Source organism: Podarcis liolepis, assembly GCF_965112155.1.
Source record: "Podarcis liolepis genome assembly, chromosome: Z".
Classification (NCBI taxonomy): domain Eukaryota; kingdom Metazoa; phylum Chordata; class Lepidosauria; order Squamata; family Lacertidae; genus Podarcis; species Podarcis liolepis.
In genome coordinates, this window is record NC_139570.1 from 32,061,011 (window position 1) to 32,121,958 (window position 60,948).

Consider the following 60,948-nt stretch of genomic DNA (forward strand, 5'->3'; position numbering starts at 1 on the left):
AGAGCTCTGTGTGGTGTCATTTCCCCTGTTTCCAATGGTAGGAAGAAACAAGAGATATAAACTCTTCTCCTTTCTGTCGTTCTCTCTCTCTCTTACTCTCTCTCGGTCTCTCTCTCTTCTTCAAGCAGCAATGAATGCACACATGGCTATGCTTGATCTAGCTCAGGCAGAATCCTGATAGTGGTTATGCTATAAATATAAGTATTTTACCTGCATAGTTTTACTGCTACCTTTGCTGTGAACCAATGCAAGACTGTTAAGTAAGTAAACAATATTTTTAAAGCTTACTTTACAAGTCATTGCCTGATTCTTTGTTATGTGGGGAAACCAAGGCGAAGCCAGCTTAATTCCTAAGCTGCAATTGCTCAAAACAGAAGGCTTTGCAAGCTAATTTTCCAAAGCTTCTATTTTTGCTGCCACGGATAGGATTTTAAAACACTGTATAAACCCTCAAACATGGGAGACTGGAGGAATAAATTGTAAATAATATATCCTCTCCTACCTTACTAAAGCCCATCCCACGGCTCCTACACCTGAAGGTTAGTCTAAAAAGGCTCCTGCTCTTGCTCACTGAAGGGAATTACTCTTCCTGCCTTCCTGGAACAGTTAGTATAGAACTTTGGCATTGCAGAACATGACTCATGGGGAGACTGTTCCACAGCAATTCCCCTCAGTATTAGCTGCAGGATGGCATCCTCTGCAATATTGCTTGGCATGGGGAAGAGATTGCTGCCACCTCCACCACAATTCTTCTCTTTTCCCATGGAGTAGAAGGGCTGTCCTGAGTCCAAAGCAAACAGTGCTGAGCCTGCCTGTGCAGCAGGGAAGGAGCTGGGTTTTATCATGTGGCTTCTGCTCTAGTGATATTGCCTCAAGCTTTCTGGACTCACAATTCCTTTAACAAATGCAGCCCTGGCCAGGTGGCGCCCATGCCCCTTCTCCTTCCTCCCACTTCTTTCATAGCAGTGACAGCCTCAAGAAGGGAACCACTGGGAAGATTAACAGTATCTGACAAGTGGAAGACTTTGCAGCACAGCTGAGTGGGCCTGCCTTCTGTGTTTGCAAATGGACTCTGATTCCTGACCTGCCTAGTGGTGATAGCTGCCACTTGAGCCTGCCTGCTTCCCCCAGACACATGGATCCTGGCCTGCCCAGAGACTTGTAGAGGCAGGCATCATGTCAAGAACCCTCTGATTCTTCCACAACCTGACACACACTTTGTGGACTTTCTAAGGAAATGGGCTGGAAACTGACAGCCCCCACCCCCCACAATTCTTTGCAATTGACAGCAGGCTGGAATACAGGAAGGTGGAGTCCTAGGGCACTTTCTATACAGACATGACGGCTGTGGCAATGACGCTCTATCAGTTATGCAAAGCGAAATGGCAGGCGGCCCTTTGGACCTTGGTGTAACCTGCTGGGCAAATTATGCTCCAAACTCCCAGAATTGCAGCATGGAGGGCGCCAGTCAGTTGGAACCTGGGTCGCAGAATTGCCAAAGAGAGATGAGAAAAGAGGCAGCATTTTTCCTTTTAACAAAAAGTTTGTTTGTTGAAATTTTCAGCAATGGACAAGAAGGGGGGGGAGAACAAATATCTAAAAAATGCATCCTTAGAGGTGTTGAGTCTGGTGCCAGCTGGCAGAAGTAGCCTGAAGAGTGTGTGTGTTACTGCACCTTTGCAAACCTGATTAATGACATATCTGTATGTGGGCTGGTGCAAAAACCAGTGAGGCTGCCCCAGATCCAGCAACTCAGATAATTGAGCTTCTACTTGCTGGTTCTTTTGCTGGGCTGGGAGCTGTGCAAGCATATAGCCCCCACTTCAGGCACATCCACAGTGCAGCACATATCTCTGCTTCAAGTCGGTGGCCTTCTTCTCAAGGCAGCCACAGCAGTTCCCCCCGCTCCCTCCTCCAACACTAGAACTCATGGGCATCCAGTGAAGCTCAGTGTTGGAGGATTCAGGACAGAGAAAAGACATCACTTCTTCATGCACTGCAGAGTGAAAGTATAGAACTCACTCCTCTAGAAGGCAGTGATGCCACCAACTTGGCTTTAAAATAAGTTACACAAATACATGGAGGAGGAGAAGGCTATCAATGGCTACTAGCCTTGATGGCTATGCTCTGCTTCCACTGTCAGAAGCAGTATACCTTTGAATACCAGTTTGCTTTCACACTCATGTCCTTAACAGGCTTCCTTGGAGGGCATCTGGTTTACCACCGTGAGAACAGGATGGTAGATTAGATGGGCCCCTTCGTCTTGTTCCAGCAGGCTCTGCTTATGTTCTCATAGTCAGATGCTCTTAACAGCACATGACATGCAACTGCCTTTGAACAGAAAGCAACAGGCACGTGCATTGTCCTACAAATAAAATTAAATAAATCTGCATTACGGCAATACCTTAATGTGAGCAACCAACCTGTCACAAGACTGTGTGCCAGCTTTCAAGTCCTCAAGACTCCCTTGGGCCATATTAGGTTCAGACAGAGACAGCTTCATCAACAGGCATAGAGCTCAATGCAACTGTTGTGCTTCCGCAAGCTGAATCAGCACCTGCCAAATCACCCCCACAAACTCACTTTTGATTTCTTTGCCATGTCTTTTTCTGACATTTTGGTTGCCTGCATAATGGTGTCACTCTAATGTGAATCTCTGGACAGTGGCCCATAAATCTCTGGAGCACTCCTTCCTCAATCCATCTGACCTCATGAAAGGCTCCCACAGATTTGGGAAGGGGAAGTGCATAAACCCATGTGCAGTAAGTTGTTCTTCTGCCATCTTCACAGGAGATACCCACCAGTGTCCCTCCCTCCTGCAGCTGTCAAGAGGCTGATGCTGCCACCTTCAGCTCACCAGTCATCTGCTTCAGCTCTGGAATTCATCCATTACTCACTCAGACATGCAACCAGCAGATTTCTGACACCCTGTTTTGCCTGCAGCACATCCCTTTCCAGCCCCAGGGTTCTGTGTCATGCTTCCCCAGGCTGAAGCAGCACCAGCCAAATCATTTTGCAGAAAAGGAGGCTGGTGTGGTCCTCCTGCCAGCAGCTGCCACCTCCTCCTCCTTGGCAGGGAAGGTCCCCTCCCTATCCAGCGTTTCTACTTGAAACCAGAAGATGAATGGGTCATAGGAACATAGGAAGCTGCCTTATACTGAGTCAGACCATTGCTCTATCTAGCTCAGTATTGTCTACATTGACTGACAGAAGCTGTTGAGGATTTCTGGCAGGGGGATCTTGTCAAGCCCTACCTAGAGATGCCAGGGATTGAACCTGGGACCTTTTGCTTGCAAGACAGATTCTCTACCTCTAAGCTATGGCCCTTCCCCTTTGTCTTCCCCACTGCACTTCTCCCTCAGAAGAGAATGGTAATGATGATTAATAGTAATAATTAATAGTAATAATAGTGGAGGTGCCTGCTTCCAGGCCCTGGGGAAAGGAGAGAAACTGGGGCGTCTCTAATGAAGCCCTTGAGGGACAAGGAGTGTCGTGGGAAGCTCTGGGCTGGAGGGACTGTGAGGCCGACAAAAGGAACAGGGCTTTCAGGAGGAGGGAAGTGACTGGAATAGCAAGTGAGGGACGGGCGTCTTTGAAGGGGACTCTAGTGCTGCCTCCGCGACTGTGTGTCTTTGCTCTGACCTACTTAACGGTGTCATAATCTGATGCAGAAACTTCCTCTAGATGCTAAATATAAGTGGCATTTCCATTGGCTTCCCAATGTTGTTACTCACTTCTAATCCATACCCCCACCCACAAACACAAACACCCTCCTACTATGGAACTGCCAACCTGTGGGAAGCAGGGAGAGCCCCCACCCACTACTCCCCATGGAAAAAACAAGGGATTGGATGCAGGCAGAATGGGGAAGAGGGCAGAGAACTGCTTTTACTGAAAACAACACATGCTAAAGAAAGCTCTTTCGGAGGTGCTTCTCCTTGGTGGTGTCCTGCCTTCCCTCCTTTGCTTGCCAAGGGGCTGGGGAGGGGGAATGGGCAACTTCATTCATGAAGGAGTTGTTTGCTGTCACTGAAGGATGGGAGCCCTGAAGGTCAGGGAGGGGATGTGCTGGCAGCCCAGCTGATTGGAGCAAGCCAACTGGACCATTAGGTCCCCACTAGTCCAAAGAAGGCAGCCAGGGGGGGGGGGACTAATTATCCAAGGGAAGGGCTGTTAGTGGCCAAGTCCTGACCCTGGGGCTGTTTCAAAGAACTTGCCATTTCCAGCACAGAAGGAGAAGTACAGATGAGTGAGATTAGTAAATACATCAAAGCTATGGGGAGCCACCTTGTCTATATAATCTTACATTGTAACAGTTGTTGTTCACTGCAGAAACCACTATGTTGTAAGTTCTATTATCTTGATACTTCATGTATGGTATGTACTTCTATAGCACAATTGTTTATATAATTTTGTCAAAATATGTTGAATTACAACATTATATTCATTTATATTACTTAGAATATGTACAACACATGAAGACCAGGAGGGCGAGTTCTATGACTTTGATATACTACATATGAACATGTACCACTGATGAAGCACATGAGAGCAAAACAAGGCATTATTCTGGAAATACTTGTCAACACTGTGGAACTGTAGTAGGCTCCAATTTGGACTTTATGAACATATGTGGAACAGACACTAGCAGACATTTGGTCTTTATGAATGAACTGATTTATTTATGAATGAACTGAGACTTCCGTCTATATTATTGCACTTTATTTGTTGTTTATGCGCAAGATAAACATTTGATGTTGTGATAAGAATATATAGAAGAGTATTGTTTACGTGAATGCACAACCGGTTACGTCTTGTGTGTTTGTCGAATGTATTTCACGTAATGCAAGGTTTGATGTTGTTTTGCAAGACTCCTTGAATCTGGCATCCCCGCTTTTCACTCCCCTCCAGGCTTTTCACACTCAGCCTCTTCGTGCAACATCCCTCAGCTTATAGGGTGAGAAATGCCAGGCTCAAATATATTGGCTGGCAAGGAAAAAATATGATGGGTATGAAAAGGAGAACTCCCTGGATGGCAAGATCCAGGTTTGGAGCAAGTACTCTTTGGGCAGAGCTCCCACAGATATTTAAAGTCACAAAATATGCAGCGTTGAAATATAGGTTTTAGACTTTTAAAATATGCCCTTGTGAGTTCCAAAAACTTCCATCTGCCCCTAGCATAGAAAAAGGCCATGTTGGGTTAGTTAAAAATGGTTTACTTACAAACTCTTCAAAGATCAGTTTCATGTGTTTTTCCATACATCAGCCAGAAAACACAGGCAGTACAACTTGCCTTAGGTACAGTGGTGAACGTTCCTAGATTATTGTTATATGAACACCAGAATGGCTTGGAGCTTGGAGCAGCCAGCTCATACCTCTTTTCACACTGAGCTTCTCAGGTTGAATGAAGGAGAACAATAGGCTTGATTATATTCCTCCTAAGATGAGGGGGAGTGACTTAGCTAAGCTGGCAGGACAGTCTATGGCACTGACCCCTTCATAAATTAATTAGACTTAAGCATGTTGGTTATATGAGGCTGGTTATCCCACAAAATCCTCACCTGGTCATGAAACCATGGTTGGAGGCAGCAGTTGCTGGAAGCCACTGGAGGGAAGAGTGCTCTCATGCTTTAATCCTCCTTGAGGGTTTCCTAGAAGAAGCATCTGGTAGGCCACTGTGAGAACAGGATGGAACTATTGACCTACTCCAGCAGGCTCTTCTTATGCTCTTAAATGTTCTGGGCCTCCCTCTCGGAACAAATGGCTTGCTCTCCACCTTGCACATCTCTCCACGTGGCTGTGAGTCTGGAAGGATGCCACTCTCTGCTCCAAAGGGGAAAGGATGTTGTGGGATGCAAGCAGCACATTTATCGGAGCCTCCTGACTTGGCCTGGCCAATACACAGAGCGGCTCATCACTGCCTTGCAATTAGCAAAGTACTGGTGCCACACCGAGGTGATCAATTTGTTCCACTGTTGAGCCAGGCCTCTGGAGTGCTGGTATTTAAGGAGAGAGAAAGGCCTGGCAGGCAATTCCAGTTCTGCCCTGCCCCTGGAATAGGAACAAGCTCGTAAAGTTGGCTGTCATTCAGAAGTTTGTCTCCAACAACCGGGCTTGTGGGATGGAGGGCAGGGGAACAGAGAGAGGAGGAACTTCCACATTTCCCAGAATTCCCTCTCATCTTCCCTGCAGCTTCCTAGTCAAAACAACAGCTACAGCGCTGTTTGCCCCCCCCCCCACGTCCCCTTTCAAGAGGCATCCTCCCCTTGCCCATCCCCTCGTCCCTTCTAAATATAACACTGTCTCTGCTTCTGGGCTGACACTCCAGGAGGATGTCATGCCATCAGTCATCCTTCAACTCCTCAAAGTGGTGTGGGTGGGTGGGTGTCTTAACCACCACCTGGGGCATGAGCTCTTTGCAATCTGAAGTCTGAATTCCTGAAAGGAAACTCTCTAACGCCTAAAAGAAGTAGAAGTGACAAATTCACCCATCTTGTGTGTGGGGGGGGGACTTCCTCTTCGAGGGCTAAGGTGTGCTGTACTTAATCCCCACCAACAAGGTTCTTCGGTTATTTCCCCTTTTTGTTGAATTGTCATCACTAGAGTTGCACCAAATATTTGCCCATTTTGGTTTTCAGATTTAAAAACCCCCTCATTTCTTTTGCCTATTTTATCACACTACGCATTGTAAACACCACCTCAAGAACTTGGCTTCAATGTTGGGGTGTAAATATTCAAAATGAATAACAAAGAGAACATGCTGTACCATCTTTAAATTAACATTCAGGAATGAAAAGCGACAAAAAGCTCTTTAGTTAAGTTGCCAGCAAGGGAGTTGTTTTGTTCCGGATGTCAGGGTATTTGAAGCACACTATTGTTTGGGGCTGCTGTTCATGTGGGCTGAGGAGTCCACACGGCAAGTGCCCACTTCACTCCATTTGCAGCGCTGTGAAGTACTTTCTGGATCCCTTGAGCACAAAAATCAGATCCCACTTCCAATCTGTTCCTCCCGATAAAAGGAAGCATTTTCCTCCGCCAGAAACAGCAAAGAGGTTCTTGAAATTCAACTCATTGCGGAAGGGTGAAAGGGTGGCGTCCTTTCAGACATTGACCTGTGCTCTTCCTGCTTCACCTTCCTGCCAAGGAAGTTACCATGGCAACAAACCAAGTCAGATCAAACAATGTTTAAATGACATCATCAAGTGGCTTCAGCCTAACCAAAGAACAGGCTTTGTCCCCACAGAGCTGCCATGAATAGAGCAGATGAAAGGGACAGGTCAGGAAGATGGAGCAAGGCAAAAATCAAGCAAACAAAGAAATACGCTTAACCTCACAATATCAGAAAGGCTGTCAGTAACATTTCCCCTAAAGCTTACATGAAAATGGATTACATGTACACCTCACTTAACAGATGATCTACACAACACACACACCACAGTGTGTTGTGGCCCAACGCTTGCCCTATTTCTAGTAACTTCATGCATGAACTGAGCTCTGGGTGGGGCCAGTTGGGGCTCATGGCTTCTGGGACCTCCTTGCTAGCTGGAAGAAGTTCCTGGAGTGGGGTGCGAGTGGGTGATTTAACTGCCTCGCAACGACTGCATTTGCAAAATGCTAGGCACTCTGTTGGGCTTCGACCCCCAAATCTGGGTCTCACTCACCTGAATTTCACTGCTGAGACTGGATAAGCTGGCTTTGTCTTCCAAAATTTGCATTTTCAGAAAATTTAAAACTGCATGTGTGTGAATTTAAGTGTTCCATTTCATAGGCACGACTGCCTGGTTAGTTTTCATGCGTTGCACCTGCCACTCTCATTAATGAATAACCTCAGGCGCCCACTCTTGCCTTTTGTGAACTGATTCATTTATACTCTTGGCAAGGATGACATCTGAAGGTGATGAGTTCCAAAGTATAAGGTAAAGGACAGGAAGCTGTGTGTGATCTGCAACATAAAAATATGTCTGATGCCTTATAGGAAAAGTCCTTGATTTTCATATCATTTTTAATGATGTTAAAAGTTTTGTGTTAACCTACTTGGTTGGTTATATAAAGCAACACATGACAATAGAGTAAATGCCAGGCATTTTGGTGTTGTGCACAACTCAACCAGCTGCCAGGATAAATGGGACAGCATTGAGCCCATCACCCAAGGGGCAGTTCGCAAGAGCAGGAGAGCAGCAGCAACAGTAGCAACATCAGGACTGGGGGGAGGCAGCTTGGGTTTGTAGTTTGGTAAAGAAGACCCATGATTTCCCTCCCATCTGTTCAGCAATTCAGCCCATAGCTCCTACCTTGCTATAAAAGCTATTGAAATCCCACTGAGTAAAAAGGTGATACAACACTATCTTCTGCATGGATCCACCCGTTTGAACCACTTGCTGATGTGCCAATTTAGTTGTGTCAAAAGTCATGTTCAGGTGGCTAATTGCAGGTTAAATAAACAGAGATACTGCCCATTCTCCATAAAAAGAGCTTCCTGGGTCAGGTCAAAGGGTGCCCATCTAGTCCAGCACCCTGTATTCACAGTGGCCAACCAGATGTCCCAATGGGAAACCAGCAACCAGGACCTGAGCACAAGAGCAACACTCTTTCCTCCTTTGGTTTCCAGCAACTGGTATTCAGAAGCATGACTACTGCCAATTGTGGAAATAGAGCATAGCCATCATGACTAGGGGCCACAGATAGCTTTATCCTCCATGCAGCTCTGCTATCATAGACAGAATAGTGTGTGTGTGTGTGTGTGTGTGTGTGTGTGTGTGTGTGTGTGGTTTATAAGAGAATTGTCCTTCTGTATGTAGTACATACTCCCAATTTTATTAAACTGGATACAAAAGAAGGAGCAAGTAATTTCTCCAAAGTGCTGTTCCCCCAAACCCCACCTATTTGTTTAACTGCTTAGGAAATATAGGAAGCTGACTTGTATTCAGCCAGACCATTGATTCATCAAGTATTGTCTATTTTACACTGAACAGCACCATCTCTCCAGGGACAAGAATCTCCCTCAATTCTACCTGGAACATAGCTGTCAATGTTTTCCTTTTTTTAAGGGAAGTTCCCTTATTCTGAATAGGATTCCTCACAAGAAAAGGTAAAAGTTGACAGCTATGACCTGGAGATGCCAGGGATTGAACCCAAGACCAATTACTTGCAAAGTCATACGATCTACTGCTGAGCTATGGAACTTTCCTAATTATAAGATCTCTTAAAAAGTTTCAATGACATCTATAAGCAAGAAGTTGAAGGTGGGGAAATATCTCCCTTAAACCATATATTTCTTTTTATTTCTGATCGCTGTCTAATGAGGTACCTCTGTGTTTTTCCCTTAAGATTGGAGACTGTTCTAGGAAAAGCTGCACTTAATGTTCTCAAAAATGGGGATCAGATATGACTTCTGTGCCCCAGAATCTTAGCTGTGACCTGACACCTCCAGCAGCTAGCAGAGACTAATTCAATTTGTCTGCAGTAATCTCCATGGAAAGGAATGGTGCCATGGCTCAGGTGGCAGAGCACCTGCTTTACATGCAGAAAGTCAACCCCTAGAATCTCCTGGCAGGGGTGAGAGAAACCCTGCCTGCAACCCTGGAGAGCCACTGCTGGAAATTGTAGGCCAGTGTTTACCAAATTTGGGTCTCCAGGTGTGTTTTTTTGGACTACAGTTCCCATCATCCCTGACCACTGGTCCTGCTAGCTAGGGATAATGGGAGTTACAGTCCAAAAACAGCTGGAAACTCAAGTTTGGGAAACACTGGTGTAGACAGTACTGAGCTAGATGGACCTGTGGTCTGACTGAGGCAGCTTCCTCTGTTCCACCTTGAGACTGAGATTCACAGGGGACTTGTCCCTGGCGCTGGTTGGCCTTGATGGAGCTCATTCCTCAAGCCAAACAACCAAGGAATGTTGTGGGCAGATAAGAAGCAGGAATGCAAGTAGAGACCTGAACATCAACACATTCATGCAGAAGGAGACACCACTGAGCTGTTCTCAATAAGGAGCAGGGGGTGTTCCCATCCTCCCCACCCCCACCCAGAGTTGCCATTGGGGATGGAGCCTGGCCCTTTACCCTTGCCAAGCAAATGGGCCACCACCCTTCCCCCAAGCAGCCAGAGAGGTAAGCTATGCTCGTTTAAAAATGCTGTTTCCACTTCTTAGTGCCACAATGGCTGGAGAAAAAAACACAAGGGTTTCAGCTGGCTTTCATTTCTTGGGGGGGGGGCATTCATTTGCAAACATAAATTGTTTGCTACTGCCCACTGGGAATGGCAACATTTATTTCCTGCTAAGGATTAGGTCCTTCCAGCTCAGGCTGCCTTGTCCAACCCCAATTCCCTACCAGGCGAAATCACTCTTCAATTCAGTACTGTACAATCCAAGAAAGAAAATAACAGGCCAGTTTCTGTTAAAATATGAATTTTATTTGTTTGCTTCAGTTGGGTTTTGAGTGTGTGTGGAGTGAGTGCCAGAGTGATGTTTTTGGGCAAAGGAGGGGCTGCACGATCATCTGAAGTCACGTGTTCTTTGGGGAGCAGAGGATGAGGAGGAGAAGGCTCCAGTTGGAAAGATCTTCACCCACCTTTTCTGATTCACCTCAAGCATTCCATTGGGTTGTCATCATTAGTAGCAGTAGTATTTCATCCCCTCCTGCATATTTTTTTTAACATTTTAATTGCTTTAACTTATTGAAAAAGCTAGTAGCTGGTGGGGAGGGGGGATGCAAGACTGCAAATCCTGCCAGTTAAAACCAACTGTACAAGTCAACAGCAAATGCTGAAAAATACAATTCATAAATACAAACAGGCATTTAAATGTGGGCACCATAAGTGCTCAGAACACCAATCTCAGACAGGAGAGAAAGAAATCACAGTTTTCATGAGTACATCCCTTAAGACGGCAGCTAACAGCCAGTTCAGTAAAGAAAATACAACAAAATTAAGGAAATGTATTTTTTTTCCCCTAGTCACAAATTATTTACAGATGTGGTCTGAGGAGTAGTCAGAGGATTGTCATGCATTCAACTGCTGCTGGCTCGCTTCTCTCTCTTAGCTGAGGAAAGACAGTCCCATAAGATGAGAGAGGAAACAAGAGGAGGCCAGAAGGGAGCAGGTGCAACATAAGGCAGAGTTGGATCGGGACCTCCAGAATGTCCTGGCTGCCATGTTGATATGGATTGCCTTGGTGTTTCCTTGCTGGGCACCTTCAAAACTGCAGCTCATCAGCTGGCAAAAGGCTGCACTGTGCATTGCCTCTGATGAGCCTGCAATGGCGGCTCCTCTTTCCCCAATAATTCCTCCTCTGAAGGCTGTGCTAAAGGACTGCCAACGCCAGTATTCTACACTGGATACAAGGGTGGGGTGGGAGTTGCTTAAGGCCCATGGGTTGCATTCAGCATGCCAAGATCTCAGTGCCAGATTTAGGCCAGTGCAGGCAGTTTCCCCTGCACAGGGTGCCGAGCTGAGGAGGTTGATAATTATAATGCCTATATTTATACAGGGACCTACTGAGAAGATCCATAAAAAAGCAACTGCACCAAAAGGAATTATTGTGAAAATAAGAAATGGGTGTGTATGTGGATTTTGTCCTTGCTCAAGGTGCCATATTACTAATGTCCACCCCACAATACCTTTTCGCTACCTTGGACTCTGCCCCCTTTCCTTGAAATATTTTAGTCACACAGTGTGAGGAAGATGAGTAAGTTGCCACTGGCTAGCTCAGGTAAGAGCCTTAGTTGAGCACAACCACCAAGGCCTGATCTGTTTCTGACGCTTAACATATTCATTTTAAAAATTGGTTTTCAGAAGATCAGACTCTGCACTTTGAATTTGTAACCTTCCATGCTCACTTAGGGATTTATTTTATTTTTAAGATGGCATCGTCCAAGGTTACACCATCCGTCTTCCATATAAAAGAAAAAAGGCAGGTCTACCTGTGAGAATCTAGTACACTGTGAGAATCCAACTAACTCCTACTCAGAGTAGACCCACTACTCCGTAGATGGGAATAGCTAAATAAAGTCCATTGATCTGAATACACCTTCACTAAGAAGGAGTTATGCTGGATATAACCCATAGTCAGTGCACTGCAATTTTCTACTACTGTTACTACTACTACTACTACTACTACTACTACTACTACTGTTATTACTACTACTACTATTGTGAGAAAGCCTAAGAAGAGGTGGAAAGAGTGACAAAGGCAAGGTCCAAAAGCAGATTCTTATTGAGGGAGAATGCTGATTTCAAGGTGGCAGGCTACTGAAGATCAAACGCTCCCTAGGAAGAATAACAGAGCTTGCTCCATCCAGGCATACATTCCACCATCAGTTTTATGGGCTCCATAAATTGTTGGCCAGGTCAGAATACTGGGAGCAGAACATGATAAAAGGGAGGAAGCTGGATGTTGCAAGCGGAGCCTTCCAAGGATGCTTAGAATATAAAAACATAAGGTAAGCCTATTGGATCAGGCCAAAGGGGGCCCATCTAGTCCAGCATCCTGTTCTCACAATGAGCAGCCAATAGGAAATCTGAAAGCAGGACATGAGCACAGGGCCAGCCAGCCCATGAGGTATGGGTGAAGCAGCCACTTTGGGGAGCAGAAGCTGAATAAATGGTGCCCCACCCACCAGTGGAGAAGCAGCACTGGTAGCTACACTGGTTTCTGGAAAGATCTCACCAAAATATTGTGAGATCTTGCAACAACTCTGGGATAGCTGAGACTCTTAATCTCAGGGCTGTGGGTTTGAGCCCCATGTTGGGCAAAAGATTCCTGTATTGCAGGGGGTCGGGCTAGATGGGTCCTTCCAACTCTACAATATGATTCTAAGAACTCACCAGAAACATATGCTGCTGCTAGTGCCACATCTCTGATGGTGGTTGGGTGGGAAGCTCTTCTGCTTCCCAGGTAAGGGCAGTGGGGTGGCATGGCCAAACATTATCATTTCACCCCAAGGGGTGAAATACAATGCCCCTGCCTGATTGCAACACAACTCTCCCCTCCTGGAGTTTCCAGAAAATGGTAGTAAGAAGAATTACTGCCTCAGACTGGAAAGGCAGAGCACAGCTAGTAACCACTAATAGCCTCATCCTCCATGAATTCTTCTTATCTTCTTTTACAGCCATCCAAGTTGGTGGCCATCCCTGCCTCCCGTGGGAGGGCATTCCATAGCACAGAACCAGCGCTGTCTTAAGCATATGTGGCACCGGGGTGCAAAGATCCGCCTGGTTCCCCTCCCCCCAGTTGCCCAGTCCCAGGTGTGCAGGAGGGCGGAGCCAGCTGGCCGCCTCTGCGTCTCGCAGGCTAGGTCACCCCCGAACTAGCAGTGCGGAGCCACCCACAGCATAAGAGCCCACTGCAGCACTCCAACTGATGGGCAGGCTCTCCCCTGGACTCAGCTCTCGGGCCCTAGACTCTCGGCCTGGCACCCCTGAGAGCCCACACCTGGGTACCTCGCACCCCTAGCATCTATGGGTAAGACGGCCCTGCATACAACCAAAGAGGAAGGATATGAACCTCAGCCCATGATGAGAAGAAACATGACATGGATTTTGGGGCATGAGAAGCTGATCCTCTGAAAATCCTAGCATGAAACGCTTCTGATCAGAGAAAGAAAGGAACACAGAAACAAGGCTACATTTGAACAAGGTTGTCTAGCCCAGCCCACTGCCTCCCTCCATGAGACATGATTTTTATGAACTGCCCCATGAACTCACCACACTTGCACCTGGATCAGAAGGTGCCACAAGTATGGGATGAACACAGGCCAGGGTAAGAATAATTCAGAAATCAAACAGACTGGTTTCCAGAATTTTCTTGTAATGTAGCACTTTATGGCAAGAGTTTGCTAAGTTTGTATACCACCCTTCATCCAACGATCACAGGGTAGTTCACAACATCAATATACAAGATAAGAACACAAAACACAGAAATGGAATTGAAACCAAAACAAATCAATAACTCCCCTCTGACAAACACATTCAAAAGGCCATAAGTTGTTAATCAGCTGAAGACCTGGTTATAGAGAAACATTTTTTATCCTGTGTCTAATGATAGGCAATGAGGATGCCTGGCAAGCCTCCCTGGGGAGAGCATTCCCCAAATGGGGAGCCACTGCAGAAAAGGCCCTCTGTCATCTTGCTGCCCTCTGGATACCTTGTGGAGGGGGCACACAAAGAAGGACCTCAGATGATGGTCACAGGGTTTGTGTTGGTTCATATAGGGCAGGGGTCAGCAAAATTTTTCAGCAGGGGGCTGGTCCACTGTCCCTCAGACCTTGTGGAGGGCCGGACTATATTTTGAAGGGAAAAAAATGAATGAATTCCTATGCCCTGCAAATAACCTAGAGATGCATTTTAAATAAAAGGACACATTCTACTCATGTAAAAACACGCTGATTCCCAGACCTTCCGCAGGCTGGATTAAGAAGGCGCTTGGGCTGGATCTGGCCCCTGGGCCATAGTTTGCCTACCCATGATATAGGGAGAGGCAGTCCTGGAGGCATTGTGGTCCTGAGCCATTTAAGGCTTTATAGGTCAAAACCAGCACTTTGAATTGAGCCTGGAAACTAATTGGCAGCCAGTGCAGTGGGGCCAGGATTAGCGTTATACAGGTATGCTCAAACTGCCTTGCCCCAGTGAGCAAGCTGACTGCTGAATTCTGCACCAGCTAGAAGTTTCTGAACCTCCAGCCCAGGTAAGATTTTGAAGGCTTGGGGAATGAGAGACTACCCTTTATATGGCCAAACAACCACTTCCTACCCTTCTTAGATGTGAAGCGTAGAATACTTAGGCAGCAATTTTCACCTGCTAGGATTTCTGCTGTGCCTTGAGGGTTTTTGAAAGTCGCGTTGTGTTCCCAGCTAGGACTACCAGAGGGCAGCATCAGTGGAAAGGGTGACCCTCCCAGGCACCAGATTTTATTGACAGGTGCCAGCTGCTCCACCCAACCCTACCCCACCGTGTCATTGGCCCAGGAAGCAAACCGCTATTGAACCATGACTGCAAATATGGTTCTTTTCTCCTCTGCTTTTCCTGCTGCCAAAAGTAGGGCCCTGTGTTCTCATTGCTCCATTCTAATTTCAGATTTTGTAGATTTACTACACAAACACACAGGGAAAGCATTCCAAAAAGCCTGACATTTCCCCAGCCACAAAGACAAAGCACTTTCTTTCTCCCTGCCTGCACCACCCCCAAGCCAGCTGGTAGCGTTTGGCTGCCTGAGAAATAACAAGGTCAAACATTAAATATTTATACCTTGCAGTTATCAATATCATACCAAGTCATGGCCTCCTTCCAGAACACCACCTGTCACCATTTAGCTTCACATTCACAGAGCGGGTGTATAAGCTTTCATGAATGTTGCTGCTGCCGTTGCCAGCACCCCAGGCCAGAGGCAAAAATTAAGACATCTTTGTTACCTTAGAGGCAGCAGCCAGTAGAAAGGCCACCTCAACATGGACTCTTAGTCTTTATGCTGAATGGGTATAGGTGGCTTGGTGCTATGACTGACGCTCCCAGCAAAAATTTACTTGCTTTGGAAGGTGGGCTACTCTTTACTGTAGGGTAACCAGCTTCATATAACCAGTCAAATTAGTGCATGAAGGGGTTAAAACCATAGAGTAAGCTGTCCTGCCAGGCTTAACCAATGACATTTCCATACACCCTGGGAAGTCCTTTATACTCTCTCTCTCTCTCTCTGGAATTCAGTTCTAGAGCTCATAGAATCATAGAATGACAGAATCTTAGAGTTGGAAGGGATCCCAAGGATCATCTAGTTCAACCCCCTGCAGTGCAGGAATCTCAACTAAAGCATCCATGACAGATGGCCATTCAAGCTAAGTGTGCTCCCTCCTCCATGTGACAGCCCTTAAGATATTTGAAGATGGCTATCATATCTCCTCTCAGTCTCCTCTTTTCTAGGCTAAACATACCCAGCTCCTTCAAGCGCTCCTCATAAGGCTTAGTTTCCAGATCATCTTGGTTGCCCTCCACTGCACACGTTCCAGCTTGTCAACATCTTTCTCAAATTGTGGTGCCCAGAATTGGACACAGTATTCCAAGTGTGGTCTGACTAAGGCAAAATAGAGTGATACTATTATTTTCCTTGATGTGGACACTATATTTACGTTGATGCAGCCTATAATAGCATTAGATTTTTTTTTGCTGCTACATCACACTGTTGACTCATGTTAAGCTTGTGGTCCATCAAGACCCTGAGATCTTTTTCACATGTACTGCTAGTAAGCCAGGTGTCCCCCATCCTTTATTTGTGCATCTGGTTCTTTCTACCTAAGGGCATAACCTTACATCTGTCCTTATTGAAATTCATTTTCTTAGCTTGCACCCAGTTCTCCAATCTGTTAAGGTCATTTTGAATTCTGATTCTGTCTTCTATGGCATTAGCTACCCCTCCCAGCTTGGTGTCATTTGTGAATTTGATGAGCATCCCCTCAATTATTTCATCCAATTTGTTTATAAAGACATTGAACAACAACGGGCCCAGGACAGAACCCTGCAGCACCCCACTTGTCCCTTTTTTCCAGGATGGCGAGGAACCATTAATAGTACTCTTTGGGTTCAGTTAGTCAACAGCTACAAATCCACCTAACCTACCTTGTTCGACACACATTTTACCTCGCAAGAATATCAGACCTGTTTGCGAGGTCTGGTAGCAAGCTCCCAGGATCTGCACTGAGCTAAGTTTGACTGCTGCTGGTTGCTAACTCCTCCCTCAGCCCGGCTTTCTCTCAGCTGTAACTCCTCCCCATCAGATCCTGTGTCCCCACAGAGCAATCGACCACACACACCCTCAGGCTCCAGAAGACACACGCTCACTCTCTTCAGTCTCCCCCAGCAAACCTTGTCCTTGTTTGCAAGGTCTGGTCGCAAGCTCCCAGGTCTGAGCTGGTTGCTCCAGTACATGTCTTTTACCAGCCTCTTTTGCTTCAGACCAGTACTCCCATGCAATGTTTTACTGCCTGTGACTCTTTTCCTGACTGCTGTATGGAAAAGCACATAAAACTGACTTTTGAAACTTTTAAAAGGGGACAATTTGGGGGTTCACTGGATTAGCACATTTAAAAGGTTTTACAGCCTATATTTCCATGATTTTCTTTGCTGCATGTTTTGCAATGCTAAATCTCTGCTGGAGTTCTCTCACCAAAGAGTACTTGCCTCAAACTTGAGTCTTAGCTGCCAGGATTCCAACATTTACATATTCCTTTCTTTAAGCCTCCTTGTTTTTGTCTTTTTCATTTGATCTACAGTCTATTCCTGGCCCTCTTTCTTGCCCATTGCCCCTTCCTCACCGCTCTGCCCTTCCATTGCTTCCATACCACAACAGAGCCTCACTTCTAATTCTTGCAATCTTATAGATAAGCTGTCCTCCCTCCCTCTCTTTAACTTCGATTTTAGCTGTTTTTATGAAGAAGTGACTTGGAATTTATGAAAGGCTCTCTTTCATGGGCTCTTACATATACACTCCATCTTCATGTGAGTGTGTGTGTGTGTGTGTGTGTGTGTGTGTGTGTGTGTGTAAACCAGAGTTCTCTTAATGATTTGACATCTTCATAACAGGAATAAGGAATGAGAGGAGAGGTTCTCTTGTGGATCAGGAATTGGTTAAGTAGCAGGAAGCAGAGAACCTCCTCCTCGCTCTGCACACCAACCCGTGGCTCCTCCTCAAGCTTGGCTTGCTTTATGTTGGAGTGACCCAAATGTTGTGATGGTACCCCAGCTTCCTTTTTGTCTTTCTTTTCTGTCTTCTCCTCCTAACCCTCTCTGCTCTTCTAAGTCTTCTTGTTCTTCTGACCATATCATCAATCATACCCCTCCCTGTCAGTCCATTCCATTCCCTCTTATGCTTCTTGCAAAGATAGGCTGATCCCCTTCATCAGCCCGATAACTTATTGGGCAGCAGACATAAGGAAGTCAAGTGGGTTACTGAAGTAATCTCTTTGCAGAAATGGAAGTCAGGCTAGAGCATTCCATCTCTTCCCACTTCTCTCTCTTTCATGATAGGCAAAGAAACTGCTCCAAGAAAGCCAAGCCAGGCAGCAGGTGCCTGAGCTGCTGTCTTTGCTGGATCGCTCTCAAAAAGCCAGAACTCCAAAGAGCATTTGCCAACCCTACCCAACTGGCTCATCTGAGTTGCTGCCCCCCCCCCCAAAAAAAACAAAGCACAATCCAGGAACTGCTGTTACAGAAGAAGACATGCAAGGCTTTAGGGGGCACTGCAGGCTTAGCATTCTCAGTGACTCCAACCTCTCCTTGTCACTCTCAGGAGCTTCCCCAAAAATGTACCTTGAGGTGCTGCATCAAAGAGACAGAAGAGACTGGGGCTTTTCCTTCCCCCTGCCATGCTTTAAGCTCTACACTGGATGCAGAGCAGCTGACTCACTGGGCCTCTGAAGCAAAGCAAAACTCCAACCTGAGGATCACATATGCCATTTCAGCTTATGCACTGTGATGCCTAATGAGATTTCCTGAATGCCTTTGGTTGTTTATCTCATATGTTTGCACAATAATTTAGAATGGTGATACATTAAGCAGACATCAAAGGAAATGTATGGCAGTCAGATCTGTAGGTGGCAGTTACATGGCTAAGAGAGTGAAGAGGCTCAGGAATTCACATATCCTGCCTCAGAATGGATCACAAGGATGTCCATCTGCTTCCAAGCAGAACCTGTTGCTTATCAACCCTCCAGGCAGGTTGCTGGTGATCCAAGACTCCTTTATGTAATGCCTTCTCCCCAGAGATTACATTTTGCATTACAATTTATTTGTTCTCATGAGGTTTCTGAAGGTGGGTTGCTTTTATGGGATGATATTTATTAGGTTTTGTATATGCAAACCAGCCTTGCTGGGCTGGACAGCCCTTTTCTACCGAGGAAGACTTCCCCCCCAAGGACTGGGTCTCTATTTCCCCTGTATTTTCATGAAATAGGCTTTTCACCAGGATTTAGTTGGAAGCCAGTGGCCTCCTTTGGGGGTGGGAAGCAATATCCATCTTGATCAGGGCTGTCCAACTTTTCATACTAAGTGGGCCACAAAAATACTCCAACACAAAACCTGCAGGCCACACACTGCCTTGTGTGGGAGGGGGGAATGAAGTCAAAATTTGACTCCCACAAGCCTGCCTCCCCAAAACTGGCTAAGTGAAGTGCTGGGCTTTGGGGAGGAGGCATGAGGCTCTAGCAGGGTACCAGATCCTGCCCACCTTCTTCCCAAAGCTGGGAAGGTGCTAAGTAGGCTCTGGGAAGGAAGGAGGAGGACTCTGTCAGAGCCCTCATACCTTCTTCCCAAAGCCCAGCACCTCACCTTGCTTACCTGACTTTGGGAGGGCTGAGGGGGAAGGGGTCAAATGTTGCTGAGGGCCACCAAAAAAAATGCCTCAAGGGCCACATTTTGGACCACCCTGATCTACATGGTCTATTAAAATAGAATGCATATCCCATGTGCCTCCCTCCAAATGAATCATTCTACAATCAGAGAGAGGGGGAGAGGGAGAATAAGGATGCTAGAGAATAAGGATGCTGGCATTCTAATCCATTCTATTTTGTGCCAGATTGTGGATGCACATTTCAGGGTGAAAATAATTATTGTAGTGTGGATGAGAAGCAGGACTCCCATTTGAAAGAACGTGCCAATGTGTCTCTGATTAACACCTGTGCTTCCTAATCCAGCAAGCACTGCAGGTGTTGAGAGCACCTTTCATCTATGGAGCTTTCTGCACAGGATGAAGGAGACTCTGGTCTATCTGCAAGCCACCAGTCTGAGTTTGTGGCAAACATTATTTCCAGATATTTTAAGACCCAAAACTTCCCATGAGAGGTCCAGGTGAGGTCTCTCAAGCTTTTGTCCTACTCAGTCATTGCCTTGGGCAGGCGCACACCCTGCCTGCATCAACTGTGCAGTTTTGAAAATAAATCAGTTCTGAATTTATGCCATTCCCAAGGACAACTTCTTTCAGGCTCTTTTAACTCCGCTAAACCTGCTGCCTCTAGATGCTCTTCCTTGACATTCATTTTGCTCTCTACATCTGATTAAGTTCGGCACATTGAGAGGTGTGGGTTCAAGATTAGCATTTCTTTAAAAACACAGTTCAAGCATGCAGTTCTGGCAGGACAATGTGAACCCAAAAGGAAAGTGCCATGGAAGGAAAGAGAAGCGTAGCAAGGAAAGGGTGAGTCTAGTCACTGTCACACCAGTAAATTATGCAATATGCAGGCCTTTCTTTGTGCTTGTCCTGTGAGACTGGCCATGGTTATTATGGCCATTCTGCAGTTGGGTAAAGGGATGCTGATTACAAAATCAGGCTTACCCAGCTTTGATGCTCCAGTACAAGCCCTTGGCTGGTGTTAAGCCAAGGCTTGACAGGGCTGCACTCTGAGTAGCAGGAAAAAATGGGGGAAAGTGACATGGGATGGGGGGGGGAGAAAATAACATCCTTGTCCTGATATTTAGATTTATAAGTAGTGGCTTCAAAAACAATTCTCCCCCTACTAGTCTCAAGGATTTTCACAGTGATGCGATTTTGTAAAGACTTGATATTATTTTGTATAAAAAAGAAAATAATAATAAAATAAAATGGCTTTTCAAATTTTCAAAAAAACCTTCAATAGTTGCACCACAATACATCACACAAGACGTGACAAGCTGAACATTTTAAGCCCCAACAAAAGGGAAATTGAAAAGCACCAGGATTTCCCTGAGAGTTGCTTGATGCATATTGATTCAAAACAAAAACAAAACCCTTTTCAAGACCAACATTCTTCTTATAAGAAGAGAAATTCCTAATTCTACTCTAAATTGGGCTGGGGCTTCCAGGGGAAGCGAGAGACTCTGGTCGCCTTGGACAGCTCCTCTCAGAGACAGTAAAGAAGGTGGTGGTAGCATTTGAGAATTTGCCATGTGCAGCTCTCTTCTGTCCATTCCCATTTTTTCTCTCTTTATGGAATCCCACCTACAATGGCACACAGGTCCAGGTGGGGAGAGAAGGCTTGCTTCCATGAATGCCACAAAGGACACCCAGCAGCAGATACCCATCATGGCAAGGATGTGAATGAGTGAGTGAGTGGCTGCTCTCTTCCTGAGATATATGAAGTCTTGTGGAGGCCAATGGTATGTGCATATGTGTGTGTGCAATGTGAGATAACCAGCCTCATATACCCAACATGATTAAGTCTAATTATTGCATGAAGGGGTTAAGAACATAGAGTAAACTGTCTATCAGGAAAGCTCAACATGTGAGGAGATCTGAGCTGGTTGTTGCAGCTCAGACTGCATGGCTCTTACAAGCCACTCTTGATTAATTTAGGAACTTTTACCACTTAGTAACTAAGCCAAGTCTCCTGGCCCTTGTGGATAAGCACATGAATGTGACCTTTAGAGAGTGTATAAGTAAACCATTTTTAGCTTGTCATACGTGTGAGAAGCTAGGGAAAGAGAGAAGTTTTGGAACTGTCAAGGGCATATGTTAAAGGTCTACAACCTTTATGTTTTTAAAATCTCTGCTGGGGTTCTCTCACCAAAGAGTACTAGTCCCAAACTTGGATCATGGCATCCAGGAATTCTACTTTCCCTACCTATATCTCCCCCCCTGAATGAACATGCAAATGAACACAACACCCCCAGTGTATTTGCCCACTGCTGCCAAGCAAAGACCAGCACTCCGACTTCCTATTTCTCCTCTTTGTCCAACAGTTCAGTTCCTTAGAGGGACAAGCAGCTGAGAAATTTCCGTCCCCTCCCAAACCTCGGCCTGCCAAGACGGAAGAGGCTGACTTGCCTTTTGGCTTCCTCCAAACTAGGCCCATTTTCATGAGGTGGTTGAAGTAATATCCCAACAACATTTTAAAAGAAGCATTTCTCATGCTCCCAAATGTCAAGATATTGTAACAATCCACAGGGAGCATTATATTCACAAAGAATGAAAGTAGAAATGCAGATGATAATCCACTCCTTCACACAAACCATTGAGGGGGCTAGAAACCATTTAGGACACAGTGTGAACATTTGTCCTAGCATCTCACCCCAAAAGCAACCAAAGAGGGAAGCGGGGGGGGGGGGGGAATGATGAAAGAATGAGAACTGCAGGAAGGGTCAACTCTGTCCCACCTCCCTTTTAAAACAAAATCTAGAAATCCAAGTCTAGCAAAATGGCAGATAACTATCAGGCAGTGCAGAACTACAAAATCCATTGTTTGGAAAGAGAGGTTTTGAAAGCATCTCCAAGGAAACCAGGGGATGCCAAGACAGTGCAGAGAGTGAGATAAACCTATTCCTACTGCTGACAGCACCTGTAGCTCAGGCTCACTCTTAAACAAGGTTATTTAAACTTGCCAGTTTCTGAGAACAGAACCTGCACAAACTCCCTGGCTGTCCTGACTGTTTGCAGGCCAAATTTGCATAACCTTGCATCTTTTCCTTCTGCTGCCCATGATGGCCATCACCACCCCATGGCATTGTTCTCCAGAACAGGAACATCTTTCTCCTTGAACAGGTATGAGGAGTCTGTGGTAAATAGCATTGCAGCCAAAATAAAAATTCATGTGTTGCTAGACAAACAAAGGGTTAAGACACATGGAGACAGGGCATTCTGTGAAGTCATATCCTCTGCTTTCCTAGGTGGGGGAAAGTAACAAAAGGAAAATAATCCTTACTACTTACTCCCTCCCAAAAGTTCAGGTTGTTGTTTTCCTTTACCATGTAACTAAAGAGAGGAATGCTTCTCTGTGCTTTCCTGGACAGATTCCATTATTTATCTCAACCATTTATTTTGTAATTGAAAAAATATATTCTGCCTGTCTTATTTCACTGCTGCTTACTGCTGAATTGAGTCTGAGACATTATGAAAGTAAATAATATTTTTATTCTTACATGACAGACTTCTGTGTTATTCTTTTGTTTATACGGATAAAAGGGGGAAGGTCCAGTCAGCTAGAACACCCTGGACAATTATTAAGGTTAAGCAACCTTGTCCCAGAAGTTTCCACATTTTATACCACAAAGGGATGGTAATTTTAAACTCTGCTAACCAGACTCACACAAGTGAGCACGAAGAAGGATAAATAATGAAGAATATCTCATCCTATGCTGCAAACCCATCTAACATCCCACAGGCTTACTTTTGTTCAGGGATTATAAAGTTTGACTCAGCAAACTAGCCACCCATAATTTGTGGTTGCCACCAGTCCCCTCCCCACTGGTAGGGACGGAGAACAGGGTCACTTCTCATTTGTGTGGAGTATGGAAAAGGAAAGAGGGTCTGGTTGCTTTTCCCTGCTTGAAAACTGCAGAGGGAAGGAGACACCCAGGGCAGGAGGGGTCTGTGTGGTTCTGGGAGGCCTCATCATCAGGAGATGGGGTGCACTGTCCCCTATCCCGCAAATCCACCCAATATTTCCAAATTACAACTCCCAACATCCCTGCTTGCTGGAGCTGATAGGAGTTGCAGTTCAGCAACATCTGAAGGGCCACAATTTCCCACCCCCATCATTGGAGGAAAGAAGCACAGCAGAAGAGGAACCACCAAGACAAACTCACCAAGGGATGAGAAAGGCAACCCCTGGAGACACCAGGGCAGACCATTAGAGGTCACTAGAAGGGAAAAAGAAACTGCCCTGCATTCCTCAGCAGAATTTAGCATGAAATGAACTGGGAATGAAGCCAGCTCCCATTGGCGTGGGGCAAGCAGGGGACTCTGGGGAGAAGGATGTCAGACTCATCACGCGGGAGGCACCACTTTTCTATTATACGTCCTCTCAACACATACCTCCACACACCTCCACAACAACAACGAAATAGAAGAGACCAAACAAGTAACAAATGAAAAGTTCTTGGGGTTATTCTTGTAAAAAATCACAGTTTGATTTGCATGGGGAGAAGGAATAAGTCAGCTGATAAAATTAATAAGAAGATAAAATTAATATAGAACCAGCCGGGGGACAAAGGAGCCCCCACAGAGACTCCTCTGCCTGGGCCACATGGACAGATGGAAGAGGGGTGAGGGGCTTGCTTCATTCCTTGGGGATCATGCCCTTGATAGCCGACTCCCGGTTGACGTACGTCGCCCAGTACACCATGTTGAAAATGGTGAACAAGACCGGAAAGACGATGCGGGACATTTTGTCTACCTTGCTGACACTGTTGTAGGTCTTCTTGTTCTCAGGGGGCTTCTCTTCCAACCGGGCCACCTTTGGGGGTGCAGCAGCAGCAGCAGCAGCAGCCGTGACAGGTGTGGCTGTAGTTGCTGATGCACTCTTGGCAATGGTGGGCAGGCCTGGCTCCTTGGTGATATTGAGGGCATACGTTGTGCCAACAATGTTGTAGGTGTTATTGGTCTTCTTTGCCAGCATGACGGGCTCTTTTTTCTGAGGAGGAATGAAAAGGTTTTTGGAAACCAGCCCAGAAACAGCTCCCAGAAACACTTGCTACTGCAGAAATAAAAGGCTTGCAAAAAAACAAAAAAAAACCCCAGATGAACTTGGTGCAATTCAAAAATGCACCACGTCAAACCTGGATCAGAGGGAAGGGGAGCCAGTGGCGTAGCGTGGGTTGTCAGCATGCGGGGCAAGGCAAGTAATTTGCGCCCCCTAACCCGTGGATTTGCGCCCCCTAACCTATGGATTTGCGCACCCTAACCCTAACCCCCAGATGTTGCGCCCGGTGCGGCCGGCCCCCCCTGCACCCCCCACGCTACGCCACTGAGGGGAGCATCTGCTTTGCATGCAGAAGGTCTCAGGTTCAATCCCCAATGGCATCTCCAGGCAGTGATGGGAGAGATCCCCAGCCTGATACCCTGAAGTGTATTGTCAGTGTATACAATGCTGAGTCAGATGAACCAACTGTCTGACTCAGTATAAAGCAGCTTCCAATGTTCCTAGAGTAAACCATGTTGTGAGCTGCAAATGCTACAAGTCCTTGCCAAACATGGCATCTCCAACAGGAAATTTATGGCCAGTGAAATCTCAAATCGTGTACGTGTGCTACCTCACACCACAGGGAATCTGCAGGTAGGGCTCTTCTCTTCTCTCCCCCTCCCCCCTTTTAGAACAGGAGCAGTATCTATGTGATTTCTCAACCCCTTTATACAGCAGGTCATCTGTGTAATTCCAGGTGACATTTAACACATTGCAGGGCTTGAGATCATCTCCACTGATGTGGGAAGCCAACTGGCCTTTCACAGGTGAAAAAATGCTTCTGGGTTATAGTTATTCTCAGAGCTCCTTTGGTGATGCGCAAAAGCCATACAGAATAAGCAAAGGGGGGATTAGGGGCAGCAGCAGCAATGGACTCCCTCTTTCTTTCTTTCTTTCTTTCTTTCTTTCTTTCTTTCTTTCTTTCTTTCTTTCTTTCCAGGGGCGCCGACTTATAAAAAATATTGGGGGGGCCCATGCTGGTCAAGGAAGGCTCCCCTCCTCCAAAGCAGACCCGATCCAGGCGGCTCCATAAAGCTCCTGGGGAGAGGCGGGGTGGGGGGCGCGGAGAGACAATGCCAAAACTCAGGGGGCTCCTTGAGCCAATTGCCAGAGATGAGCCCCGCAGGGGGAGGCAGGGTCCTCTATAGCCCACCCCAGCTGCCCTTCTTGTATCTACAGCCAGTTTGGCAGGGGGCGGTGGAAGGGTCTGGAAGGAGCGGGGACCACCGCGGAGCAGACATACCGGGAGCTGGAGAGGCGAGGCCCAGCCGAGAAGGGGCCAGCCCGGAAGGCGCAGCTTCACAGCCGAAGCTGTCCTCGGCTTGGGGAGCCGGAGAAGCTGTCGGGTCAGGGCCCTGGTGCAGGCCTAGCCGCTCCCGCGACGCCTCTTTGCTCCCGGGATCGGGGCCGCCAGCTCAGCGCTGGAGCCGAGGGAGCCCCCAGGCAGGCCTGCGAGCAAAGGCAGAGCCGCCGGGCGGTGGCCGCTTCTGCAAGGCGGCCAGAGAAGCGGGGCCCCCCTCCCCTCCCCGCGTCCCCCCCACTCGCTCCTCCCCTCTGAAACTTTGTTAACACTTCCACGCTGAGCCTCTGACAATAGGGGCGGGCCGAGGGCACGACGCGGCTGGGCCCTCTGGACTCGCGCACCCCCCCAGATGTTGCGCCCGGTGCGGCAAAGCATGATATAACTAATAATTTTCTTAAATTATTGGGGGGGCAGAGCCCCCCCAAACGAATTTTTGAGGGGGCTCGGGCCCCCTCAGGCCCCATGGAGTCGGCGCCTATCTTTCTTTCTTTCTTTCTTTCTTTCTTTCTTTCTTTCTTTCTTTCTTTCTTTCTTTCTTTCTTTCTTTCCTTCCCTCCCTCCCTCCCTCCCTCCCTCCCTCCCTCCCTCCCATTGATGTTTAGCTCTGTTTGGAGTAATGCAGAGATTCTCAAAATGTTGGGGGCCAATCCCCCCTTGGTTCCATGATCTCACCCCTAGTGCCCCCTACCCTACAAAAGCACTATTCAGAATAGCAGTTTGCCTAACGCACTAAGGAAGATAACAACACCATATAAGTCAAAACAGTGACAATTAATTGCACATTTATTCAAAATCCAATTAAAACCCTTTCATTTAATTAATTCAACAAAACTGATGAACTTGATCCAGTGATAGCAGCTTTCCAAAATCTGATAGTCATTTACTCCTCCTGCACCCCCTGCTACGCACTAAGGAATCCCAACCCCCCAGGCTGTGCTACCACTCACTTTGGGGTCAACCAAAGTAAGGTTTCAATGCCTCTTCTTGTACATCAAGTTCTGATTGCTCTCCTCTTTGTTTCTCTCCTGCTCCCTCCAATGACTCCCTCTCTCACCTTCAATTCCTGGGCCTCCAGAACCTTCTTGCCATCCCAAGACCAGCTGCGTTTAGTGAAGTAGTTGACGGCAGCAAACTCAATCAGTGCAGAGAACACAAAGGCATAACAGACAGCCATGAACCAGTCCATGGCCGTTGCGTATGCCACTTTGGGCAAGGAGTTTCTTGCACTGATGCTCAGGGTGGTCATGGTCAGGACCGTGGTGACCCCTGTGGGAACAAAAGCAGAAAAGGCACTGCTGAAATGGGGCCACAGGAGGTTTTCTCCCTCTTGAGGGTAGAGGGGGATCCATTGAGCCTCCTAGGGCTGCTTTGTCACAGCAGCCACTGCCCTAGATGCCCCAATAAAAGGTGGAAGGAGCCAGTGCCACACCTGAGCACAGTCCCATTTCAACACCAGTGGAGCTGTGTCTAATTATACAATTATGTTGCAGAATTAAATTAGCAAGACATTTAAAACAGGGCGATGGGGAACCTGTAAGGGCCCTCCAGGTGATGTTGGACTACAAATCCCATCATCATCACTATCCCTGACCATTAGCCACTATGGCTACTGGGAGTTGGAGTGCAGCAGCATTGGTTAGCCACCCCTGATTTAAAGAAGAGCTGGTTCAGCATCTTGTTGTCGCAGCAGCCAACTGGATCCCTACCTGCAGTTCTCAGCAACTGATAATCAGAAGCACTACTGCCTCTGACAGTGGAGGGAGGACATAGCCATCATGGCTAGCAGATATTCCTGGGGAAAACCTCAGAGTTTAAGCCTTGTGCAAATGTCTGTCATCAACATGAAGGGAGTGTGGCTGACAGGCAGGAAGGTCCCTGCTGCTGCTGCTGCTTCTCTCCAGCACCAGTCTTGATGCTCTCCCCATCTCCCTGTTTCCTCCAGTCAGCCCTCAGACCATCCTCCATCAGAAGCTCACCAAACACTGTCCGTGCTGGAACACTCTCTCTGTTGAGCCAGAAAGAGACTTGGGAGAGGATGACTGTCATGATGCAGGGTAAGTAGGTCTGGATCACAAAATACCCAATCTTACGCTTAAGGTGGAAGTAAGTGGTCATCACAATGTAGGTTCCTGCAGTGATATGGAGGGGTGGGGGGTAGAGAGGGATACAAGGGTTTTTTTATTTGCCTTTTTTCTTTTCTTTTTTTTTGTATCCTTGCCAGTAAACATGATTGTTGAGATACAGCCTGCAATGGAAAGCAATCGTTTTTGTTTATATTTATTAAATTTGTCAAGGCAACTTACAACCAGACAAACAAACAAACAAACAAACACTCCATATAGATTAAACCCCACATACATTAAAAGCAAGGGGAGGGAATACATTTAAAGCATCCCACCCACTTCTTAAAGGTCACAGATAGTTAAAGGCCAAAGGCCTGATTGAAGAGGAAAGTTTTTGCCTGGCGCCTGAAGATATGTAAGGAAGGAGGAAGGTGAGCCTCCCTGGAGAGAGTACTGCACAAGCAGGGAGCCACCACTGAAAAGGCCCGTTCTTGCACTGCCACCCTCCTCAGGGTTGGCCCACCCGGGAAGCAAGGTAAGGGGACCACCTTGAGGGGATCTACAGATCCGACCTCCAAGGAATGCATCACCAACTGCTGCCACCACCACCACCACTGCCTTTGCCACTGTGGCACCAATGGCTGTGGCATGCTCCTTGGAAGCTGGATCTGCTTCCTCCTTGGCAGCACCTTCCCCAATGCCACCTCTATAGTGGCCTATTTGTGAAAAGGAGGGGCTGCAAAACAATGCCCATAAAAACTGACCCTGCAATTTTCACCTGAGACCATTCTCTGAGTGCCCCATCTGTGGGAGGTCCAGAGAGTAGGGACAGAAGAATTGGGAGTTTTCAATTGTAGCCCCCCCCCCCACTTGTGCAATGCTATCCCCAGGGAGGATTACCTGATGCCATCATTACATAGCTTTAGGTGCTAGGCAAAAAAGCCCCGATTCCTCTTTTACCAGGGCTTGGGCTTTTTAGTATTGTAAGCCTTGTTAAACAAGTGAGATGTTTAGTCCTGCCTTTGCGGTTGCTGCTCATCATGGAGAATCATAGAATTGTAGAGTTGGAAGGGATGCCCAAGGGTCATGTAGTCCGACACCCTGCAGGAAACCATCCAAGGAGGCTCTCCATTACCTGTGCTGGATTCAATGGAGTCTCTCCCCACATTGTGGCCAAGGAGGTCGTACTGATTCAGGCGGGAGCCTTCTTCGGCCACCTCCACTTTCCCATGGGTCCAGGTATAGATCACCTCTGTCTTGGTGTAAGCATCTGTGGAGAAAGCAGAAAGGATGGGATGGAGGAGGTTTAGCTACACCCTGGCAGCTCCTGCCCAATGAGGAGCATCTCCAAAATGGTGCCAAGAATGGCTTCCAAAGGTCAACCCCAACTCCAGGAAAAGACACACCCATTAGAAAGCTGTATCCAGCACAGAGATGCCTGACTGAAACCCTGCACTCCCTCAAGGTGTGGGAGGGAAGGAGGCTGCCACCTGAGATCTTCCACGCCCTGCAAAAGACCAGTGGTGGTTCCAGTGGCTTCCATTGGCCTCTCCAATAACAAGGCTACTGGACCACTAGAGATATTTCTGGACTGCAGCCCATGCTGAAGCATCAGTGGGCACTCAAGTTAGCCAAAGCAGGTGGAAAATAATAAGCCCACACTCAGAGGCTTGTCCCAGAAAGCAACCTCAGTGGGGCCCTGTAGGCACTGTGACAGCACCTCCTTTCCATGGGGCTCTGAAGCAGCAGAAGCAGCAATTGGATAGGAGCTGCTGACTTGGGAGGTTCAGTTGTGCTGCTTATGTGTTGCTCCAATTAGACCTGGCTGCTCATGTCAGACAAACAGAGGCTACAAAAGCAGCCAGGTCTGTGGCCAAATGGGGACCCAAGGAGAGGCACCTAAGGCGCCATGTCAAAGAGATACCAGATGTTTGCCAGGCTGAGCCACACCTGTGGGAACCAGACTCTTGGCTCGACACACCACACAGTGAAGCTGGCAGTGGGGCACCTCTGTCTACTAAATATATTTCCACTGGTTGAGCAGAGGGGAGCAGGGGGGGGGGTCATAGGGCCACCAAGTCCAGGAGCTCTCAGATCCAGTATGGCAAAGCAACATTGATCCCATTTCCATATCATGTGCCAAGGAAATCTTCCCCTAGCTGGTTGATCAAATATTGATTTGGATTCAATTTATTATCATCATTATCATTATCATTATCATTATCATTATCATTATCATTATCATTATCATTATTAAACAAAGCACAACATTTGCAGTTATTTGATGCTTTCCTTTAGACTGGTCTGTATGCATGTGAGCTTGTGATTTCCTATACTGCAGGGCATAGAGAGACATGTGAAATAATAGGGAGTGGGAGGCACTGTGGTCTAAACCACTGAGCGTCTTCGGCTTGCCAATCGGAAGATCTGTGACTCGAATCCATGCGATGGGGTGAGGTCCCAATGCTCTGTCCCAGCTCCTGCCAACCTAGCAGTTCAAAAGCACACCAGTGCAAGTAGATAAATAGGTACCGCTGTGGCGGGAAGGTAAATGGTGTTTCTGTGCGCTCTGGTTTCTGTCACGGTATACCGTCGTACCAGAAGTGGTTTAGTCATGCTGGCCACATGACCCGGAAAACTGTCTGTGCTGTGGACGAACGCCGGCTCCCTCAGCCTGAAGCAAGATGAGCACCGCACCTCATAGTCGCCTTTGACTGGACTTAACCATCCAGGGGTCCTTTACCTCTACCATACCTTACATGTGAAATAAGTGTTTTAGATGATGATGAGTGGATTACAATAATTCAAAAATACAATATTAGAAAGAATTAAGACAATTAAGGGGAGCATGGTATTCTACAGGAAGGGGTTTTTCTAGAGACTGCTGTCCTACAATCAATTTTCACCCAATTCTGTATAAGATGGAGGTGTAAACCTCAAAGGTCATTTATCTGTGAGGAAAAAATTACCTTAAAATGACAGCTTCACTTTGGAAGGCCACTTTGAAAATAGAGGTTCATAGCAATGCAGGATGTCGCATAAGCTCACACTCTCAGGGATGTTTGCTCGCCTGATAGCTAGCCTGCCAAGGACCCATACCTGCTGCCTTCAAGCCAAGAATGCAAGGGCACTTTGCTTGTACTGTCTGGAAAGTACTTACAGCTCCCAAACTTCAGTGGACAGGCATGTACGTCCATTGGGAAGTCCTCCAGGTGCATTGGACACTCCGCATGAATGGTCAATCTACAAGAAACAATGACCACTGCCAATGGAATATCCAGATGTTAAACCCACTGTTGCCAACCCTGTTCTTCCACTGCAAGCAAGGAGTTTCCCTGTTGGATAATGGACATTTCCTGAGAGCGAGTTGTGCTCCTGTAGGCCACTGCTTTCTGAAATGATCACTGTAATCCAAATGCTCACACCCACACATTTCCACGGGGGATTGCAATGCATACTCTTAAAGCTGCATAAGCAGCACATGCTTCTCCCAGTACAAAGGGACACAAAGGCATTGCAGGATTGGGAGTCATCAAACTGCAAAAAAAATACCAAGAACATTCTGCTGAGGCTTTATTCCTTGTGAGTTGGAGTGACAAGTCTTCTACAAGACCAAGGGAGGAGGAGATGGACTGAACCAGGGATTTTGAACAACATCCTGCAAATCATTAAGACCGTCAGTAAAATGAGAAAGTGCATACTAAGTCAGGCCAACGGCTCATGTGATATGATTATGCTGACAGCTCAGACAGGGAAAGGCAGAGATCCCCACCCCCATCCCATTCTGCACTTCAGGTTCCTCTAAGCTGTCGGGATTGATCCAGTGGCTGCATACTTTATCATATCCTCCTACTACCCCTGAGCTGTGGTCTCCAGAAAAGTTGCATGGCAGCTCACTCTTCCCAGTGGAGCCTAACCTGCAGTGTCTGTGACACACTAAGGTTGGTTGTAGGGCTGTGAAGATGCTTGGGCAGGAGTAGATGCTAGTCAAGCTGCAGGAAGGCCAGAGGAAGATGCCCAAGGCGAACCCTCTGGTGCCCATTTCAGCTGAGAGGCTCAATCCCTTCCAGGAGGTGATGTAAGGAAGACATGCCTTTGGAAAGCAAAACCACCACCTACCTCATGGTGTAGAGGAGGGTACCATTGTCCACCAGTCGAAGCAGCTTGTTGGGTGTGGTCATGTTGTGAGCCACCGATTTCTTGCCATTGTGGAAAAAGGTGTCAGGTGTCCAGATCTTGCTGGCCAGCAGGTTGTTGAGGGGAAGGATCTTCATGGGGCCGTCAAACTTTAGCCTCTCATCTCGCCAGGACTGCCGGAAGAATACATCAATTGTGTACTCCTGCCAGAAGAGAAGATGCAGGTTTAGATTTTAAATAGTTATTTTGCAGATGGTTCACTACATATGCAGAAATATTTCTAAAAAATAAAATAAATCCTTGTTCCAGTGGACTTCACAAAGTTAAAATACTTTGGTCTTGAATGTTTTCAGCCAGGCAGATTCTTGTTCCATCTATCTATGTGGCAGGGGAGTTCCCTATCTTGCATACTTACCTACAGCAGAGTTAGATCCACAGGTGAAAGATATAAGAACATAAGGACATGAAAATATGAGAACTCTGCTGGATCAGGCCAAAGGGGGTCCCACCTAGTCCAGCATCCTGTTCTCACAGTGACCAACCAGATGCCGATTATGCAAGTGGGATCCAAGCACAAGAGCCCTCTCCCTGCCTGGGGTTTCCAGGGAGAGGGGGAGAGGGAGAGAGACAGAGAGATTCCTTTCCAGCATAATTGTTGTGGGGCTACTTTCTGCCAGAGAGCCTGGGGGGGGGAACTGGGATAGTCCTTGGCATTCTGAGCCCACCAATGTGCTCACATCCTCCTCTTCCCACCAACATGGGAACCAGATGTGTGGTGAGGTCTGCCCTCAGCATTTCCACTACTTCTTCCATTTGCCCCATAGTCTTCCCCCCTCTATACCTCTCCTCCAACATGCACTCATTCCCATCCTGCCAAGCTCTGCCTGCCTGCCTGCCCGCCTGCCTCCCTGCTGCTGCTGTGTCTGTCTCTAATCTGCTCCTGGCAGCCACCTTTCCTCCCTGCTGCTAATCTTGGCTCTTCCTTTTTTGCCTTCTCAGCAATGCCCTAGCCTGCCTCCAGGAGGATGACATAGATCTGCTAGTAGAATTTAGTCAGATCTACAGATTAAGCTGCTTTCACAGCCCTCCCTTCTATCCAGGAGTCTGGAATGCAGATGAGGGAAGGGGGTGCCACAGGTCTCCAAAAATACAATTCTCCTCTGGAGGAAATAGTGGCAGTTAAAAGTGACACAACACAGTATGGTGGAAGGATCATCTACTGAGAAAAGGTGTGGACTCAGGAATAACGTAAGAAGAGCCTGCTGGATCAGGCCCATGGCCCATCAAGTCCAACATCCTGTTCTCACAGTGGCCACCCAGATGCCATGCACAAGGGCAACACACTTCCCCTCTGTGGTTTCCAGCCACTGGTATTCAGAAGCATTACTGCCTCTGACCATGAAAGCACAGCCATCCTGGCTAGTAGCCATTGATAGCTCTCTCCACCTTCATGAAAGTGTCTAATATTCTTTTTAAAGCCACCCTGGTTAGTGACCATCATTGCCTCCTGTGAGAGTGAGTTTCATAGTTATGTGAAGGACTTTCTTTTAACCATCCTAAATCTTCTAATTTTCAGTTTCATTGGATGTCCAGGAGTTCTAGAGTTATGAGAGAGAGAAATTTTTCTCTGTGTACTTTCTCCATGCCATCATTTTATAAACTCCCATCATGTTGCCTCTTACTTGCCTTTTCCCTAAACTAAAAAGTCTTCTTTCTTCTTAGGGGAATTGCACCATCCTCTTGACCATTCTGGTGGCCCTTTTCTGAACCTTTTCCAACTCCATAATATCCTTTTAGAGGTAAAGCAAACAGATCTGTGCAAAGTACTCTAAATGTGGCCACACCATAGATATGCAAAATGGAGTTATGGTATTTGCAGTTTTATTTCCAGTTCCTTTTCTAATGAACCATAGCAAGGAATCTGCCTTTTACACAGTGCATATAGAGGAGGAAGGGTGATTGCAATTCCCCTTTTCAAGTCAGGGCTCATTCTCACTTGCCTGTGCTCTTCATTTTTAAGCACATATCTGTGCTTTAAAACCCCCTTTCCTACTGCTTTCTCTCTCTTTTGGGTCATGGTACTTTCCCCAAGAAAACCCACTCTTTACTGCTGAATCAGAGCAAACAGCAATCTGCGGGGAACCCGAATTGCCATTTGATCTGATTCAGCATTAAAGAGTAGGTTTTCCTGGGGGAAGTGGTGTGGCAAAAAACCCAAGCACTCGGACACAGACCAGGAAGGTGTGGACCTATGCCTAGAAAGCATGGGCAAGAAGGTAAGAGTGGATGAGCTCTTTAGTTAGAACTAAGGTGTTTGGTACTATGGTCCATAGCACCTTCTATAAAGATTGGAGTTGTTTCTGCAGACAGGGCATCACTGATTAATAGGCAAATATGTCTGATAAACCAGATACGGCTGAAAGTGGAAAACACACAGCTTAAACACACTCACACACACTTGAATAGGAGAAGTAAGTGGATGAATCATAATAAAAATTGGCCCTGAAACTGGAACTGTACATTCCACAAGCATTGCCTTCTTGAGCTGCAACCCAAAATAGGAGGTAAGGGAACACCCAGCTACTTAAAATGAATTTGAATCTCCAGGGCCTGATGAGCTTGCAGATCTCAGAGCCTCTGTCTATAATATTTGAGAATTACTGGAGAACAAGTGAGGTCCTTGCAAACTGGAGGCAAGCAAATGTTGTCTCCATCTTGAAAGCGGAGGGAGAGGACCCAGATAACTACTGACAGGTCAGCTTAACATCAGTTCCAGGAAAGGTCCAAGAACAGATAATTCAACCGTCAGTCAGTGACCACTTAGAAAAGGATGTTGTGATTACTAAGACTCAGCATGGGTTTGTCAAAAATAAATCATGCCAGATGAATTTCATTCTTTCTTTGATAGAGTTACAAGTTTAGTAGATCAGGGGAATGTGGTGGACATAGGGTATCTCAATTTCAGTAAGGCTTTTGATGAAGTCTCCTCTGATATTCTTGCGCAGAAGCTGATAAAATGTGGGCTGGATGAGGTAGATTTGTAAAAGGCTGACTGACAGAACCCTAAGTGTTCATTATTGGTTCCTCATCATCATGGAAAAAAGTGACAAGAGGGGTATCACAGAGTTCTGACCCAGGCCCGCAGTAGTTCAATGTTTTTATAAATGTCTTGGACAAAGGAATTGAAGGGAAGCTCATCAACTTTGCAGATGACACCAAATGGGAGGGCTAGCTAATGCCACAGAAGACAGAAATTGGATTCAATATGACCTTAACAGATTTGAGAACTGGGCCCAAACTAACAAAATGAATTTCAGTTGGGACAAATGTCCGCTTCTACACTTAGGCAGAAAAAAATGAGCTGCATAAATATAAGATGCAAGACACCAGGCTTGCCAGTTGTACATGGGAAAAGGACCTAGGGGTCTCAGTAGACCCCAAGGGTAACATGAGTCAATAGTGTGATGCAGCGGGGTGGGGTGGGGAACTAATGCTATTCTAGGCTATATCAACAGAAGTGTTGATCAAGGGAAGAAATAGTACCAGTCTATTCTGCCCTTGTTGGACCAGACCTGAAATACTGAGTCCAGTTCTGAGCGTCACAATTTAAGAAAGATATAGACAAGCTAGAAAGTGTGCAGAAAGTGACCAAGATGATCAAGGGTCTGGAAACCAAGTCTCATGAGGAATGGTTGAGGGAGCTGGACATGTTTAGCCAGGAAAAGAGGAGTCTGAGAGAAAATATGATAGCAGTCTTCAAATATCTAAAGAGCTTTCCCATGGAAGATACAGCAAGCTTGTTTTCTGCTCCGGAGGGTTCAAACCAATGGCTTCAAGTTACAAGAAAGGAGATTCAGGCTAAAAATCAGGAAGAACTTTCTGACAGTAAGAGCTGTTCGACAGTTGACTGGACTCCATTGGGAGATTGTGGATTCTCCTTCTACTGAGGTTTTTAAGCAGAGGTTGGATGGCCATCAGTCATGGATACTTCAGTTAAGATTGCTGCAATGCAGGGGGTTGGATTAGATGACCCTCAAGGTCCCTTCCAACTCTACAGTTGTATGAGTCTATGATTTTACTTATTTTAGGTGTTTTTACTTTACAGTGGCACCTCTGGCTGCGAACGGGATCCGTTCTGGAGGCCCGTTCGCAACATGAATAGAACACAACCCGCAGCGGCGCATCTGCACACGCGCGGGATGCGATTAGCTGCTTCTGCGCATGCGCGTGATGTCATTTTGCGCTTCTGCATATGTGCAAGCAGTGAAACCCGGAAGTAACCCTTTCTGGTACTTCTGGGTCGCCGCGGGATGCAACCTGAAAAAACGTATCATGAAGCAGACGTAACATGAGGTATGACTGTATATGAATTAAAGAGGTTGGATAAAGTTTAAATGATCGTATTTTCCCTTTCACGTCTCCTCAAATCAAAAAGAATATAGAGAACTACTGTAAACAAAAGCACTGCCCTTTCCCTCTGCCTGTCCAGCTTTGGTCCTGGTGGCCTGCTTGTATCTCAAAAGAAGATTCTGGGATACAGTAATCTAGTAACACATGTGTATGCACAAAGTTGTATCAAGGCCCCACGACCTGCAAAAAGCAGTTAACTGAATACCATTCTTTTTTTGTGCAAATTATTTTAATTATTAGAATGCACATTAAAAAAAATACCCCCAAATAAAATGTTTTCGGTTGGTAGAACATGAGACTCTTAATCTCAAAGTCATGAGTTCAAGCCCTGTGTTGAGCAAAAGATTCCTGCATTGCAGGGGGTTGGACTAGATGACCCTCGTGGGTCCTTGCAACTCTGCAGTTCTATGATTCTTTGTGTGAGCATGAGAGAGCTGATACCAACTCTCCTCTGAATTTCATACTCTTGCCCTACCCCTCCTCTCAGTTACACAAACACTGAAACTGAATAGGAAGGGTAGCAAAGTTCTTTCCAAGCACTCCAAGCACTCCCCCCCCCCAATGATTCATCAGTGGTATCAAGGACCCAGCAACAAGTTCAGGCAAACAAAACCTTCAGCAGCAGTTTCTGTGGCAACGCTGGTGCAGCTGGTAAGTGCAGATGGTGCCCAAGACATGACCAGTTGTTGCTGCTGCTGCTGCTGCTGCTGCTGCTGCTTCCTCCTCCTCCCGATCCAGTGCTGCCCTACTCTTCCTCTTGACAGATACTGGGCATTCTGCCCCACCCCCGTTCCTTCCCCTTTGGAAGAATAGAAACACCCCAACGAGCAACAAGTCAGTACTTCTTCATCTCTGATGCCCCCTGCTATGGTGAGCCTTGAACCAGTACAGCTGCTTTTGAAGCCTCCTTCCTGTAACTAAGACCTGCTGACCCCAATTGGAGCATTCAGGACCAAGGCTATCCCAGCAAGCAGCTTCATGTGAGGAGTCATGGACAGACTGACTCCCTGTTCTCCAGCCAAGAAAGACAGCGTGACTTCTGGATCTGAGCCTTCTTGCTCATCCACTCAAAGTCTCTGTCACACCAGTATCCAGCAGTTCTTCTCCCTCTCCTCTCCTCCTCAACAGCAGGTGATGGACCAGAAACAAGAACCTGGGGCTATAGTAGATAGCTTGATGAAGATGTCAGCCAATGCGTGGCAGACATGAATAAGGCAAATTCCATGCTGGGGATTGTTAGGAAAGGGGTTTAAAATAAAACTGCCATTGTCATAATGTCCTTATACAAATCATAGAATCATAGAATCTTAGAACTGGAAGAGACCCAAGGGTCATCTAATCCAACCCCCTGCAATGCAGGAATCTCAGCTAAAGCATCCATGACAGATGGCTATCCAACCTCTGCTTAAAAACCTCCAAGGAAGAGGAGTCCACAACCTCCCAACGGAGTCTATTCCACTGTTGAACAGCTCTTACTGTCAGAACGTTTTTTCGAATGCTTAGTCAGAATTTCAGTTCTTGTAACTTGAAGCCATGGGTTTGAGTCCACCTTCCATAGCAGGAGAAAACAAGCATGCTCCCTCTACCATGTGACAGCCCTTGAGATATTTGAAGATGGTATCATATCTCCTCTCACTCTCATCGGTTCCAGGCTAAACACACCCAGCTCCTTCAAGCACTCCTCATACGGGTTAGTTTCCAGACCCTTAATCATCTTGGTTGCCTTCATATGCACACGTTCCAGTTTGTCAACATCTTTCTTAAAAGAGTTAAATTTAGTGTTACTGGAGCTGCTACTTTTCCACTTGCTCTGGCTTCCGATTCTTTCTTTCTCTGTCACAATCTCCTTTCTCTCTTCACACCAAAGCAAAGAGCCATAATATATTCAGTCACCCAAGCTTAAATGAAAATAATAATAGTAATGACATGTCCAGTTCAACCAAAACAACAAGGCACAAACAAAGTTTCCTCGTGGCTTGGCCAGGGTAGCTGTACTAAAGGGGTGTGTGAGTGGGTGTTTGTGTGTGCAGGAGGAAGACCAGCCATGCCATTGGATGGAGTGATGTGACTGGCTCACGTAGCTGATTTGGGTTGTCATCAAAAGGTATCACATTCTTATCCCTCTTTTTACTATTGGGTGTTGACTGCCAGGGAAGGGAAAATGCATTTGTTCGATCTCAGGTGGCAAAAGAACTTGACTGGCCTTGCAAGGTACTACTTCTGTGCATCTTGGTTGGGGAAGGGGTATTTGCTGCCCCTCCTCAGGCAACAATGTGCCTTGAGTCAGCCCTGTGCCCTTCTATCTAGAGAGGGAATAGTTTCGGCAGCATTTCTTCAGTTCAGATGCCAACCCCCACAAAAAAGAAAATACCCAAAGGGGCATCACATTTCCCATGCACAGATGACATCTGTGGAACCAAAACAAGCTTGTGTGGATGTGACCATATTATTCTTTACCAGCCCACCTTGTTCTGAGCCCCTTTTTCAAAATCACACAGCGGGGGGGACGGGACACCCCGTTCTTCAATACCTCCCATTTCCCTGTTCTCCACAGTTCATTATACAAGCTTCCTTATTCAAATATGCTCCACCTTAGAAGTAATTATGAGAGACTCCCTGAGGCTTGGATGACTGAATATATTATGGCTCTTTGCTTTGGTGTGAAGAGAGAAAAGCGAGTGTGACAGAGAAAGAGTCAGAAGCCGGACCAAGTGGGAAAGTAGCAGCTCCAGTAACACTGAATTAACTCCTTGCCCCAGAGGAAGAGGGCCTTCTAAAGCCAGAAAGAGCCTATTGAAGGGGAACTCCTCAAAATGGGATATTACAATACATTATTTCCCAGCCCTGCTGGGCCAATCACTCCAATTTCTGCCTGATCCTTTGGAGTCCAGCTCCCATGACTGAGCAGCTTCACAGTCTATATCCATGGAAGATCATAAAAAGAGCTTGCTGTATTAGGTCAAAGTAGGCCCATCTCACACAGAATCCTCTTCTCAGAGTCACCAAAACAGTTGCCTATTGAGCACAAAAACACTCTCCCCTCCTGCAGTTTCCAGCAACTGGTATTCAGAAGCATCACTGTCTCCAAATCTGAAGATGGATAGTCATCATGGCTAGTACCATTGGTAGTCTTATCCTCCATTAATTTGCCTAATCCTCTTCTAAAGCCACCCAAATTGGGGGGAAATCACTGCCTCCTGGGGGAAGGAGTTTCATAGTTTAACTCTGTGCTATATGTAGGAGGACTTCCTTTATTCTATCCTGAACCTTCCAACATTCAACTTCATGGGATATCTAAGAGTTATGAAAGAGGGAGAAAAACCTCTCTATCCACTCTCTCCATGCCATGCCTGATTTCATAAACTTCCATCATGTAACGTCTTACTTGCCTTTGCTCTAAGCTAAAAAGTTTGTTGTTGGTGCTAGTTTCTATACCACCTTTTACCCAAGGATCACAGAGTGGTTTGGAATATAAAAACACAAAATACAAACAAAAACAATATCCCCATTTAAAAGCCCATAGTTTGTTTAAGTAGCCTAAGGCCTGGGAGAAGAGGAATGTTTTTACCTGGCACCTAAAGGTATGTAAGCAGGGCACCAGATGAGCATCCCTGGGGAGAACATTCCACAAGCAGGGATCTAGTGCAGAAAAAAACTGTCCTTATCTTGCCAACCTCCAGACCTCCCATGGAGGGGACACACAATGAAGGGCTACAAATGATGATCACAGGGTCCAGGTTGGTTCATATGGGGCAAAGTGGTCCTTGAAGTATTGGGTTTAGCATTTTATAGATCAAAACCAGCACATTGAATTGGGCCTGGAAGCTAATTGGTAGCCAGGGCAGTTGGGCTAGGAATGGCATTATATGCTCAACCCGTCTTGCCCTGGTGAGCAACCTGGCTGCTGAACCAGCTGAAGTTTCCAAACTGTCTTCAGAGGCAGCCCCACATATAACACATTGCCAAAACATAGACCACAGAAGTTAGACTATCCTTGTCCAGATATGGGTGCAGCTGGGCCACCAGCTGATGCTGATGGAAGGCACTCCATGCCACTGAGGCCACCTGAGCCTCAAGTGACAGCAAAGGATCCAGGAATACCCACAGCTGTAGAAAAAACGAATGAATCTCTCTCAAAGAGATTTTTACTGCTTATATCTTACATGATCCTTTTGTAAGGAAACCAAGTTCTTTATTTTTAAGTCATGGGGGTATTCTTCTTTATTTTACTGCCAAAGGATGGAAGCTTGTTTTCTGTAACTCCTGAAACTCTGTGCATAAAACACTTCACTTATTTGCAAAGCCAAGTGTCTTTATTCCAGCCATAAATATTTTCATGGGGAACATTTGTTTAAAGGTGGTTGAGGGCAGAAGCAAATCTAATCAAGTTTTAATACGTTTGGAGCAATTGCCATTCTGCTGTCTCTGTTACAAGAGAGTAAGAATCTCTCTTCCCAAACTCTCTCTTCAACATCACCCCTGTGGTATGTGGCTGTCCTGTGACTGGCTGGGCTTAGTGACCTGTCACTTAAAGTCATCTGGGCACAAAAGACCTCTTATTGATAAGAGTCCTGGTATTTTGTTGTCCCTCCTGCAGCTGACGTTGGAAGCCAAAGGTGACTTAGTATATGCCCAGTTTTAAAATTCTGATTTAGCATTTTATATTCAATTTGATTGTGCACACTCATTCTCACTCTCCTTTCCCTATTTTATATAGTCTTAAATCAGTAGCTGGGACTTGGAATTCTGCTGCTTGTCTTCCTCTTCCTGAGCAGCCCACCAGAAGGGCTGTGGAAATGGCATCCCTTGTCCTAAATGGCAATATGCATGGGTTGTGGAGAGCACAAGCAGAATAGAACACTCAATTCTACCGGGGACCATAAGAATGGTCTAGACTGACTCCATCAGGCACAAGTCTCACCAGCATAGACTGGTGGCTCTGTTTTGATCTTCCTGTGGAAGACAAATCCAGTTGCCAAGGAAGGAACAGCCACTCCCTATAGTGTCTCTCCCCTCCCCCTCCCCCGGTTCAACGTGCTTGGAGACCTCCAGACTAGCATGGTCACATTCAGAACACGAAAGGAAATCAGGGCATGGAGCCCATAAAAAGCACCTCTCCTGGCGAGGAGGGTCCCCACCCACAAAGCTTGCATCATCCTTTATTAATTGGGGAATCCCAGGAAGAACTAATTCCTCATCAGCATTTTCTGTGGTTTGGGATTTTTGGGCACAGAAGCAACTCTGTGTGCTGCTTTCTGACAATGATTTAGGCTATTTCAATTAGGCATGCAGTTGTGGGAAGAGAGGCCTCAATTCAGTCCTTAGGACTTCTGCCAGCTGTGTCCCCTCAACCTTCCAGCCATCCCTCCCTTCACATTTTCCTTCTGATAGTGAACACTTTGAATTTCCTTCTGCCCTTTTCTTCTTTGCTGCCAATGGAATAAGGAACAGCTGCAAACAGGTGGCTCTTCTAGTGGGCATGCCTGGTAGAGAAAGCGGGAGCTGCCTACCTGCCCAAGCATAAAAAGGTGCTTAGCTCCCATGACAGCTTGTCCTTCATTTCCCTTGCTACCCACTTTGGGAGGGAACAGGGATGAGGATGGCTATTTGGAGAGGCTGAGAGGACACACCAGCCGCACTGACCTGGGAAGAGCTGATACTTACACTTTGCCATCAGCAGCTGGTACATGTCCATTCACCCCCACAAAGGGACCTTGCCTGTCACGACCAGATGCAAAGGTCTGGAAGGATAAGGATTCATGCAGGATAAGGCTATCAATGACTACTAGCCATGATCGCTATGTTCTACCTCCACAAATGTGGGGAAATGATGCTCCAGTCAAAATATAAAATTCCATGTTTGCTAGGTGACCAAAAGGCTAAGGCACATAGAGTTCCCTGTAAACTCCTAGAGATCAGTCTGTGAGGTCACATCCTCTGCTTGGAGAGGCAGGAAAGGTAGCAGTAGCAATATGATTCTTATTCCTTCCTTCCTGCTCGGAGAACATTCTTTTTCTCATCATGCAACTGTAGGGATAGGATGCAGGGTCTGTGTGCTCCTAAAATCATGTATTTTGTAATCTAGGAGTATATTTTTCCGGACTTATTTCACTGCTATTTTCTGCTTGAATCAAGTCTGCAACTTTTTTGTAACTAAACAATATTTTTATATTCTAAAATAACAGATTTTTATGTTGTTATTTTGTTTAGAAGGATAAATAAAGGGGAAGATGCAGTCTGCCCAAGACATCCTGGATAATGATAGAAAGCTACACAGTCTTTTTTCCCTAGTTTCCGTGTTAATACTGCGAAGGATGGGATGTTTAACTCTGCTAAACTAGATGCTAATATTACTTAAGCATGTAAGAGGAAGGATAATTAATAAATAATTGATCCTATCCTACCTTCCAAATCCATCCCAACAGCACCTACCATGTCTGTGTCCGAAACGGGCCCAAAACTTGTTACATAAATGTTGGTCTTGACTTCAGTTACTGTATCTGGAAGAAGCAAAACGGAAGAAAGTAATTAGGGGTGATTCGCATGGTGAATGTTTCCCTGTGTAATTTCTGCCTTAACTTTGTTTGAAATCTCCAGGCTTGCTCCTTCCCTGGATTACAGTCGAATAATCCACTTTTGTGCTTAGTTGTGGTGGACACTGAACAATGACCAATTCCATAAACAAACACAAATGGGGTGTGTGGGCCTCTAATCAGAGCCCTCTGGCATTCATCAGGGATGACTTCCTACAAGTGCCTTTAAACAGCACATAATGCCTTCTGCAAAAATAGAGTCATTTTGAGCTTAGACTCCAGGAGCTCCACAGCGCCTTTGGAGAAGCATTTAAATGAAACACTCACTCAATTCACAAAACAGTGATTTTATTAATGCTTTGGATTTGTTTGTAAATGCAAGTAGTGGCTCTCTTCACAGGCTTCTCTCTCAGGTGAGGTGCACATATTTGCAAATCCTGATGCAATGGGCAGGTCCTCCCAACAGATGCCTCCCTCCCTCCACCCCTTCTCCTCTCCTCTGGTTGCTCTCATTCACAGAAAAGGACACCTCTAGCCCCATGGTATCTCAAGGCGCTAGTGAGTTTTGAAGTCTCCCGAACATCCACCCCTACAGTGAGAAATGAAGCTAGCACCACTTGATTTAAAGGCTTAGAGCTGTTTGTTGACATGGGCTAATCTGTTGCCAAGCCATAGTTCAATTGAAATAACCAAAGCCGCACAACCCTGTCAGGGCTGCCTGCCTGTCTGGAGCTGAGAGGACTCAGACCTGGAACATCTGAGTCTGTATGGGCTGAAGTTGCACCTTCCTGGACAAGGATGACCAGCCTGTATGGTGGGTGGGGTGAGAATATTGAGCTGCCTGGACAGGTGGCACAACATGAAGATCATGAAGAAAGGGGTCTCCAGGTGCACATCCCACATAGAGCTGAGAAGGGGCCCACTGCACCACCCTTCTCTGCTCAGGGTAGACACAGATGCTTTTATGATGTCAGGGGCCATTATATCAGTGCCTAGTCTCCTCTCAAAGCTACTTGCCTGCCTAGGAATTAACTTACCCCATGCTAAGGAAAGGACAAATCAAGGCTAGGTGCAGAGGATCAAGAAGGATCAAGGCATGCAGAGCTGAAGAGCAACAAGCAGAGCTTCTGTCTGGAAGCACAACTGAATGTCAGTGCACATAGTGAGGAGGGCAGAGGAGAGCATAGAACCATAGAACTGTAGAGCTAGAAGGAACCAAAGCAACATTTAATCCAATTCACTGAAATGCAGGAATTGCAGCACAATCAAAATTGCAGCACTGTCATAATCAGGTGCTTTGGAAGACCTCTGGGGACAGAGAGAGGTGGGGAACTAGTTCTGCAGATAGATCTTATGGGCCCCAGGAAGCAAATTAATGTGAACTGCAACCTCTAGTATAAGTGGAAGAACCAACATTAGACAACCAGGAACCAAATCTAAAGGAAGACTTTTTTTAAAATGTCATAGATGATTTACATATAATATGCTGTACTACCACGAGGTCAACAGTGAACATGGTTTTCTTACTGCACCAGCTGCAGGAGAAATGCCAAGGGCAGAGGTGCCCCTTCTACATTGCCTTCATAGACCTGATGAAGGCCTTTGGCTTCATCAGCTGAAAAGGACTCTTCACATAAATCAGTAAGGTAGGATCCCCACCTAATCTTTGCAATGTAGTCATGTCCTTCCACAAGAAAATACACAGCACTATCCAGTATGAGGGCTCGTCCTTGGGTGCCTGCCCTATAAAGAGTGGTGTGAAGCAGGGCTTTCTGACAGTAGGAGTTGTGAGTCGAGGACCCTCCACCCGCATAGGATTATAATAAGACACATCATTTTAGGTTAATGGACAAAATTAGGCCACAACTTTTATTGGTTACAGCAAGGTCAATATGCAAAAAGAAGCTGACCTAAGAAGGAGGGAGGGTGGGAGATCCGAAGAAAGCAAGAACAGACTGGGAGCAGAGCGCTGCCATGACTGTTTAAACGTGTTTAGCCCCGCCCACTAGCCAGCCCTATTGGTCAGCTGGAAGGCTTGGCCGCTGCAACAGAAGCAATCAGGAGCAGGGAGCCGAATACGCCTACCCCCGCTCAAAACCCCACTCCTCTGGGAGGAGGAGAGGCCCTGTCCAACAGTGGAATGGACTCCCTTAGGAGGCTGTGGACTCTCCCTCCTTGGAGGTGTTTAAGCAGAGGTTGGATGGCCATCCGTCATGGATGCTTTAATTGAGATTCCTGTATTGCTGGGGGTTAGACTAGATGACCCTTGGGGTCCCTTCCAACTCTACAACTTTATAAGGTGTGTGTGTGTGTGAGAGAGAGAGAGAGAGAGAGAGAGAGAGAGAGAGAGAGAGAGAACAGTGCTTTTTTCTAGAAAAATAGGTGCTGGTACTCATCATGAAGTTGTTACCGAAAGTGTCACACTTTTTAACCCAAAAAACCTCCTGGGGGGGTTAGTTAGTTAGATTGATCCAAAAAAGAAATTGTGGAAGATCCTTCCGAATCTGATTTCATGATAGGTTCCCATGAGGCCCTGGGTGATGCTCTTGGCCACAGTTCTGTAATGCCCTAGTGTGTCTCATGTATTGTCATTTGGTGGACTTGCATTTTGTCTTCTGGGAGCTCTGAGTGCTCATTTCATGAGTTCAGAGGCCAGCATCACACTCCGAGCCATTTATTCCCAGTCTAGCTGCTGCTGCTGTGGCACAGAATGCAAAGAGCACATGGGACAGACACTCTTGCCTGTAGCTGGTTTTACATCCTCATTGATCACCATTTCAGTACAAACCAGATAGGAAGTACCCAACCCACACGGATGCTAGATGTGGCAATGAGATGCTGACAGGTCAGTTGTAGCAGGTGGCACCTTGCTTCCAAGTTCCCTGAAGGACTCACCAGTGGCGGAGCTTCATGCTCCAGCATCAGGGGGCAGAGAGCAGGTGGGGCGGGGCTGGCACGCATCCCAGGGGTGTGGCACAGTGCCCACAGGAATGTGGCATGCATTCTGGGGGTGTGGAACGCTGCCTGCGGGGGCATGGCACCCAGCACAGGCGGGGGAGCAGCCACAATGGCACCCCACCAGGATCATGCTGCCAGGGGTGGTTCGCTCCCCCCACACTCCTCTTCCTCTGCCAGTGGGACCCACACCTTACTGCCACCTGCTACTGGAGGTGGGGAGACAGAAGCATCTTCCTGGTCTGCCTAAGCAAGTGAGCATGTGCTACAATTAAAGCTCAGTGGCGGAGCATCTGGTTTGCATGCAGAAGGTCCCAGGTTCATTCTGCAATGGCATCTCCAGGTAGGGCAAAAGGGACCCTGTCTGAAATCACAGATGTACTGGCAGTCATTGTAGACAATACTGAGCTAGATGGACCAATTGTCTGACTTGGTTCAAGGCAGCTTCCTATGACCCTGTGAGCAGGAAGCAAAATGCCAATGCCTGAACTGAAACGTCTGGTCTTGCTGCAGGAGGGCTGATCATCTCTCTCTTCTTTCATACCTTTATCTCCTTCCCCCATTCAGAGGCAGATTTTGAGCAGTGTGACTGCTTGCACTGCACTGGGTGCCAAGCCTAGGGGATGTTGCAGCGTGTTGCAACTATGATGTACCAAATTGAGCAGAACGGAAGGCAAGGGGCAGGGGTGCTGAATTTTGGCCTCACACAGGGCACTGCTGAAATTTGAAAAGTCCACCCCTACCCCATTCAAGGGCTCTGTAGGGAGAGCAAGCCAGCAGAGAGTGTGCATGAATGTGAGTGTAAGGATGAGGCAGCCACATGAAGCAGCCTCTGTTGGATCAGAAACTGACATTTCATTATCTTAACTGTTGGGCCGAAGGACTTCAAGTAATCGGCTGGAGAGGATCCCAAGAAACCACAAATCCCCAGCAAGAGACTCCAGGGAGCCCTAGGATTAATAGCCCCTCCCAAGGAGGAGTTGCTTCTGCCAAACGGGGGGGGGGGGGCTTCCCTTATGCAAGCACTCCAAGGAGGATGTGGGGCAGGCAGCTTTAAGTGGAAATGCAGTTAGATTGGAGGGATGGTCCATATATTGTTTGTTTGTTTGTTTGTTTGTTTGTTTGTTTGTTTGTTTGTTTGTTTGTTTGTACCCCCCACACTTTCCCCCTGCTGTGACATCAGGAAATGCCATCAAACTTGCACAGACAATTAGCTGAAGTAGACTGACCTCCAAGCCCAGGTCTCAGTCGGTTGTCATATCCATCCAGCAGCCGGTCCAGGATGCGTGTGAAGATGGTGATGTTGTCTTTGTTGTCATCATCGATAATATCTGGGCCATGCTTTTGAGCGAGTCTGCCATTTCAAGGGAGAACAGGAGGGTTAAGGTCTGTCACTTCTCCAATGATGCTCTGTGTGTGCTCACATACAAAAACACCCATCCCTGGCTTGCACTGATTTTAGGCCTTCTCTAGATTTTTCTGCTTTTTTACCTTTAATGGACCTGGCCCTGCCTCCACATGTCCTTATGTTAACTCCAACTGGACACAGAGTAGCTGTTAGTCATGACCCCTCCAGGCATCCTTTTTAATTGCACATTCACACTGCTTCACATTCCAGTCAGTGCCTTTCCCATAACTGAAACCATATAACTTTTTTTACACCACAAATGCTCTGGTTTATTTCCCTCTCGCTTTTCTTGCTCTATAGCCCCTCTGGACACCAATAATGTGTTAGCACCAAGCAAGCATTGCAGAGCAACTGATAAGGCAGAATAAATTCGCCACTAATGTGCCAAGAGCATGTGGCAGAGACCATACCTATGGCAACAAAACAGTAGCCTTGAGGGGCCCAAGGTTAGAGGTTGCTTTGGGAAGGCATAGTGAATCAGTCTAAGGCCACCTCACAAGATGGGGCAGCTGTTACTCCTTCCTCCACCCCTTCCATTTTTCTCTGGGTTGGCTATTTGGAGGGAGAGAAGCACATGGGTAACCATAACCACCACCACTTTTCATTAATTCACTTGGATCAGGGGTCAGCAACCTTTTTCAGCCATGGACCAGTCCACCGCCCCTCAGACCATGTGGTGGACTGGACTACATTTTGAAGGAAAAAACTGATTGAATTCCTATGCCCCACAAATAACCCAGAGATGCATTTTAAATAAAAGGACACATTCTACTCATGTAAAAACACACTGATTCCCGGAATGTCCATGGGCCAGATTGAGAAGGCTATTGGGCCACATCCAGCCCACGGGCCTTAGGTTGCCTACCCCGATTTTGATGTTAGATCTGTCAACCAACCACTTTGTCAAAGGATTGCCTTCAACTATTTTCTGACTGTTATTTACTTAGTGTAGACCCATTGAAATGAATGAGCATAACTGAGTTGGGTCCATTGATTTTAGCAGGTCAATCCCGAATAAAACTTAGTTGAATACCACCCTGTGTTTACACCTGATTGGTGGCTAATCTATCATTTGCAATAAATGGCAGTGGCAATTGCCTGTCCTGCATAGACTGGCAAAGAACAACTGAGGCTTCCAATGGCAAACTGTGCCTTTAATCAAAAGCTTCCTATTTCCAGAATTTTATTGCTTGCTGCTCAGTGTTACTAGGAGATTTGTGATAAATGGGAAGGAAAAGCAGATGAAATCATTGCTACCAGGCTATGAGCTGTAGCTGCCAAGTCTTTGCTATGCTGGGCCAGCTGGGAAGAGGATTGGGTTTACTACAAAAGTGCTGACATAACCGTAACTCTTGCAGTTGTGTCTTGAGCAATGCTAATGTGTCCCATCACTCTTGGATGCCTCTGCTTGCTCCAAGCGTGCAGGTAGAGAGAGGTAGGAAGGTGCAGCGTGTTGCATTTATGCTGGAATCTTCTCTAGGCAGAAGAGGATGCCCAAACCTGTTTGTTCACACAGGAGAAGAGTGCCTCCTTTCATGCTCATCTTTCTGTCTTGTCCCCCACCCCCATCCATGCATGTGGATTTTCATTTATTTATTTGTCATTCTTGCTCTTCCCCAGAGATAGGAGTGGCACCCTTTTTACATGTTTACATTACAGAAGTCTCACTGAGAATTGTTAAGTTGCATTTCTTACTGTGTTAAAATGCCATCATCAGACAAACTGATTACAAATTAGCAAACCATCAAATCAACAAACAGGTGCGAAATGATAACCTAAGAATTCTGTGTACATTGCTTACCACGACAGTAGAAAGGACTATGCCTCCCAAGAGCAGCTGCCAGACAAAACTAGCTCACCTGAGCTCATGGGCAAGTACAACTTGTACTCTCTATTTGTATTTGGGTGTATGTGTGCGTGTGTGTTTGAAGGAGTTCTGTTCCAGCACATCATGAGCTGGTTTTATTATTTGCAACCCAACTTGGATCTGTTCTCTTAGACAAAAGTATCACAGAAATGTACTCAAGAAATAACGTTTGTGCTACCATCTTCATGAAGGCACCGGTAGCATGGGAACACTGTTTAATCATTTTATTTAATATATAAGTGGTTTACTAGAAAAATGAAAAGCAGCAATAAAAACAGTTTAAAACATTTAAAGATATGTAAAATTAGCAGTAAAAAAATATTTTAAAAGGTCAACATCTACATGCTTTAAGCAGATGCTGAAGAGAGCACAGAGAAGGTGTCCAATGCGTTGAGTTGGAGGTGCAGGTGTGTGTGCTTTTTTTTGTTTGTTTGTTTGTTTGTTTTTGTTTTTTGCTGAATGAGATACAAAGCTAAAATTCTTGTGAATGAGGTACCATACAGTCTTCTCTGAAGTGGCACCATCCAGGGGTCCATGATGGCTGGGGCTGTTGGCAGCTGGAAGACATCAGGTTGGGGGTGGGGAAAACTGTTGTCCTAGGCACTCTAGGCCAGAACTACCACTCCTCAAAGGGTCTCCCAATGTCATCACTTAGACAGGAATAGAAAGCTTCTGCCTCCCCCTTAAAAGGAGGGGGGAGAGGAGGGAAGTCAGGTAAACACTCTCTGGGGAGGTCTCCCAAAATGGAAGGAAAGGGGCACTTGCAACTCCAGGTGATTCAAACCACTGCTCTCCGTCTCTATGGTTGCCAGCTGCTTTTTGTTTGCTCCTTGGAGCTTTCCAGGTACCTGGTTAGTCAGTTGCCTGCAGCTGCCTGCTGTGTATGCAGGATTCCATTTTGGACCCTGGCACTTCAACTGCCTCTGGAAAAGTCCTGACCATTCTGGCATGGGGAAGATCACCTTGGCAAATTACTCAGATCAACCATTCTCTAGCACAGTCAGGAGAAAAGCTGGCATGGAGAGTGGCTGTGTGGGGCAAAATGGGATTATTGTTAGATGCCTTTGCTGCAGGTCCAAGCTGGGGATTTTCCTGGTTCCAAAGAGCCATGACCAAGTCTTAGAGAGACAGAAGGTGAAACCTAACCAGGGTCCCAAAGCCTGCCTTACAGCCTCCCTCACTGCAATTGGGTGTTGCAGGTACAGTGAGGGAGAAGGAGTGCCCCAGACCCTTCCTCACTCCCTCTGCACTATATAATAAAATCCCAGCCTCTTGCCACCTTACCCTTCTGCAGGGAGAGCATAAACCAGCAGCAGAATGCCAAGGCTAGTCACACAGAGCGGAGGTATGGCCCAGACCCTTGTCAATGCCATCACTTCAGGGTGCAGCAATGCTAGCCAGCAGAACGTCCACACCTGCCAAGGAGGAAGAGAAAAGAAAATGGTCAAGGGGACCAGCCACTCTCTTTGATGATGGAGGCGTTGGGTGCACAAAGGCCAGCTTGTGGTGAAAGTCCCTGAGGTGCTTTATGGGCCTCTGACTAAACAGCTGGTAGCTGCAGCAGGCTCAGAACATCAAGGGGAAAGGAAAGCACCAAGAGGTGATGGACCCAACTGGGACTTAGCCTAGCCAAGCTAGTTTCACCATGGCCACCTGTGGTAGGAAGTGTGGCTTACTAATCTCAGCCAACTGGAGCCTCTGTAGAAAACGTGCCTGCCTTTTTTGGTCTTGATCAGGAAATGAAAGAGGTCTTCCCTTAAACAATATCTGTGACATCTCATCCTACAAAATGACATGACTCAGGCACCTCAGTAACCACAGAGGTTTTGAAATGCCACACAAGCAAATGCATGTATTTATAAGAGCAAAGGCCACATCTCATCAGGACGATGATCCCAGTACTTCTAGCACACTGTCACTGCATTCTCCCGGTAGGAGTCTGCATAACATGCACAGCCCAAGTAGTGAGTGCACACCGAAGCGCCTCACAACCAGGCAAATTCTGGCCCTTCCTTTCCTTGTGAGATCATTTCAGTCAAGGGCTCACAGTCAGTGGCTCTAGTCCATTTCTGCTGTTGCTCTCCTGGTCAGTGAAAATAGTCAGCATGCCATATGAGAAGATATGTGGTTTTCCTGGTAGTAGTGACAGCAACCACTATGAGGAAGGAACAAAGGTGAGAGAGGGAGGGATCTGGGCTGCCATGGTAGACGGTCACAGTTTGGTTTTGGTAAGAAGTGTTGGGTTTTGGAGATTTTTATTTCCTGTGTGTGTAAACATGCAGCTGATGAAAAGGCCACAATTCATATTGTGCTGGTAAACATTTTGCTACTGGGCTGCACCAGGCCATGTGGCATGACTTTGCCATATACTGCAGCATTTGCAAGACTGCTTTGCCCAGGGGTCGGGGGGGCACTTGTCCATTTCTCCCCAAAAGAGGAAATGCACCACCACCACCATCATAAAAAGAGGACATAAATGTGCAGATTCATATTTAGAAATATTTCATTACTGTAATTTAAATAGAAATTCAATACATCCAGGGAACTGTGTGACTGCTCAGTCTGTGGTCTAGGTGTTCCCAATCAACTGGCACTATGGAATCAATCTGCAGTTTCTGCCTGCATCTGTCTGTGGTGATGAATGAGGGCAGTGGGATGTGCAGTTGCTGTGTGGAATAGGGCAAGTGGGGAGGAAAGTGAGGGAGAAGCTGCTGGGTGAGGTGCAAAGTGGAAGACAAGTTGTGAAGGTTTTGATGGACTGAACCAACTGAAATAGGGGGGGGGGAGTGGGAGCAGAAGTAGGATAATGTGACTAGTAAATTATGAATGCAACCTTCCAATAGTAAATTAACCAGCTAAAGTATTTGATGGAAACCAGTATTAATGGATAGAAGCACACTGGTAAGACTGAGACTAAACATCAAAACTTACTTTATTTTTTAAAACCATTTTGGCTCATTTGAATTTCTCCTTTAGGAAATATTGAGGAAGAAATTCCCTTCTACTAATGAGTAGTTCTTTTTAAAAATAAAATGAAGAATAAGCTCTCTTTAAGTGCAGGGTGGTATTTTGGTTTGTAAAGGGGAGATCCAGCCAAGTTAAGCCTGTTTTGTGGGGTCTGCAAGCAAAATGTAGACAAGAACAGGGCTAGTAAACGAAGAGTTCTTGAACTTCCTAGAGAGGACCCTTTGTGTGTGGTCACTTGCTTTGTATTTCCTTTGTATTTCCTTCTGCCTGTGAAGAGACTCTTTTTTTCCACCATGCCTCTGAGCTGACCATACCTTTGGTTATCACTAAAGCAAAAAATTGGGATTTTTGTGCCTCATTTTTAAAATTTGCATTTTTAAAGTAATTAAGTTAACTTAAAAAAACAATATGTTTGGTTAAGTTTTATTTTCTTTCGTTTGATGAATTAAAATATTGTCCTTTATGATTTAATGTCTGTGAGTATTCAACAAATATTCACCTTTTTAAATAAAATCCCCTGGGTACACACTATAATGAAATGTGTGTCTCAGGCTTGTGTCCAGCTAACCAACCTCCCTGAAACTCTTGCGGGTGCCAGTGAGACATTGTCTGTGTATAAATATCTAAAAGGCTACCTGCTTCCCTACAGACCCTCCTGGGTGCTAAAACTGGCAGGGGAGTGGCCCTCTTGGTTCCTCCATTGCCGCCAGAAACTTGAGTTGTGTGTGTAGCCTGGAGAGAGAGCCTTCTCTGCAGCAGCCCCTAAGTTGTGGAACTCCCTCCCCACAGAGGTGTATCTGGCAGCTTCATTGTACAGCTGTAGAGAGAGCTGCAGATGCATCTCTTAAACTCTGTCCGAAGCTTTGCTGCTGTTTTGTATGTTTGGGTTATACAGTCATCCTCAATTATGCTTCCCTATCATCATCCCTCATTATATGCCTTGGGAACTTGTTGAAATACTAGGTATAAATCAAATACAGTAAATAAACTGCTTTTGTGGCATTTCGGTTGATCCCTTTGGGGTTTTCTTTTCTTTTTTTCTTTTTTGTGTGTGTGTGCAAAATTTTTAGTAAGCTGAACGTCAAACTATCCAAGCAGTGTCCCAAAAAAAGAAGAGGAGGATAATACATCATATGAAACAGTAGTGCATCATAAAAGCAAATTTTAGATGTATTCACAACACTGGTTGCAGACAGATTAACAACAATAAACCAGTAAAGCCTGTGTTTCACTATGCCCCCCCCCCCGCACATGTCCCATTAGAGAGCCCTTGCAAATCTGTGGCAATACGAAAACATAGTTCTCTCTGTGCTCCACAATTCATTACTGAGATGGTTTGGGGATCAGCTGAAAGGAGGCATTTGAGTTTGCCCAAACCAACATCAACACTGAGATCCTAGAAGGGAAAGGACTGGGAAAATTAAATGTGGCCACTTTCTCCCACCCATCCACCCAAGCTCAATTGTTCTTAGGTGGAAGAAGTGATGTCCCTAAGCAAAAAGGACCAGCAGCTCCTCCCAAGACAAACTGGGGAAGCCATGACTGCTTTTTGGAAGAAGTAAAAGGGACAGAGTATCTCACCCATGATTGAGTGCACCCATATCACAGATGATGCCCTTAACTGGGACAGGTATATGAAAGACAAATGCTGTTCTTGTTTTTTAAGGAAATAAGCTGTGCTCCTTTTACTTTTTAAAAAATTTCCTTCTCTTTTCTGCCTTTCTTTTCTCTACTTGATTTCTCACTGTTACTCTCCTAAGGCACTCTTTAGAATGCCTATCTCTAAGGAGGTAATTTATACCAATTCACCATGTATCATAACCTCACACTAAAGTAAATGAACAACAAAAAAGACAACCCCGGATTTTCTAAGCAACATTTTGAAATTCTCAGAATTTGGAAGCCCAGGTACACAGAGCTCATCTCCTGGGGAGTGGAGGTGGGGGGGAAGGTATCACTTCTGGTGATGGGTTAGGATGGGGTAGGGTGAGGGAGGGAGGGATAGACACCACAGGAAAGGCAATTTGGGGAATACTGGCATGCAAAGCTGCAGTATTCTTGACAGCATCAACACAGGAACATCCTCCACAAAGAATGTCACTCAGGACCGGCCCATTCAGAAGAGCATCAATAATGCAGGTCCCCAAGAACTTGTAGTTTATGCTGAGCCCTGAAAAGCCGTAGAACAAAATTTGGGGAATATGCTAAGAAATGCTAAATGCTGAGGAAGCCGAAATCATGCACCCAAGTGGATAATATTTGCACCCTATAATTTTGCGATTTCCCCACAAGTCCCAACCACTCCCCAGGGGTCGACTTTGGTAATATGGTACCCTGTACAAGGCCAAGATTTAACACACACATCCAACTTTCCTGTATCCTTTCCAAAGCTGGGCAAACGTTAACTATGCTTTGGGAAGGATAAAGGAGGACTCTAGGACCCTGTCAGAGCCCTCACACCTCCTTCCCAAAGTAAGTGCTTACAAGGCTTTGGGAAGGAGGCAGGAAGGTGCCCTCTCTGTTCGGCACCTTGTGTGTGAGGAACCAGCCATGCTGCCCTAAATCCGCCTCTGTATCCCCCCTGAATATTAAAAAACCCCACACTATTAGTGCCTTTTCTTGTCTAACAGACCCACAAATCTAGTTAGCTGAGCCAGATGCAAAGCTGTATCAAGAGGTGATGAATTGCAAAGGCTCATCATCACACTTCAAGGGAATCTGTAAGGTGAGCTGGGGAGGAGTAGAGCTTTCCTCCAAGCCCACCAAGGTCTAGCTTTCCTTCAGCAGGAGCACCTGTAGTGGGAAGATTATGAGGCTGCCCTCTTTATTCCTTTCTCAGCCTCTCTAGTAGGAAATGAGATTTGGAGGGAGTAGCATTACCTGGAATTTGTGACAAGTGAATGCAAAAGAGTACTAAAAGAGCCCTGCTGCACAAGGCCACCTAGTCCAGCATCCTGTTCTCCCAGTGGACACCCATGAGAAACCCTCAAACAGGACCCAAGCCCAGAAGCATGACTGCCTCTGATGGTGGAGGCAGAGCAGAGCCATCATGGCTAGCAGCCAATGACAGCCTTATGTTCCAAGAAAAGTGAGTTTTGGTACTCATGGTAATTAGTCTTAATAGCCACCTGATCAGGGGAAGGAGGGCTTTGTCTGACTCAGGAATCGAGCTGAGTGAGGTCCCCCAGTTTATTCCCATTACGTGCTACCTTGGCAAACACAATTAGATGAATGAGTTTACTTCTGTTTGGGGATAATGCAGACCTCTGACTATGTGGGTGCATTTAGCAGATGCTGTTTGTCATACAACCAAGTAAGAAATATGACAACAGTTCTTTTTTCCTATGCTTCCTCACTCTTACATATTTCAGTTTGTTTTAGTTTTGGACCAAGCAGAACAAGAAGAACCAGATATTGGAGCATCATGCTATCCTTAAAGTCTTTGAGATGATGTGCCTATTGACTCTATACGTAGAAAGTGGTGGCTGGTATGGTGGAAGGCAAGGAGACCAACCACAGGTAGAGCCAGAGCCAATGGCAGGCAGAGTCAACTAAGGGTTTGTCCACACTTCATCTTGTCCTGCTGCTTTCTCCCCAAGGAAAACTGCTCTGGAGCAAACAGAAATCTGGGTTTCCCCATGATTGCCATTTGTTCTATCACTAAAGAGTGGGTTTTCCCTTGGAAAGCAGTGGGGTAAAGGGGAAAACAGCTCATACTCATGCTTTCTGGGCATGGAAAAAGCAGAAGTGTAGACAAGTCCTAAATCTAGTTTTGTTCCCATTTTCCTCCTGCCTGCTGAGTTCTACAAGGGTAACGCTGAGACAGAGGAGAAGGTGGAAGAGGAGGTGTCATCCTCTGGACTGGAGGGTTAACTGAGACTAGTGAGGCAGTGCCCTATCTGCCCTAATGGAGCCACCCCCACTGCAGTTGCTGGTGGTGACCAAGCAGTCTGCAGCTTCCCTTCCCTTGCCACAGATCTCAAGGCATGTTCCACACAAGAATTAAAGAGCATCCAGCAACTGGATATATCCCTGGCCTTCTGGCACTTAAAGTCACCCATGAGCAGAAATGGAAATAGATCAGAACCATCTGGCTTTGTTACATCTTGCATCCAGCTCAAAAACATCTCTTGAAAGGTAGCAACTGTATCTATGCTGAAGCCACCATGCACCTTGAAATCTTTTCATCGCATCAAGCATAGAATCCGGTCCCAAAAATAAAAGCAGGCAAGGCGCATTGTGACTCTAATGCCTTTAGTGGGAATTGGATGCCCAAACAGAGCCTTTATCTGGTGACACATGCCTGAAGGTGAGGCCGATGTGCAAGCCAGAGGCTGAGCATACAGCATTTTCACCAAACAAAAAAAAGACACCAGTGTGTGTCCTTTTCTTCCTCCAGGAGAGGACATTGATTCCCAGCCAAGTCAGTGGATCAATCTCCACCTGGGCCCACTGACAGCAAAGCAACAGCAACTCTGCACAGGTCCCAGAGTGCAACTGCTAGTCCAGGACACCAGGGGGTTGGGTGGGGGAGCAAGCACAAGCCAGCCAGACTCACAACCCCTGCCATTGAAGATAAGCAGCTCTGGCCAAAAACCACCCCACTCACCACCATGCTGCTGCACACATAGCAGTCATAGTTCATGCTCACAGATAGTGCTGAGCTACCAGATGTTTTGCCCATCCCACCAGCCCCTCCATTTCTGCTCTTGACCGTCCTTCCTTAGGAAGGATGCTTAATGGAAGGGAAAGGGCACATGGTGGACTTGTGGGTAGTCCTGCCCCTCTTGCGGTTGGAACAGTAAAATAAGCAGGTCAGTTGGGTGGGGTGGTGGGGAGGGGAGGGAGAGCCATAGCCTCCAACTCCCCCACCTCTCCAACTCCAGGGGTCCTCTGCCAGCTCTGTGGGGGCCAGGGGGGTGAAGCACCTTCCCTGAAGCTGAGCCAGGCAAGTGGGTGCTTGACAAGAAAAGAAGCACCCCTTTGAACTGGGGCTCTGCTCTTGACTCTGATTCATTCCCCAGATGTGGGGGTTGTCCAGGAGCTCTTTTCCAGAAGAGCATTCGCTGATGCCCTGGAAATGGGGTTTGGCAGAGAGGCAAAAGAGGTGAGAGTGGCAGCGGTGGCAGCAACAGCTCTAATAAGAAAGCAAGCGAGGAGGAAAGTGGGCGTCTTCAGCAGCTGGCTTATTTACTATGCGGTCTCCGTCTGTGTGTATAATTATGCCAGGATTCAGTCTGTACATCGAACTACTTGTTGTAAACATTTGGCAGGGATATACCCACAGAGAGAGTAGGACGGGTTTTCTTGCTGGAGACACAGCAAAAGGATGAGGTTGAGGGGATTCAAGAGGACAGCCAGGGGCATGCAGGGTGGAATGGAGAGAGAGAGAGAGAGAGAGAGAGAGAGAGAGAGAAGCTGGCTCGGGAGGAAAAGAGGTGTGTGTGTGTGTGTGTGTGTGTGTGTGTGTGTGTGTTTATGTGTGTGAGAGAGAGTGAGTTGGATAAATGACTGAATGGGAAGGTAGGCAAAGGGAGCCAACACACAGCAATGGGAAGGTGAATAAAGGCAGCAGAAAGAGCAGCTTCAGGGAAGAAATGCATCAGCAGACAAAAAGCAGAAAGCACTGGATGCAGCAAGAGCTGCTCACCCCCACCCCCACCCCCATGGCCAGGCCAGCCACAGTCCTCCAAGGCAGGTTGCTATTTTGTGTGCTCCTCAGTTGTAAGGAACAATCCTATGTACGCTACCCTCTGCAGGGAGGGGAAAGGACATATCCTCCAGATGGATGGGCAGGCATTCTGGGTGGCCTGATGTGCCTGTGGTGGTCAATGGCAAGAGGGGAAGAGAAGAATGTGTCCTCTGCAAAGAACAGCAGCCTCATGCAAAGGCACAAAGTGAGAAGCAGTATGTTAGTGAGTGTATGTGAGAGAGAGCACAGGCAGTCACACATGGGGGACCCCCCCTACTATCCTATTTGTGATGATAAATCAAAGTCATTGTACAAACTGATCACTTTCTGGCTAACCCGTCACCAAATAACACACCAGCAAGCCCTTGCTTTCTGAATCAGGTACTTCCTGGTACTATCTAAGGGCTAGCAGCCCGCACCAGCCCCGCCACCCAGTGCCCATCTCTCCAAAGTCTGGACTCTCGGTAGACACACCACTGCTCTTGCTGTTCATTTGGCCCTGGAGCTGCCAGAGGACAGGGCAACTGAATCCTGGGTTGCTGGCTCATTCACCACACTGCCCATGGCAAAGCCAGAAGGGGCCTGGGACTTCCTGAGATTTGCACCTGCTTTGGAACTTCCATTGTGAAGGTACAGACCTTTGCCCAGGCATCCATGCAGAACCACTTGAAGTCACTACGCTCTTCTGTGTTTGCTGCTGAATGCAAAGCCTCCAGAATCCTGATAAGAAAACTGAATGGAGCAAAATGCTGCTGGAAAGTTCATCTGTTTCTGCTCAGCCTTTTCCAGTTTGCTACTGGGGCAGCAGGAGCAACCTCAGCTGGCACACTTGCGAGCCCAGCCATCCAACTCTCTCATCAGTCACCTGTGTGAAGCTGTGAAGTCTGGGCTGCTGCTGGTGCTGTTCTCTACTCCATCCTGGGTGACCCAGAGCTATTTTTAATTCCCTTGGAACCTGTCTGTGCTAAAGCTTAAGGTCATGGGCACATTCATCCCAAGACTTTCACACACACCCCTTCCCGTCTCTCCCGCCCCCGCCCCCAAATGCAGCCTCCAGAGGCCTGGCTCTCTTGTCCCCCCCCCCCCACCTGCAGAGCTGCTGCTCCTTTCCTCTTCCACCCACTCTGCCTGTATCCTAACCAGCCTCGCCCACCCACCATCCCCTGCCCTTCAGCCTCTGCTCACCACAGCTCCCACCTATGGCTAAACCGTTCCTTCTCTGGCAGGGCGCAATGGTCCGGGGAGCCTGCGGCCCTCACAGTTCTCACCCCAAATCTCAGCAGTCTCCAAATCCCAAGACAGGGAACGTTTCTGGACTGGGGAGGGGGCGGAAAGCGCCACGGCAGGCGGTGGGCTCAGTGGCGTCATCCACTTCCTGCCTTTGCCTGTTCGGCGTAGCCCTCCAGAGTCGTCCTCCCTGCGAGGCGGCTCCTTCCTCCATGCAGCCCGGGGCTATACTGACTGAGAAGAACCGAGAAACACTCCCTCCCCGTCCTTTGCAGCAACACATTAATCAGCCGTACCCAGAGGGCTGTCCGGCTGGGGAGACGCAGAGCGTCCTGGAAGCTGCGGGCGGGCAGGCGAGGGGGTGGGCTCCACTCCTGGGCAATCCAGACAGTCCCCCTCACCAGCCAGCGGGCCTGCCTTTGGAATGAGGGGCGGGCGAGCCCCACTGCATGCGTTCATCTCCTCCCTGGATAAGCCACTGCCGCCACAGTCAGCTTCCCGCCACCTGAGACAGAAGCGCCAGACGCTCGGGGGCGCAAAGGCAGGTCCACCGGGCCCTTGGAAAAAGCGTCAGCCAGAAAGATAAAGACGCGCCTCCCATTCAGGACCGTGGACAGCGCCGCGCCACACGCGCAGAGACCCTCCCAGTCTCCCTTGCAGAATTGGCGGGGCCCCTGCTTTTTGCTAGAAACCCTCAGCAGCTCGACCCCCAGACTAGCCGACGCGCGTAAATCCAAGGCTTGTAGCGCTACGCCTCATATGCCAACCAAGGAAAGGAACGGATAAAGCGGCTGCCGCGCGCCTTTGTCCTCTGAGCTAACTCGTTTTAGCAAAAGGCCGGCAATGTGCGTTTTGCAGGCTGCGCTGGGGCCACGTCAAGCTCCAGAATATTTGCAGGGCCGCCCGCAGGAGCGGGAGAAGAGCCGGCCTTTGTGTGTCCCCCCGCGCCCCTGCTACACACAACCTCTCTTTCCCCGACCCCTCCCCAGTTCCCAGATTGATCTCCTCCTTTGCAACTTTGCTGGGCGTTTGCTGCTTGCGCTGCACAGCGGGAGAGCAGAGAGGGGCCGCAAGCCAGGATTCTGCTCGCCTTTTGGCTTCGGGACCGGGAGAGCCAGATAGTCACCGCACTCGAACGCTTCTCTCAGGGCCACCCCTTAGCTCTGCCGAGGAACCCACGAGCCCACTCCCACGCAGAGGAGGAGCAAATAAAGGCGCTCCCGCTCGGTGGCGAGGCTAGGAAGAGCTCCGACGGCTGCTTGCAAGCGGGTGGCTTATCCCCCGCGACCCTCGACGCCAGCCCCATCCCAACCCCGAAGAGCAAACAGCCGAGGGCCAGGTCCTTACCTCCTGCGGAGCTGCTGCTGGATCCAGAAATCTATTGGGGCGGCACTCGCGGCTGCTCTCTCTCAGTCCTGCCTTTGCGCCCCCGAGAGTCTGGCGCTTCTGTCTCGGGTGACGAGGAGCAGACTGTGGCAGCGGCTGATCCAGCGGTGGACAGATCCAGAGGAGGAGATGAACGCATTTAAACCTTGGGTGTTTCGGCTGACGCGCGAACCTCGTGGTCTCTCCGTCTTCCAGAGGGTTGCAAGATCAGCCTTCTATCGCCACTCTCTGCTCGCTGTTACCCTGAGACTGACAATATGAAGGAAAGCAAGGCAGCCTCCTCCCTCCCCTCCTCCTCCTTGGAGGAGGGTTTAGCAATACTGTATCTCCCTCCCGTCTTCCCCAAAAGCAACAAACAGAAAAGGCGCATCAATGGCGCACCATCTACTGACTAGAAGTAAAGCATGGGGAGGGTCTTCTTTCCAACCGCTCTCTTTTCTGCCCACACCGCTAGAGGCAGGCGGCTAGCCTCATGGTGGGTACTGCATGGCCCACCTGGGACCTCCGTAGACGAGAGAGATCAGCAGGGGTGTCTGAGCCAGTCCTTCCAACAGGTTCCTTCACCGTTTCACAATGCCCACTGGTAGACCC

At 47.1% G+C, this 60,948-nt stretch overlaps 1 protein-coding gene and 1 long non-coding RNA gene across 4 annotated transcripts; one reads left to right on the top strand and one right to left on the bottom strand.

The window, feature by feature from the left end:
- Positions 1-15,674: 15,674 nt before the first annotated feature.
- On the top strand, positions 15,675-18,151 carry LOC310698387. The gene is made up of 2 exons (XR_014521487.1): positions 15,675-16,651; positions 16,866-18,151. It is a non-coding gene; the product is annotated as an uncharacterized lncRNA (long non-coding RNA).
- Positions 18,152-18,260: 109 nt separating this feature from the next.
- Positions 18,261-60,710, bottom strand: GABRA3 (gamma-aminobutyric acid type A receptor subunit alpha3). 3 transcript variants are annotated; one of them, XM_083485231.1, is made up of 10 exons: positions 60,319-60,710; positions 50,370-50,500; positions 47,040-47,164; positions 42,755-42,822; positions 31,895-32,115; positions 30,936-31,018; positions 28,911-29,045; positions 27,689-27,841; positions 26,767-26,978; positions 18,261-24,361 (listed from the first exon to the last, which is right to left on the bottom strand). In XM_083485231.1, exons 2-10 carry the CDS (start codon positions 50,456-50,458, stop codon positions 24,008-24,010), a joined length of 1,440 nt encoding a protein of 479 aa, XP_083341357.1. In that variant the 5' UTR covers positions 50,459-50,500; positions 60,319-60,710; the 3' UTR covers positions 18,261-24,007. The 3 variants fall into 3 exon arrangements, with proteins under 3 accessions (XP_083341357.1, XP_083341358.1, XP_083341359.1); XM_083485232.1 differs by lacking the exon at positions 60,319-60,710 and adding an exon at positions 59,268-59,536; XM_083485233.1 differs by lacking the exon at positions 60,319-60,710 and adding an exon at positions 59,013-59,224.
- Positions 60,711-60,948: the final 238 nt, after the last annotated feature.

What these genes read in the sequence shown, in the direction of transcription:
- GABRA3 (XM_083485231.1), bottom strand. Translation starts at nt 50,458, where the DNA reads ATGGCATTGACAAGGGTCTGGGCCATACCTCCGCTCTGTGTGACTAGC. An exon ending in TATGCTCTCCCTGCAGAAGG is followed by an intron (nt 47,165 to 50,369) that starts GTAAGGTGGCAA and finishes TTGAAATGGCAG; the next exon opens with ACTCGCTCAAAAGCATGGCC. An exon ending in TGGAGGCCCAGGAATTGAAG is followed by an intron (nt 24,362 to 26,766) that starts GTGAGAGAGGGA and finishes ATTCCTCCTCAG; the next exon opens with AAAAAAGAGCCCGTCATGCT.